Source organism: Chlorocebus sabaeus, chromosome 8 (genome assembly GCF_047675955.1).
Source record: "Chlorocebus sabaeus isolate Y175 chromosome 8, mChlSab1.0.hap1, whole genome shotgun sequence".
NCBI classification, from domain to species: domain Eukaryota; kingdom Metazoa; phylum Chordata; class Mammalia; order Primates; family Cercopithecidae; genus Chlorocebus; species Chlorocebus sabaeus.
In genome coordinates this window covers 139,923,940-139,996,028 of record NC_132911.1, presented here as the reverse complement: position 1 = coordinate 139,996,028, position 72,089 = coordinate 139,923,940, and the positions used below count along the sequence as shown (strand labels likewise).

Genomic DNA, 72,089 nt, shown 5'->3' with positions numbered 1-72,089 from the left:
TGAGGCAGGAGAATGGCGTGAACCCGGGAGGCGGAGCTTGCAGTGAGCCGAGATCCCGCCACCGCACTCCAGGCTGGGCGACAGAGCGAGACTCCGTTTCAAAAAAAAAAAAAAAAAAAAAGGAATCCCAGGCAGTCTTTCTACTTAGGTTGTCTTTGGCAAGTCACTTACCTCCTTGAGTCTTAATTCTTTTATTAATAAGATTAAGAAAATAATACCTCTTTCAGAGGGCTGCTGTGAATATAAAGGAAATAAGTTACATTAGGAACCCAGCGGAATGTGTGACATATGGTGGATACTTGATATTAGCATGCCTTCCTTAATGATGGAGTTGAGCAGAATCAGACAGGGTCAATTTGAATTTTGAGGGTAAAGGAGAAGGTAGTTAGGAGAAATATGTTAATGGGGCACAGGACACTGACAGCAGTGCATGGAGAGGATAAATGCAACGACAGTGATTGGGATTATCCCAGAGTTCTCTTTGGATGAGCAAAATGGCACCCAAAGCAAATACCTATTGGGAAGTACAGAAGGGGCAGTACCAGGCATAGGGCTGAGATATTGGGCCATGCCAGCACACTATATGGAGCAGAGGTTACTTGAGTGACTTAAATACTAAGCAGTGCTTACCTCCCACACTGCAAAGCTCCGTAGTGAAAATGGCAGTAAGTGAGTAGAAAGTGGATAGAAGGAGAAGCAAAGGAGGATGCAAAAGAGGAAGAAAAAGAAGAGGAGTCAGAGATAGAGTATAAAGTAAAGGAGAATGTGTTTAAAACGAAAATATGTTTTAAAAGTGTTTTGGGCAGTGCATGCTGCATACATAGTAGCAAGCCACTATGTATGTGAGTTATTGATATTGGCTGACATCACTGTTGTTGTTAAGTGAACACACAGTTCACACCCAGGCCTGCCTGCCTTCTAAGCCCGCGTTCATTCTCTTTTCTCATTCAACCTTCTAAGTGCTGAGGGAGGAGTTGAGGTGGAGAAATCAGAAGCAGGAGGTAAACCAGTATGTGTTTATGGCTCAACGCAGAGTCAATTCAAGTTTTAAATGAATTTTTAAACCCTAGGGTAAAAGAAAACATGAGATGAAGTCAAACCAATTGAGACTCAAGACAACGCAGTAAAGGAGGACAGAATATAGCAAGAGCATTCAAGATATTTACTAAACCCAAGGTCACAGAAGCCTGTTTTTTTGGAGACGGGGGAATGTCACTGAATGGATGAGTTATCTTTATTGGAAAGCACCATATCACATAGATATGTGTTTGGAATGGAGGTGATTACACCAGCCCACTGTCATGTGGGTGTGGGAATTCTTTAAGGTCTACATGACCTCTGACACATGAAGGGCATAGTTATTTATGTGTGCAAAAACTAATGGCTGGATTCATGCCTTATCTTGATGAGAGCTGGGTCATTGCCCATTTTTGAGGCCTTTAAATCCCTTTATCTTCTTCAGTATAAACCTTTTCTTCTCTTCTGGGAAATGTTCCTACTCAGAACTGTAATTTAATGAAACTGTCACAAAAGGACTCTCTTCAACATCCTTACTTGTTACACAATAGCCAATTACAGTGCTAATTTCTCCAACAGGGTGATTGGTTCAAGATAGTCGTGAAATCAGCAAAACTAATCAAAATCTTACCTGAGATGTCCTCTGGAAGAGGAGAGGGTTCTACTTCTCTTGAATATCAAGCTGCATGACCCCAACTGTCTGCCAAAAACCACATTTCCTGATCACCTGATTAATGACTCACCAATATGAAGTCATTTCACAGAGGAGAGTGAATCTGAAATAGAGAGAGACACAGGTGACTCATGACATCCTGCTAACCCGTGATTCCCTGATCCTCCTCCTGACAAAAGCCAGATCAATTCCTGTACTTTCCACCCAATGCAAACCAATAACTCCCTCTTTCCCTTCCCCCATCCCTCCCTTCTTTATCATTCAGTTTGAACTAGGTGTCTATTACTTGAAATGAAAAGGTTTCTAATTAAATTAGGAGAAAATATTCAAAAATTAATAACATTAATGTTTGGAGGCCTTTGACTCCAACCAGTGGTACAAGGATATATTAAGAGGTATTTTTAGTATCTAAGATGTGGGCAGAGGCAAAGAAAGCTGAAGGCTGCAGTAAGAGAGAGAAAAAAAGTAACCTCCAGTTCATTATTTATAATAGTAGAATTCAGGCACTGCATGTATGAGAATTGACGGAACAGCAGAAAGGAATATTAACTAATTGCCAAGAATTAGGGGTTGAAGGAAACCACCCCATCCTGGTCAAAGCTCTACAGCAGAGAAACCCCTGCCCAGCAGAACAAAACTAAAACCACAATGAAAGGCAGCTCAACGTGAAGGAGTTAGAATTCATCACGACTAGATTAGAACATTTAAAAAAAGTAAATCTCATCCCAATATTAGGCAATTTAGAGGCATGGTGTGCATGGACCCTATGCTCTTTAACCTATCAGTTTGCAATTAATGACAATGAGAAATTCATCACTTCAAAGATAACATAAAGAATATTCTATTGCATTTGTCTTCTTCACTGTCCACCCACAAACACTGGAAAGTACAGATTGGTTGTGGAAGGTGGGGAGCCACCTGAGTCAGTGACAGAGCCCAAGGGCTATAGGTGACAGGTGTTCTGGCTCCTGGGGAATGTGAGCCAGTTCCTAAAGTGCTCCTGAGGCTGAGAGGCCTGCAGCCAGGGCAGTTCAAGCGAGTGTTATGACTGGAGTAACACAGGAAGTGGAAGTGTTTACCCAATGCCTATACTCCCATTGTATCTTGAAAGTAGCTAACTTGTTTTTTGATTTTAGAGGCTCATCAGTGGAAAGGATTTGCCTTGTCTCAGATGAGACTTTGGACTTTTTAGTTAATGCTGGAATGAGTTAAGACTTTGGGAGACTGTTGGGAAGGCATAATTGTATTCTGCAGCATGAGAAGCATATGAGATTTGGGAGGGGCCGGAGATGGAATGGTATAGTTTGGATATTTGTCCCTACCCAAATCTTGTGTTGGATTGTAACTCCCAATGCTGGAAGTGGGGCCTCGTGGGAGGCGTTTGGGTCATGTGAGTACATCCTTCATGGCTTAGTGTTTTCTTAGAAATAGGGAGTGAGTTCTGGTGAGATATGGTCATTTAAAAGTGTACGGCGCCGCCTCTCCTCCTTGCTCCTGCTCTGGCTATGTGGTATGCTTGCTCCTGCTCTGGCTATGTGGTATGCTTGCTCCTCCATCACCTTCTGCCATGATTATAAGCTTCCTGAAGCCTCCGCAGAAGCCAAGCAGATGCCAGTGCCATGATTCCCAACAGGCCTGCAGAACTGTGAGCCAATTAAACCTCTTTTGCTTATAAATTAGCCAGTCTTACGCATTTCTTTATAGCAATGCAATGACAGCCTAATACACAACTCATCTTTTATTACCTTTTTGTTCTCCTCCCTCAGTAACCTCACCTCTACTTAGTAAAACTCACCTGCATATAAGAGGAAAAAAAGCTGTATTTGTAATGAATAAGGATGGCAATCACTAACAAAATTAAAACCCTTTATCTTAAGATAATTTCCTAAGAATTTTATATGAATAAACTCACTTTATTTGATTCTGTCGTCATACAATCTGTGAAGCAACTGGTATTATTAGTCCCATGGCAATTCATGAATGTATTGGATCATGAACCCAAACCTGTATGACATATTTAGAAAATATAAATTAGAGAAGCATTTATCTTGCTATTGGCTGGCTCTATTTTTTACAAAACAAAACTAAGCAAGAAATTGTTCCAGGCGAGAAGACACTATTTGAGGTGTGCATAATTGACATCGTTATCTATCAAGTGGCCTGAATAAGTCCGGCAGCTATTATAAGGTCATTAAGAAAAGGGTAGTAATAGGTTCAGAGGCCCAATTGACTGTGTTCTAATCACAGGAGAAGCAGCATCCTTGACAGGGGCCTTGGCGGAAAATGTATTGAAGCAGCAAGAAGTGTTTAATGACCAAATCAGGCAGGGAAATCAGCACCTGTGCCCCAGTGAGAAGGATAATTTCAGCTGGGGGTGTGGATGAGCTTAGAGACAGGGTCCCTGTCACCGCTTTATTTTCCTCCTTCTTCCTATTTATTGATATTACAGCAGCAACAGAAATCTGAGAACTCTCAAAGAGATATCTGAGCAAAGACAGAAGCAAAAGAAAGGAACACACTCTCCTTCCATGAATTAAATAAGTTGACTTGGCTCAAAAGATCGGTGCATCCTAACCTAGCCCCAAGTCCCTTCCCGCTACTGACACAAGCTGGTTTTAGTACACAAATTTTGTACTTTTGTTTACAGAACTCAAACTTTGCTTTGAAGAGGGGTAAGGCCTCAGGAAGAGAAAGGGAAACAGCCTCCTAACTGAAGCAGAATCTAATTGTAAAATCTCCTTTTCAGTAGGCATCTACATGTTCTGTTTTAATGCACCAATTACCTGTGGTCAATTGCCTGCCCAGCAGCCTAGGGAGAGAAGAGCTGAAGAAGAAAAGGATATAATGAGAACCAGGCCTAGGACAAGCCTAAGTGCCTCACACAGGAGCATCCTGCTCAGTAGCAAAGAGCTCCTAATTACAACATAGCTGAAATCACCACGGGACGAGGGAGAAACAAATAGATGCCGGCGTCCCTGAAAAGTTTCTTCTCCATGCTTTTTTACCCACCTCTTCAGGGTGATTATATTGGTGGTAAAAGTACAATATTTTGGTTATAGTACATTTTGTAAAGAGACCCTGAAACTTCCCAGGCTGAGTAAGCCTGATTCATTCCTGTTCTAAACTCCCACCAAATAATCTTTTTGCAATATATTACAATCTTTTAAATATATAAATAGATTTATATTTATATTTATATAAATAATATATAAATATATAAAATGTTAAAAATGTTAAAATGTTTTTAAATGAAAATCCTCTTTTATATTTTCATTATTATTGTCTTAATTGACAAATAAAAATTTTATATATTTATCATGTATGCCATGGTATTTTGATATATGTATACATTGTGAAATAATTAAATCAAGCTAATTAACATATTCATGACCACATATATTTATTTTTTTTGTGATGAGAACATTTAAAATCTACTCTGTTAGCAATTTTCAAGTATAGAGTACAGCGTAGTTACCAAGGGCTGGGGGCACAGGGAATGGGGAGATGCTGGTTGAAGGGTAAAAAGTCCCAGTTAGGCAGGAGGAATGAGTTGTGGAGCTCTAGTTTACATCGTGGTGACTAGAGTAAATAAGAATGCATTGTATTCTTGAGGTATTATTATGCCCAGTTTACTAAGGAAGACTGAAGCACAGAGGTTAGAAAATTCACCAAAAGGCACACGGTTTGTAATGAAAGTTTACCTTTATTAAGGTATACCATGTACCAGACATGGGGATAAGCACTCTACAAGAGACCACACCACTAAAACCACAGCCGTCTTTCAAAGTGAAAATTATTACCATTTATTTATTTATTTATTTATTTATTTATTTATTTATTTGAGACAGAGTTGCCCAGGCTGGAGTGCAGTGGCGCCACCTCAGCTCACTGCAAGCTCTGCCTCCTGGGTTCATACCATTCTCCTGCCTCAGCCTCCTGAGTAGCTGGGACTCCAGGCGCCCGCCACCACGCACGGCTAATTTTTTTTTTTGTATTTTTAGTAGAGACGGGGTTTCACCATGTTGGCCACGATGGTCTCAATCTCCTGACCTCGTGATCCACCTGCCTTGACCCCCCAAAGTGCTGGGATTACAGGCGTGAGCCATTGTGCCCGGCCAAATTATTTTTTAATCTTTTCCAGCACCTGAACAGTCAGAGACTCAGAGTGATTCAGTAAGTTGTCCAAATTCATACAAAGAGAAAATGATGTGTGGGTAGAATACCGGCAGGCTAACTCCGGGGCCCTTTCTCTCGAATTTCAGGCTGACTTGCTAGTTCACAGGAGTGGTTTTGAAGAAAGATCTTCTTACTACAAGTGAGGATTTAGTAAAATCGAATACAATCCTGTGCAATACACAACTGGATAATGTTAGATATAAAAGTATTTAATGTACGAATCCTCTAACCTGAAGGTTTTCGGTTGTTATGGTTTGGTTTGTTTTTGGCTGGTGGGTTTGCAAGTGTGGAGCTGTTTCAATGCCCTTATACTCATTGACGTAATAGAAGCTTGGGTGGTTTAGAGAACACAGTGGAAAGTCACAGCTCTCAGAGGAAGAGAGCTAGACAGGAATGGGTAAAAGGAGAAGCAGTCATATTTTTTGGCACTACTAAGGATTCTGGAAAGAACATAAATGTCTAATAGGATCTAGTGAATTTGCTTGCTGGGGGATCTGCAGTGAGGGCCTACTCCCACATTTTCCATGGAAATGTCAATAAAATTCAGAGTAATTATTGTGTTTGCTACAACTATGTTTCCGTTTTCAGAAAATATGAGGAAGTAATAAGCCCTGTGTCAAGACTGTTGGGAGCACATGGGGACAACTGATTCTCCCTTTTAAATCAACAGCACAACTGACTCTCAACCTAATTGAAAGTTGAAAAAAAGAACTAGCAATTGCATTAGCTGATCAGTTACACTCACAACCCCCACACCCGTACATAACACATCTACTTCCTCCAAGATTATGATGATGCTGTCTTTAGTTAGCTAACACACATTTCTTTCATTCTAACTGCCTGCCAAGCATTATTATTATTTCCAAGTTTCGAGAATATAACAAACAAAACAGTCAGGATCTCGATCTACATGGAACTTCCACTATAATGAGGAAAGAAAAATGCATAGCATAAATAATTTTGGATCTTAATAGATGCAATGAAGGCTTATGTTTTTGATATGGTAAAGAATGACTGAAAGTGAAGAGAAAGCTTTAGAGTGGTCAAGAAAAGCTTCTTAAGAGAAAGAGACATTTGACAACAAGAGGGAAAAGCATTTCAAGTAGAGGGAAGACCAGGTTCAAAGGCCTGGAGATGGGAATTGAGCTTGGTGTAGTCAAGTAGACCAGTGTGGTCACAGCACAGCCAACAGTATGGGAAGCAGAAAGATATGGAATTGGAACTTAGGGAGAGGCCAAATCATGTAGTACTGGGTACACAATGATAGGTAGTTTGTATTTTAGTCTTATTGTAATGGATAAGTCATTGTATAGATAAAACTTAATAAATCCTTTGTGAAAAATGAATCAGAGGTTGGTATGAGTGGAAACAGGGAATTCAGTATTACAGGTGAGTGGTGAGGTGCAAGACAGGTTACAGAAGTTTCATTTAGGATATAAGTTGGTTACAGATTCTAAAAAAATTTAGTAAAATTGGATGTTGGGTATGAAAAAAACACAATACTAAGTATGATACTAGGGTTTCAGTTTATCAAACATTAAGTTAAACTGAAATTGATGATTCTGTAAGTTGAAACTGAGCTAAAAGTAACATGACCTCATGGAATTGAATAAGAATTGAGATCTGCAAGGCCCCATAAAGTCTTCCAGCCTGGGGCTGCTGATGTGTATTGTACATGTCCTGGAGTTCCAACTAGCCAAGGCAAGAAAATCAATCATAATCCATTAGAATGGAATCTATGATGGGAGAGAAAAGAGCAAAATTCAAGAAATTATCTAACTAGAGAAAAGAGAACCACTTCTTCTAAGTGGCATTTTAGCCACATTAATGTAATGCTTGACTCAATAGGAATTAACATCTCTTTTTCTTTCAATTAAGTTCAGGAATAAATTGAGAAAACAACTCCTAAGTGAATGTTATCAGTAAATATAAAATTCATTATCACAACAGTCCTATGAGGTATCATGTCTTAGTCTGTTTGGGCAGCAATAACAAACTATTACAGACTGGGCACCTTATACACAACAGAAATGTATTTCCCACGTTTCTAAAGGCTGGGGAGTCCAAGATCAAGGCTGATTCGGCAACTGGTTAGTGCCTGCCTTCTGGTTCATGAACTGCCATCCTCACACTGTGTCCTCACATGTGTGAACGGACAAGGCAGCTCTCCAAAGTCTCTTTTATAAAAACACTTATCCCATTCATGAAGGTTCTTCCCTCATGTCCTGACCACCTGCCAATGGCCTCACTTACTAATACCATCATGTTGAGGGTTAAGATTTCAACATACGCATTTTGTGGCGACGTGTACATTCAGTCTATAGCATTCCACTCCTTGTCTCCCAAAATTTATGTCCATCTCATATGCAAAATATGTTTATTTCATCCTAACACACCGCAGACTTCCGACTTCTTTTAGTGTTAACTCAAAACTCTAAAGTACAAAGTCTCAATAAAATATCAACTAAATCAGATACGGGTGAGACTTGAACTATGATTTATGCTGGGATCAGTTGCTCTTCAGCTGTGAACCCATACAATCAAAAAAGTTATGTACTTCCAAAATACATGAGCGGGATGGGCATAGGATAGACATTTTCATCTGAAAAGGGAAAAATAAGAAAAAGAAAGAGGTATCAGATTCCAAATAAATCCAAACTATAAAGTAAATTTCATGAGATCATAAGGCTCAAGAATAATCCTCTTTGGTTCAATTCTATATCCCAGGCCTACTGGGGTAGAGCTCTTGCCTTCCAGACCCACTGGGTCAGGGGTTTAGCCTTCTAGACCCAGTGAGGTGAAGGTTCTGCCCCAACAGCTCTACTCAGCAGGGATTATTTCCCCATGGCTCTGGGTGGCCCCAACCCCACAGCTCTGGGCAGAGGCCTTTTTTTTGTTGAAAGCAAGGTAGTGAGCTACCCTTTTGAAACTGAGGAGGCATTCCCTGATGATCTGTGAATCACTTTCGGAGGCATTCTTCCCTTGTCTTGAAGAATAACCCATATTCTCAGCTGAACAGCTTCCTGGTCCTGTCCTGTAAAATCCAAGAAGTCTGACAGTCTTCCTTTATTTCTTCTCATCTCCTTCTCCTTCAGTTCGATTTCCTCCTGGATTTACTTGTTAAGTCTATGGTTCACACCCATACTGATCCTTCTATCAAACGGATGCTCATTCATACCCTAAGTGTTGTAATTGTTTACAATATGGCTAGATTAAGAATTTTCAAAATCTTTAAGTTCTACTTATGGTTTGCTTAAAATTTTATTTTTTTTCCTAAAATTTCATCGCTTTAACATCACTCTTGGTATTTTGTTTTTTTTTTTTTTTTTTGAGACGGAGTCTTGCTCTCTCCCCCAGGCTGGAGTGCAGTGGCCGAATCTCAGCTCACTGCAAGCTCTGCCTCCCGGGTTCACGCCATTCTCCTGCCTCAGCCTCCCGAGTAGCTGGACTACAGGCGCCTGCCACCGCACCTGGCTCATTTTTTGTATTTTCAGTAGAGACGGGGTTTCACCATGGTCTCGATCTCCTGACCTTGTGATCCGCCCGCCTCGGCCTCCCAAAGTGCTGGGATTACAGGCGTGAGCCACCGCGCCCGGCCACTCTTGGTATTAAAATCTATTTTAGGCAGTGTTTTCCAAAGAAACAAGAGGCCTGGGATGGGTAAAGAGGTAGGGAGTGTGATGGTTAATATTAAGTGTCAACTTGACTGTTTTGAGGGATGCCTAGATGGCTGGTAAAGTGTTGTTTCTGGGTGTGTCTGTGAAGGTGTTGCCAGAGAAGAGGACATTTGAATCGGTGGACTGGGAAGGGAAGATCCACCTTCAACGTAGTTGGGCCCCATCCAACTGGCTGCCAGCATGGCTAGAACAAAGCAGGTGTAAGAAAGGGGGATAGATTTGCTTGCTGAGTCTTCTCACACTCTCTCTTCCTGTGCTGAATGCTTGCTTCCTCTCCTCCTGCCTTTGTGATTTCCATAAGATACATCTATAATCCTGACCTCCTAAAAACTATACACCCTAACTTCAAAATGCTATGAAATGATTGAGTCTAATGAAGAAATATGTACTATAAGCATATATACTAAGAAATGGGTTATGTTGTGGATACAAGTGGTAGGATTCAGAAATACTGGCCCATAAGCAAGGGCAAAGCCCCAAGGTTTATAAAATCATATGTGACTTCAGAGATTTCAGGCTACACCAAAGATTTCCTTTGTCTGCATGGAGGCGAGAGGTAGGTGGAGCTGGTTTGACATGTTTTTGCAAGGCTCTTCACTCATCTACTCACCTAGAGGCTAAAATTATCATACAAGGAAAATAGGAAAGCTGGGAGAGGAATAATTCCATGAAAACAAGGTGCTGTCATTCAAATACCCTGTGATCCATTCCTTAGGAAGTGGTTTCAAATCACCTGAAGAAGGAGGTTTTAAAGAAGAAGACTGGATCAACATTTTTTTTTTCAATCTAGATAATCATCTTTCCTATCTCACAGTAGCTCTGGTAACTAAAGGGTCAACTATGTTCATACTGATATAGGGAAGCCATCATCATTGAGGACCTGATTATCCCCTTCCCATACAAATAATCTATATTCTTGAGGTACTTGTTAACCTACACTTCCTGAGAACCCATTTTTTTCACACTTGCTGTTTCCCCTGTATTTAATGTTTTCCTAATCCCTTCTTCACATGCTCTCTCATGCTGATCTTTCTAAATTTTGTTGACATACCATCTCTCTGTGTACCCTATCTCGAAACCTTTCTTTCTTATGTCAAAAGCTTTTCCAGACTTTTAGAGTCCAGGTCTTTCCAAACCACTATAACATCATTCTCTGAGATGTAGAAGAATGAAGTCTTCTTAATGAATAAAATTAATTATCAGTAGAAATAAAAGCAGCAGTTGTCTGTAATGTGGGACTGAGTGGTTCATGAATATCCAAGTTATAAACAAGGTGGAATGAACATAGCTTCATGGAGGCAGAAATAAATGTGATGGTAAGGAAGTCAAGATAAATTTAATAAATTAGGTTTTTCACTGTGTAGCTGAGATGGAACTATCAGCTTGCAAAACAGAACCAAAAGTACAAAGAGTCTGTGGGAATTATTCACAGACCACCATCCAGCAGAGAGCCTGGGCCTGGTTTGTGAACTCAAGCCCCATATCCTCTGGGATGTGTTCTTCCCCTCCTTACTGAAAGATAAAATCATGCAACACATTATTCAGTCACTCAATGGGTCACTTACTCATTGATGTACCTAATAATAATAATAAGCATATATTAAGAACTTAATATGTGCTGAGTATTATACTAAATATTTTATATATGCTTTACTAATTTGATTCTCACTCTAAACTTGTGAGTAGATACTATTTTATTCCTATGTTATAAACAATGAGATTAAGATGCAGAGGATTTGACAACCTTATCCATAGGGACATGGGTATTCAGTGCCAGAGGTGTGATTTGAACCTAGAGCCTTCATTGGACACCTTCTCTGTGTGAGGGTCTGTGCTTGGTGCTAGGTACTAATCAGACATTGACCAGAAGTGGCCAAAAGAGTGTCTTTCATTGTCCCAGTGTAAGTCATTTTTCATGTTCTTTTTTCTTTTCTTCGAATAATCTGATCCTTCATCCCACTCTGTGTCACCTGAAGCCTGAGATAGCTCTTACCCATCATTCTCAGTTCCCTGTTAGGCATTGCTCAGAGTTCAGTCCTTAGGATTCTGAGGCTTCACTAATTTTTTTTTTAAGTTTAGCAAAGGCATTGTAAACCTTCTCTACTTCATTTTTATCACTTCATTCTCTACTTCCAACTGGGAAAATCCAAACAGTGCATAAAGCCTTGAAAGTACCAGGGAAAATCACTCTTTAGAGATAATGTTAAACTAGGCTAATCACTGATGGGAAACCTTTTGTCTTGTAAGCAAACATTTAAGCTTTTATAGTTGTTTCTGTGTTCCTTGCAGTATTTGTTGGCTGGGCACGTGGTGAGGCTATTCCGTTATCTGGCTACTAGGAAGTCACACATCATTTATGCCAGGGGTTGGCAAACTGTAACCCACGGGTCATTCCAGCTACCTGCCGTCTTTTGTACATAAAGTTTTATTGAGATATAGTCATGCTTATTCATTTACATATTGTATGTGGTCACTTTTGTTATAACAAAAAAAGTAGACTTATTGTGACAGAGGCCACATGGCTTGCAAAACTGAAAATATTAATTACATTGCCTTTTCCAGAAAAAGCCTGCCAATCCCAGCTCAACGCCACAATGATAATATTTGTGAAAGTTTTGCTGATTGTAAAATCCAGTGTTGTAAGGACCGTGGCACAATATGGGAAACTGCTTATAAGAAATTCAATCCCTAAGAAGAGATCAGCTTTCTTTAACAACTCACTGCATGCCTTTGCCTTTGATATACCCATATTACTTTAGCAGAAGTGACAGTCCCTGAGGAATTTCTATGATTGTCCATGCTAAATGTTGCATATCTCTATTGAATAATGTAAAATACCATAATTGAAGAAAAAGAACAACTTTACTGAATGCCAACTATGTTCCAAGTCTTTTATTTACACATATCATTTTATTCTACCCTTAGCTTGGCCAGGTAAAGTGAGTATCTTCATCTCTCCTTTATAAATGATGCTAAGACTAAAATAAAGAAATGTATTTATACTACACAGTTATTAAGTGGAAAGGAAAAGCTGTACAACCAAGCACCCAGACCTCTGAAGAACTTACTATTTTGGCTCCAAAGGCTTTTCAGTAATAATGTCTTTCGTTTGTGATTTGTATAATTTCAGCACATATAACATTGTCTCTAATACCGTGATCCATAGACAGAACTGGCACCACTCTCTTTGTTTTACAAGGGACTTGCCATGCAAAGAAAGTCATTAAGTTCCTAAGAAAAAGTGTAATGTTAATGTAATTGTAGAGTCTACAAAAAAAATTTCTAAACAAGGCAGAACAGCATAGATTCATTGTTTCCACTTGTATAGATGTGGAAATAGGCTGAGAGACCCAGTAAGATGCTGAAGTTCACACACCTGGCAGTGGTGAGTCTAGGACTTGCAAGATTGTTGACTCCAAATTCTTTATTCTTTGTCTTACCTTAGCACATCACTTGGAGCCAACTAGGCCTCAGTACTTACTGTTAAATACATGTATAATTAGTAGCTTATTTTCTCTTGAAGTATTTAGAAGAAAGCAAAGACATTTGGCTTAACTTAATGTATCTGAAACATATACTTACTAAAAATCACGGAAGCATAGAATTTTCTCTCTTTAATCTGGCAACGTACGCTTTTGTCTGATGATGACATAAATCTGTTTTCTTTCTGGAAAAGCTATGCAACCCATTTACAAATGTGGTTCTGTTGGCAAGACCCAATGTTTGTTCCTGAACCCTTTACTGAGTTTCAATTTGAAGCAGACAGGCAGAATCATCATCACTCAGCAGAATCTATTTCCTATGAAAGTAGACACATCAGTGAGCATTTTGCTCCTTAAGAATAAGGCATGTAAGGAGTGTCTGGGAGAAATCTACATTTTTCTTCTAATTAAATTTCTTCAGGCTGTTTAGGGTAGTTATGGAGGTTTCAAGCTGCAGGACATTTTCTTTGTCACATTTTGTTTTTGAATTCAGTTCTACACAGAACAAGAGTTGACTGAGTACACACATTGTGTAACATATTGCACTAGGTCCAGGTTGGGAGACAAAAGCAAATCAGACATAGTCACTGCTGACTAGCATCCTACCACCTCCATAGAAGCAAAGATTTAGAGAGATGCTCAGAGCCACATGACAAGGGAGGTAAATAATAACCGTTTGTATGGTATAAAATATGGTGGGAAAATAAAGAAAAACAGTCGTTTTGTGGATTGAAGCCTGTTAGCATAGGTTACAGTCTTAGAAGTGAGTAAACTGCTTGCAGATGGAGGTGAGAATGACATTACAGGAGCAGAATCAGTGAGGTCATAGCATTAACAAGCGCAGGTATGACGGAGGATGCTAAGTAGTCCCTTGTGACTGTAAAATCCATGTACACAGGAAACGTTTCAGGTGATAAGATTACAAAGTCAAGCTGGGGCTATGAAAGAGCCAAAGATGCCAGGCTGGGGAGTGAAACTGTCTTTTGTAAAGAGCTCATGATTTTCCACAGGCAACTACTGTACCCAGTGGCCCATCACACCATCACCCCGTGCAAATGGCCTATCTCCTATTGCACTGCATTCCCATGAGGATATTCCATGTGACTTCCCAGATCTGTCATCTGCCTTTCTCTTTCCTGCTTATGATCATCTACAGACTGACCTTTATAGGTTGGATCACATAAACTCCCTTGCATTCAAGCAGCCCATTGGGTGGGACCAGTATAAGGCACTGTCTGTAGACAAAGAGCTTAGTTCCACCTTATCCCTCTCCCATTCCCATCCCTCCTTAGCTATGGCTTGACGTTGGTTACAGTATTCTATGTAAGTCGGAACAGCTGAGTTCACTCAGCATCCTGGATTGCTTGGGACTCAGAAATATCTCAGGATGCAGGACTTTCAATAATGAAGCTGGGATAGCTCTGGGCAAGTCAGGAAAGTCCCCAGCCAACTCCTATCCGGTGGCCTCCCTCACACAGCCAAAGTTCAACTACATTTTCAAGGGTTTTATTGAATTCTGGTAATTCCCTCTTGCCTCTCCAGGCCTGTGGGGGATGATGGCTTCCCTCAATTGATAGTGCCTGGGATCTTCATTATTCCTCATTAATTCCCTCTGCTGTGCCTACACTTCAGGAAACAGTCTCTTCATTGTATTCTTTTCAGACACTCCTTTGAATGTGATGTCTGTTTCCCGCAAGAGTTTGATAATACTAATAAAGTAAAAAAAAAAAAAAAAATCCATAATCTGTCTCATGCTTAACTGAGTCCACTACCTTTCCTCGTCTCTAACATCAGGAGAAAAGCATTTTGTTCGTCTGACTCCTGAATGACTAGACAATACAGAGAATAAACAAAGCATGGGCTTTTAAACAAAATCTGAACTCTCAGTTTTTGTAGCCTGACGACTGAGTGCGCCTGAACAAGTTAGTTCATCACAATATGTTATTTGTTCATTATGTGGGGGATAACCACAACCATGGCATGGGAATTTAAAAAGGGAACCAACATTTAATACATAAAGCCATGCCTCAATATGTAGCAGCCAATTTTAGCTCCCTTCCTGTTACAGAGTGCATTAAATGAAATCACTGATTTGGGAAGACAGCTAGCATTTATGGATATTTAGGGTATAGGCAGATTGGAGGAAAGTACAAATGTATCCATACAAAACAACAACAACAACAACAACAACAACACATTAATTGCAGGTCAGCTACATGGTGAGCACTGTTTTAGGTGCTAGTTCTTTTGACTTCTGCTCAGTGTCCACCATATGACAGACACCATACAGGGGTGTTGCTCTCCAGCCACACATGTCTCTTCCCTTATGCCAAGCATATCAGGTGGGTTCTTGTCTTTTAAATATTTGTACTTGCTGCTCTCTCTCTTTGGAATGTTCTCCCTCCAGATATTTAAGTGCTACCATCTTCCCTTCATTCAGATCTTTGTTTCAATGAGACCACTGCAGAAACAGTCCCAAGAGCACTAACCAAGAATAAAAACCTGGGTGGGCACAGTGGCTCAACCCTGTAATCCCAGCACTTTGGGAGGCCAAGGCAGGCCAATCACCTGAGGTCAGGAGTTCGAGGCCAGCCTGGTCAACAAGGCAAAACTCCATCTCTGCTAAAAATATAAAAATTAGCCGGGCATGGTGGTGGGTGCCTCTAATCCCAAGCTACTCAGGGAGCTGAAGCATGAAAACTGCTTGAACCCAGGAGGCAGAAGTTGCAGTGAGTCTAGATCGAGCCACTGCGCTCCAGCCTGGGTGACAGAGAGAGACTCCATCTAAAAACAAAAGAAAAAGAAAAAAGATTAAAAACTGTTCTTTATCATTCCCTACCCCTGACTTCATGGCACTTTCATTTACCTGGCATTATATTTTCCATTTATTTGTTTGTTTATTGCCTCTCTCTCCCCCTAGAAGTAAGCACAATGGAGGCAAAGACTTTGCTTTGTTCCTTACTATCCCCATCCCTACATGAACCGGGCTTTGCCCGAAGTCCATACACAATAAGGTTTTGTTAAATAAAGAACACAATGCTAGAAATTAGGAGCACAAAGATGAATATGATGTAATTGGACCGTTGTGACTCTGATAGCCTGGTAGAGGTAATAAATTAGAGGTTGGGAGATATAAGACAGGAGAGGAACTAATGGTCTTAACAATTCTGTAAGCCCAGCTAAGAGATTTTGATATTTAAGAGAAAAGAGCCTGTTTAAATATCTCTTTTCTTATCAAATGGAGAGGGCAGTCTTGAATATGGAAGATTCAATTAAGCCTGGCAAATCCATCTTTCACTGATTGTCTCTTGAATGAGAGGGACCTAGCTGTAGTCAAATGAACACGAGTGTAATGGGATTGTGAAACTGACTTACAGTTAACTGATGTTTCAGCATGGGGAAGCCATGTTGAAATTTACACGCTGGAAAGTTCATCCTTCCATTTTGGGAAAAGACAGCTTAAAGAGATACCCTTTTATCTGTTTGACCCTTGCTTTATTTATAATTAGATATAAAATGTGCTCTGCATAATATCCCACTTATTCTTACCAGCCATAATCTATCCAAGGAATAGCACACATGATGCATACAAAAATGCAATGTGATGCATCATGACTAAAAGTTCTAGAACCAGGTTTGTCTCCTCCAAGTGCCAGCTGTGTGAATGAAGGAAGCCCATTTTTACCTTTTCATATCTCAATTTCTTTATCTCTATCACTGAGGTGTAAATTTTACATGAATGTTTGTGAACTTGTTTTGTGAAGTATAAAATAGGATTTCTTTACAAGAGTTTATAAATCCCAATTGTATTTATGGTTGCACAAGCTTTGGAGGTACCAAAAATATGGAATAAAATTATATATATTGTGTGTGAATGCACAAAAGTGTATTTTTTTTTCTGAGATTCTCAAAGCATTCCTAACCCACCAAAACCTAAACCTTCCTGCTGCAAAATAGTATAAAAACCAGGGGATTTGGAGCAGCAAGAGTAGTATCATTACCTTTGGTTAGTAAAAAGAACAAAAGCCAATTTATATAAATCAGTCTTCAGAATTCCTTGGGTTATTGCTCAGTTTTCTCTTCTTGTTTTATAGCTAGTCAGAAGTTGTGGAAAGCAAATTACATACCAGTGAGCTTATTTAGAAAGGCGGGGTCTAATTCTGACCAACCAATAAATTAAAGGAGTCATGCTGCTAACTAAGGCAATCACAGAAATACCTACATGCCCTCTTTCCCTTCACTTCTTTATGTCTATACTTGTTTTCACTACCAGTCATGTTTTCTTGGATTATTTGAAATCTTTTGAGCATGTCCAGCTTAATTGTTACTCTAAGAACTTATTGGAATAATCATTTTATAAGGATGAACTAGTCAATTCAGCAAAGGTAGTTGTTGGTCTTGATATACTTACATCCCTAAAACCAACCAGTTGTGAGTTTGGGGGATGAGCTGCTGACTTCCAGTGGTTTTAGGTTTTCCCACAGATAAGATGAAGGGTTCAAATGAGATTCCTGTTTTCAACCACTCTTGAACAACAAATCGTCTTCTATGACTTTTCCACAACCTTCTGCCACCTGATCTTATTCTGTGTTCTCTCTGTCTTTATTCAAAATGCTTCCTCCAGCTGGATTGCATGTCTGCCTTCTCCACCTATGGAAATTCCAATCCTATAACCTTAAGTCAAATGTTTCCCATTCACAATGCTTTGTTCTTTTTGCTGAATTATCCTTAATGTGCAAACTCTACCTCTCTTTTTCTTTTCTTTTCTTTTTTTTTTTTTTAAGACAGAGTCTTGCTCTGTCACCCAGACTGGAGTGCAATGGCACAATCTTGGCTCACTGCAAGCTCTGCCTCCCAGATTCATGCCATTCTCCTGCCTCAGCCTCCTGAGTAGCTGGGACTACAGGTGTCTGCCACCACACCTGGCTAATTTTTTGTATTTTTAGTAGAGACGGGGTTTCACCATGTTAGCCTGGATGGTCTCGATTTCCTGACCTTATGATCCACCCATCGCGACCTCCCAAAGTGCTAGAATTGCAGGCATGAGCAACCACGCCCGGCTGCTTTACCTCTCTTTTTCAAAGTTCCTGTGCATACTAAGTGCTCAATATACAGTTATGCTACCTTTACGTACAAGAGTAAATCAACCTAGATATCCGTCTGTCACAATAAATGGAGCCTCGACATGCTTAATGATTCAGAGTTATTAGTGAGACAACAAAGCCTGGAACCTATGTCTCCTAATTTTAGTATGTCTGGTCAGGAAGGAGGTACTATGACCTATTAACTAAACAGAGAAGAACATGCAGAACTGAACCAAGAGGAATGAGATGTTTGGGAAACTAATCCAGTTGTGTGTATCAATGCTTCAAACAAATGGGCTGGCCTTGGGGTGAAGTATCAGTGCTAATGGGAAAGTGAGATACTTAAAGGAGAAAAGCCAGCAAGGCAATGAAGAACCACTCAGAGATGGAAGAAACTCACGTCCATAGACTGGGTCAGTAAGGTGAGGGACAGAGAAGGCAGAAACATAACGCATTCCTGGAAGAAAAAAAAGCATGGGTCATGGTTTGAATCCATGCTCTTTCCATTAGGTGCTGGGTGGTGGTGAGCACATTGCTTCACGTCTCTAAGCCTCAGTTATCTTGCCTGCAAAACAGAGATAAACATACAGCTCCCAGCTTTGAAAATTAAATACTATAAATGTATGTGGCATAGCTCAATATCTTGCATAGAGGATATAATAAATGAATGATTGCTTTTATTCTTATTGTTGCTATTTGCCTTATTCTTAGAATAAAAAAATTGCCAATAACATTTACTTCCATTTGGAACGTGATGATAGGGTTGAGTTATTGGCAGGTTCCCACTATACATAAACTTTCTCCACGAACTGGAACGAACCTGGGTGGCATAGGGGCACATAGGTTGACCCATCTGTAGATCGAGTTGACAGCATGTGGGGCAATGATGGTGAAAGAGCTGCATAAGGGCCTATTCCAGCCGAAGACTCGTGCCATTGTATCATGCCAAGTGTGTTGCAAAGTCTTGATCTCCATGGTAACCTCCTCTCCCTACACAGCACACCAACATCTGAGAGTCTTATTTTAAGCAATAGCTATTTTTCTCCTTTTTATTCATCTCCCTAGAGTTATAAACTTCTGTAATGCATGATAAGTTGCATCTACCTAATATCATCGACAAACTATTCTTCCAGGAAAAAAAAATACCCAATGAAAGCAAATCAATTGGCCATGGAAGTAGCTCTTCCCAGCAGTGACCTAATCTGCCTGTTGCAAAAGAAAGGTGAGGAAACTGTAATTCAGTAGCAAGCCAGGATTACTGGAAGCGATCATTTGATTTGCAGCACTGCCTTTGTGATCTTGTCATAGAGGCTATAATGTCATAGACTTTGACAAGGCAGAAGAAGGATACATTGTAATGGACCCTAGTGTTTGCCTGCAGAATTAATCTGCTCAATCATGTCTCTAAACCTCAATTTCCTCATCTGTGAAATGGTAAGAATGATAGTTTCCCAACCTATCTGAAGAGGTTGTCTATTTGTTTTTAGGACATTCTAGGTGAAAGCTTTTATACACTTTACATTGCTATGTAAAATCTAAGCTCTCATTATGCATCATTCTTTGATACCTGTTTAACTTTTGGCAGGAGTCTAAAAACTAAAATTGCCTCTTCTTTCGCTTTCTTGCTTTCTTCAGCTGAGAGAACTGCTAAGCAGGGAAGAGCATACACTTTTATTTAGCACACTAAAGGCAAAAATTTTATTCTGCTTTGTTTGCTGCTATAACCTTAGCCCTAGAACAGAAATTAACTCAGGTATACATTCATTCAATTTCTTGTATGGATACATTTTTGTCTTGGTTTGGTTACTGTAGGGGCAGACTCTAAGACAAGGCTAGGATGTAACTAGTTATTTGGGAAGTGGTCTCAGGAAACACCAGTAGGGAAACGGAGAGTGAGTCAGGGAAGGGAAGGCACCAGTGAAAGGTATATTGAGGAGAAAGCAAATCCTGCTGTTGTCGTGTAGAACTTGGTCCTGCTAGGGAACCGTCAGAGTCAACGGAGGACACACACCTCCAAAGCACAGTGGAGTTGCTGGAGTACTAATTGCCTACTCATACTCATCATTTGAGTGAGGGCTTCTCCCAGGCACATTATTCCCCCAAGAGGTCTCTCCACCCCTCATATACACAGAAGTTCTGCAGCCAGAGAATGACCACTAGCAAAGAATTATAGGTGCTGGCAGCTGGAAGTTGGGCTGGCATCACAAAAATAGTAAGAGGTTATGGGCAGGGCACCACTGACATCTGCTTCAATTGTTTATCAGGAAGTCTGTGTAAATCATCTTAATTTCTGTGACTCAGATTGAGTTTTTTGTTATTCAGTGATTCTAACAGTGATCTATAATTTGATGTTATCATTTTAATTAATGTTGGATGTAGGAGAAAGGAAAGATGAAGAGGCAATATCTCGATTGCTGTGACGTTGGACCATCTGATGCTCTGATTTTTATTTTAAAATTGGGACATGTAATACAAGCAGTCTGTGGTATGTTGTGACTAAAGATCATGGTGTTTTGGTGAGATAAACAAAAATAGAAAAAAATTGCAAAAAGGGCGTTAGATTTGGGTTCAAATGCTTTCTTTGTCATGAACTGATACATGATTGCAGACAATCTCTCCTCCACTGCAAAATTAGAATCTTGAGTCAGGACAGAGACAATAATTTCAAGATATGTGCCACCTCTGCAGCATTGGTGTGGCCGCATCAAGTACCCTGTTGGGAATATTGACACTGTGTTCAGGTTTGTAGTAAACAAGCCCCATTTTTTCCTGCTGATGTTGACAAGGAGCTTTGAAGAACTGCCTATGCCATTCTAGTTCTAGGTGCTTGCTATATATAGTCGCTGTGAACTTCTTTCACCCTGTCCTGTCTTCTCTTTTTCTGTAATAATCAACTTAATCATATACTGAGATATTTTAAAACTCTCAAATGTAAAAAAATAGAATGCAATTAGCACTCACCAAAACTATATTTGTATCATACCTTCTTCCCTTGAAAGTTTGAAAATCCCACGCAAGCTGACAGTGCTCAGGATCAAGAATCTATTCAGAAAGCATCATTTCTGTGTGGTTGTGTAGAAGAGGAAGTTAATACTGATTCCCATTTCATGACAAATAAACAAGCTATTATTACACATGGAGGCAAAGGCCAGAATTTGAAAAGAATATAGAGCATAATATAATGAAACAGAGGTCATAAAACCCTAGGAAACATGATCCAATATCTTGTATACTCGCTGAATAATTACATTTATTTATAATTTTAAGTAGACTTTTGCATGTATTTTCTTATGTAGTCCTTAAATAAACACTAAGATAAATAACGACGTAAGCCCAGAGAAGGTGTTGTCATGTCTCTTTTATCTAATATTATATCCCCACCACTTATCAGAATTTCAAATGTAATTTTTACCCTCAGTAAATACTTGTTGAATCAAAGTCTTATTTTCCTTTTTCTAGACAAGATAAAATATTTTTCTCAGATCACACATCTTGTAAACAGAAGAATCATTGCTTTACCACAGACTTTCAATGTATGTACCAGATATTCTACCTGCGTGTATTCAGAGTTAATTCTCAGGACCATCCTGTCAAAATTGCATCGTGTATTGTTTATCTTCTCAGTTAGATTGTAAGCCCTTGTCCATCTTTTACACAACTGAGACCTCACTACCTAGCTTAATGCCTTAGATATGGTAGGTGATCAAAACTGAATTGTTGAAACAATTCCTATTTGAAAATGTAAACAAAAGGAAATTTTTAAAGAAAAACAAAAATTTAAAGGACTAGATCAAAATCACATACAGAATAAATGATAGAAAGCTTGTCTAGAGTTCAATGCTCCCTAAGTACAGATAGAATAATAAAGAGGATAATTTAAGGACAATTTACTGATAAGCATTATCATATCAACATGCAACAAAATTTTAGCTACCCGAGTTCAGATTCTGTCTGATTTTGGATATTAAAGAAACAATGCTTTCAAAACTATCAGCTGCTAAGTATTTTGGAAAAAAACACAACTTTTTAAAAAATTGCTCAAACATTCACTGTGAGTTGACAACACTATTAATTTGGGGTGACATGTGTTGCCTTTTATGGTGCTCTCTGGCCTTATAGAACCTAATGGATGGTGATTCCAAATGTCAGATTTTCCTCTTTCTCACTTGACCCTTGGGTTTCGGAGTGAATTACATTTATCACGAAAAGGTCAGCAAATACTTTGAAGTAACATGTGTACAGAGAAGAAGGGAAATGTAATGGTTAATAGAAATTGACTTTTCTTTATACTGAAGTATAACCATGTTATCTGTAAGCATGTTAGGCCAAACTTTTAGCTTTACAGAAGAAAAACAGCGCTAAATCCCTACTAAATAAATATATGCATCAATTGAGTGTTTGTATCTAAACCTAAGCTGATCCCAATAAGATCAGTTCCTTCTGAACTTATGCTACATAATTTTTCCCCAAGAAAATTAGTAGCACATGCCCCCATCCTCTTGGCCTACAGCCCTTTCACCCACCTTTTGGTTTCAGTCATGGTTGTTAGGGACAATTCAGATTCGCTTCCAACTGGTAGGTTCCACCTTAAGCAGGATTTGCCTATCTCTCTATCATGCCCTGAAGACTTCTACACTCCAAAAGAAATAAGCCTAAAAATAAGAGAAAGTGGAAGAGTGTGTGTCCTGGTATTAATGGATAAATGTTTTAGACTCTCGTCTTTCAAAGAGATCAATCTATGGTGTGTGTGTGTGTGTGTGCGCGCGCGTGTGTCTTCCACTACCAGAACTGAGGTACAGAATAAAATCCCAGGAACAAGTGTGAAGACATTGATTACATGTCTTCAGGATATACTAAGTTCTGGGTTTATAAAGATGACCTCGGATGGTTCTTAAATTGTCAGAACTCAACATCCAGTAGGTGAGAGATGTCTGAAAATATATATCCCTTTGTTGTGTTAGCAAACTATTCCTCTGAAAACATGGGTCAGAAGTCAAGTCTTTTAGAAAGGTTTGTCTGACACCCTTCCTCCAGAATCTTCATGTTCAAATGTCCTTACCAGATGTTTTTGCATTTATGAGTATATGTTTGCCTTCTTAATAAAAGGTGAGCTCCTTTAAAGAAAAGACCCTGCTTTATTCAGCTCTGTATTCCCAGAACTTGTATCCATCAGGTCCTCAATAGAGGTCTGATTTAGGGAATAGTATGTAATTCTATATTCTTGAAATATCTAACAAAGTTTCTTATACATCTGTACCAAATTCTCAGATCTTAGCCAAATATTTTATTTCTTTTTTATTTCAAGGCAAGTGGATGTTGATTCTTTCTATTACTACTCCTCTGGACAACTTCTGTATCTTTGCAGTTTCCACAAATAAGCCTATCTCCATTCATCTAAAACCACATGTATTTTTAGTGTTCTTGGAGAACAGTAGATTGAATTTCTGACACCGTACCTTGGACACCCTTAGAATTCAAAGCTCCCATGGAACTGACTTTGATGCCTGCAATTTCCAATAAACAAACTCTTGAAGAAGATAGTAAGTAATGCCAACCACAAAAGAAGAGGATAACAGGTTGATTGCCAAATGCTGCTATGAAGTAAGATAAAATAGAACAGTTGGCCCCCAGGCTTGTGGCAAGGTGGAATGGCATAGCCAAATAGGATCATTTTGCAATTTCTCCCTCATCTAGCAGCATTAATGCCATCTTGTCCCTATGTCTTCGTCTCCTGGCACCATTGCTCTTCTCTCTCCTCCCATACCTACTCACCATAATAAATACATGTAGTCAAATACAAATGCAAGTCACCTAGCCCAGTGAACCTTTAAGAACCTTTGCTGTGTACTTTCAGCCATGTGTTTTTCTCCTAATGTCACTCATCAATCACAGCTGGATAATGTAGGGAGCAAAATCATATTGCCTTTCGGGAGCTGGATGTGTGTCCCATGTTTCCATGGGCTGACTGTGGATCATTTAATTTTTGAATGAAGGAAGTCATCCTGAACACACATTCATTTCTGGTAATTGCTTTTAAAAAAATATATCACAATATGCTGGAGGATGTATTTGCTTTGTTTTGGTTTGTTTTCCTTCTGTAGGTTCCACTGCTTTTTAATAGATTTTGAGTTCTGCATCCTTAAGTTTATTTCCTGATTTTGGTCAGGGACTTTTACAGAGAGCACTGCTGTATTTGTTTAGGTGGGAGGATCTTGAGGGCAGGTAAAGACAAGACCCTTGGTCAGAGAGCCAGCTATAAAAAAATGCACTTATAGACAAGATCTATCTTGCCTTTCTCAAAAACCCTGTTAGATCAGAAAATTAAGTTTTATTATAATGCTTTATAGATGAAGATCTAACACTGGGAGGTTGAAATGACTGGTCAGAGTCATGCCCAAGGAAAGCTGTGTATCTTGCTTGTATTAGAATCGAGTCCTACCTCCTGTCAGTCATTTTTCAATAAACTAACAAAAATGTTATACTAGTAAAACAGTTACATTAAAAAATAAAATAAAAAATAAGAAAGAAGAGCCATTAAACAAGTAGTATCAGTTACTATCTAAATAATTTCCTATGTTATTTTTTAATTTCAATTTTTATTTTTAATTACTAGTAATACTTATATATATTTATGGGTTATAATACGATCTTTTGATATATGTATACAATGTAGAATTATATCAAGTTAATTAACATATCCAAGTTAATAATAATGTATATTTCAAAATTACTAAACTAATAGATCTTAAGTGTTCTCACTGTGAAAAAGAAGTATATTAGGTGATAAATATTTTAGTTAGCTTGATGTAATCCTGTGTGTTATTTCTAATGCTCATTTTAATATGAGGAACATTATAAATGAAGATAGCGAGGCACTAATAAGGAACTTGTTCAAAGTTCCATTGTTTTCAATGTGTCTGTACTTAAATTAATTTAACTGTGACCAAATTTAATGCTGATATCCTTTCATTTCATTGCCACTGACTTATAGTTTGACAGCTAATGATCAAGTTTAGTGAAGATTAAGTATTAAGTAGAAACCAATGAGCCTAGAACCTAAAGTATAGAGACGATAACAAGGGTGTTGTTTGATTTTGATTTACTCTGCAAAATAAAAGGATTAAAACACAAACCAGAGGAATAGAAGACCAAAAATAATTAGGCGCAGTGTTAGCAATTAGCCAGTGATTTTAAACTGGGGAACTATTCTCCACATGTTGAGAATAGGTAGACAGATGATGTAAGCATCAGCTTGGGTTTTTTATTAGTCCATTCTCAAGCCACTATGAAGAAATACTCAAGACTGGATAATTTATAAAAGAAAGAGGCTCAATTGTCTCACAGTTCAGGATGGCTGGGGAGGCCTCAGGAAACTTACAGTTATGATGGAAGGGGAAGCAAACATGTCCTTTTTCACATGGCGGCAGCAAGGAGATGTGCACAGCAAAAGGGGGAAAAGCCCCGTATAAAAGCATTGGATCTCATGAGAACTCACTCACTATTATGAGAACAGCAGCATGGAGTAACCACCCCCATGATTTGATTACCTCCCACTGACTCTCTCCCATGACCTGTGGGGATTATGGGAATGACAATTCAAGATGAAATTTGGGTGGGGACCCAGCCAAATCATATCAGGTTTCTATACCAAAATATCATAGTCTGGGTGGTTGAAACAACAGACATTTATTTATCATAGTTCTGGAGTATGGAAGTCTGAGATCAGGGTGCCAGCATGGTTGGGTTCTAGTGAGGGCTCTCTTCCTGGCTTGCAGACAGCAGCCTTCTTGCTGTGTGCTCACATGACCCCTTTGTGCCACCTCAGGGAGAGATCACTCCCTTTCTCTTCTTACAAGGGAATTAATCCCTTCATGAGGGACCTATTTACCTCCCAAAGGCTCCATTTCCAGATACCATCACATGAGGAATGAAGGCTTTAACATTAATTTTGTGGGGACACAGACATTCAATTCATAATGAAGGAAACATTATAGGAAAACATAGTGGGAAATCAGATAGAGACTTAATAGAGAAACATTATGCAATCAGGAGACAACTTGCTTCAAAAAGTACTGAATGCAGGTACTAAAAGTCTCTATAGAAAGCATCCACTGTTTCTCCTCCTTCCAAATCAGCCTCTCTGGGCTCTGCCTATCTTATCTGTGGCCTCATTTTCCCCACCTGCAACTGGGTTTTTAACTTTATTCCAAAAAACATGCACTGTGATACCCCCTAATTGCACTCATTGAGCTTTTAACCTAAGGAACAAGTACTTCATTATCTCCAAATCGAAGAACCCAGAAAAAGAGCTCTATTTGCCCAGTTTGATAACAGGCATGACCCAGGACTTACATGTTGAGATAAGAGAAATGAGTGGCCAATGAGAACTGGGTCACATACCCAACCTGGGGCAGGAGAGTGAGATTCTATGATTGGTCACCATTTAATAATCACATTATTGTACATAGTTGTCCAAAGTAATGAGTTTCTAGATGGACAAAATTAACTAATATGCACTACAGAAATGTCCTAATATGGTTATAAATGGGTGAGAAATGGAAATAACACAGAGTATGAAAAAAGAGAGGATTGGGAATCAAGTAATCTGAGGTCTCTATTCTTTCACTTTCTATATGTGAACAATTTTTTTTTTTTACCTCTCTGGAGTTCAACTTAACTAACAATAACATGAGGAATCCCAAAGTTGCTGTGCATAAGAACTGCTTTGAAGATTTTTCAAAGTGTATGTTGCCAGAATGTCTTAATGGGAAAACTCTATGTATTTAGTGATAGGAAATAATAAAAAACAATTATCTCTTGGCCATCACTCAGGGACCACTAAACTGGATGACCTCCTTGGGCCTTTTTTGTTTTAATACTTGATGATTATAAGTGACAGAGAGGGGGAGAGAGAGAGAGAGAGAGAGAGAGAGAGAGAGAGAGAGAGAGAGAGATGGAAACAGAAAGAGAGAGAGACAGAAAGACCGAGACAGAGAGGATGTGGAATAAGATGAGGATGAGGATTAAGAACATATGCAGTTTTGCAGCTGACTAAAGAGATATCTGTAACATGTGCCACTCAATAATCCCAATACAGTCTCTGCTTGCTGATACAGTGAAAACCTGCCACACGCTTTCAAGCAAAAACGATTCTCAAGACTTTCCAAATAAAGAGCTATGGGCTCATTCTGCATGCAGACAATATCATCAACGGAAACACACACCACAGAAATAGACTACTCCCCATGGTTTCCTGCCCTCCAGCTTTCGTAAAGTCATAACAGATGCTCGACAGCCGAACAGAGCCCAGACTGGTAGCAGCTGTGCATTGACTCCTGCTAATTAAGCCACCTATCACCTGACCAACAGTGCATCCCACGTTGGGATTGCTCTAGGAGAGGCAACAGTCACACTAATCCTTCACCTTGAATGGGGAAGATTTCAGGAACAAAACAAGTTTTCTTCCAGCACTGTCTGCTCCTACAGGAAAGACAACAAGCCCCATATGGAAAGTAAGAACACAAGTTACTGGGGATTAGTGTCATAGCTAGGTTTCAGTGTGAAAATAAATAGCGTAGGGACCATTTAGTTAAGGCATTCACAACTAAAATATGCATTTGAATTATTTGTGGGTCCTTTGAATTACAGATTCCTGGACACCAACCTAGATCTTCTGAATTAGAATCTCATAGGTGTGGACAGTATGTAAACTTACATAAATCCTTAGCATACTCCAATGTGTGTGTGTGTGTGTATGTGTATGTGTGTGAGCGTATGAAGCTCGCCTGATGATGGTGAGGTGCTTTCAGTCTTAAGAGGAGCTGAGTTTCTCATAGAGCTTCCCGGTTCATGTACAAAAGGGACAGGGTGCCCAGACCTTCATCCTCTTCCCAGAAGAATCCCCACCTCTGTAACAAATAAAAAGCTGATGTTCACTTTAATATGGGGTCGAGACTAGAACTCACATCTTTCGAAAATTAAAAAGAGAAAACAGGGGAAAAAAGTAAGATGAAAAATGGTGGGCTGAATCTATTAAGTTGCAGTTTTTCTTAAAAGTTAATTTAAAAATCTGTATATAATCTCAGATAGAATAAAAATACAGTAGAGGCAATAACATCAGTTTAAAATTACATAACTGGTTTATATCATAGCCTCATTTTGTACAATAATATAAAGACAAACAAACACATCCAAAAGTTAATAGTAGTTCTTGGAGAGAATTACATGGGTTTGAATTTCAACCCCATCACCTTCTGTGATATCTTGTGCTAGTTAACTTCAGGGTCTTCAACTACAAAACTGGGATAATAGAAGTGCCTACTTTGTAGAATTCTGAGGTATAATTTTTAGCAAACCATAAATGAAAAGAACATTGTTCAGTGCTTGGCATGTGTTTGGCAAGTGCCATCTGTGATCATCATTCCTGGAAAACATGTTTCTACATACAGTAGATACCAATGTCTAGACCATCCAGGGCTAAATCCTCACCACGCCGCTTATTAATGCCATGATTCATTTGCAAGCTCTAGTCAAAGAAGGGGGATAGAGCAATTATAAATCTGAAGGAGGCTAGTAGAGTGGAAACTGCAAGCCAGGAGCCAGGAGCTGTGATGCTTTGCTCCACAAAGTGTGGATCGTGATGCTTCGGGAGCTTCAGCATTACTTGGGAGCTCATTAAAAAGCAAGAATCTTCAGCCCCACCCCAGAACTACTGATTCAAAATCTGCATTTGAACAAGATCTTTAGGTGACTCATAATACAGTAAATTTTGAGAAATACTACTTTAATGGTTCAGGCCCCAGTACCGCAAATGCTGGAGAAACAGTGTAACTCAGAGCAAAAACTACAAAACAAAAATAGAATTCTCCAATGGTGGGTAAAGACAGTTACAGGGTAAACCCATTGACAGGTAACTGACAGGTAATTTTACAGAGACAGCACCAGTAAATGGAATTCTGGAAGAGAAGTTTTTGCTATCCAAGACTGTTCTTCAGGGTCAGTTCACTTAAAAAGATCTGTATTCCTAACCAGAGAAGTCAAAATACTGAGCAAACTTAGAAAAACGTAGCCGACTTCATGCATCAGAGGCAAGATGAGAAGTTAAAGAAAAATCTTTGAGCTGCAGGTTGTTTTGGGTAAGAGAAAAGCTGAGAGATCAGGGGAAGAAGAGACGAAGTAGTAGAAGAGGATGAAGGTCTGGACACCCTGTCCCTTTTGTACATGAACTGGGAAACTATGAGAAACCATGAGAAACTCAGCTCCTCTTAAGACTGGAGGCACCTCACCATCATCAGGTGAGCTTCATACACACACACACACACACACACACACGGTGTTTCATACTCCCAGGAATTCTGTGTAATTATCAGGAAGAAGATGCTGGCTTCTATTTCCCTAAAACTTCCTTAAGGTGATGCTGACATTCAGTTCAAGTGAGAAGTGTTTTCAGGAGTGAGAGAAGCCAATTTAAAATAAGATATCAACAAAAGCAAGTCATCAGCAAAGACAAATCAGAGCAAAGCTGATAGAATAAGCAACAGAAGTAAAAGTGTAAATAGGCCAGAGACCAGAGAAAGTCCATTGACTCAGTTGTGGGGTTCCAGGTGCACTTCTTTTTCTTGGGCTTAAGAATAATAATAATCTGTGTTCATGTGTGTTTCACATAAGATGAAACATGTATTTCTAAATACCATATGGAATGAACATAAATTTGTTAAAAGTTCTATAATATCACTACTCAAAGAAGTTCTATAAAAATTCTTATACATAGTGGAAACATTTAAACTGCCTTGAATTATGCAAAAAAAAAAAAAAAAAAGAAGAAGAAGAAGAAGCCAGGAACAGTGGCTCACGCCTGTAATCCCAGCACTTTGCGGGGCCGAGGTAGGCAGATTACAAGGTCAAGAGATCGAGACCATCCTGGCCAACACAGTGAAACACTGTCTCCACTAAAAATACAAAAATTAACTGGGCATAGTGGTGGGTGCCTGTAGTCCCAGCTACTCAGGCTGAGGCAGGAGAATCGCTTGAACCTGGGAGGTAGAAGTTTCAGTGAGTCAATATCGGGCCACTGCACTCCAGCCTGGTAACAGACTGAGACTCCGTCAAAAAAACAAAAAAGAAAAAAGAAAGAAAAGAAAAATATGTCACCTGCTAAGGCAGTTCCTCAACAATAATCACCGCTAACAGGTTCTTGTAACGGCTTCTAGAAATATTTCAGTACTAATGCTACTCCAGGTTTATATGCACATGTGTATATATTTTGTATGTTTACAGATACCAACAAAAAATGTATATTGCTGTAGGCCTTGCTTTTTTTTTTGGTTTACTAATATACTCTGCTTATTTTTCCATATTAGCATGTACTTATTTATTTCAATTCTTCTAAATGCCACATCATATTTCATTATTTGGATATAAAGTAGGCCCCCCTATCTTGGCTTCCCTTTCCGTGGTTTCAGTTACCAGCAGTCAATGCAGTACAAAAATATTAAATGGAAAATTCTAGCAATAAGCTGATCTAGCTTAAGTTTTCAGCTTCATGCCATTCTGAGTAGCATGATGAAATGTCTTACCATCCTGTCTCCTACCCTTCACCCAGGATGTGAATTATCCATTTGTCCCGTGTATCCACACTGCATCTGCTACCTGCGCATTCGTCACTTAGTAGCTGCTGGGGTTATTAGATTGACAGATCACGAGAATGGTGAATATAGGACAATAAGATATTTTCAGGGAGAGAAAAAGAGACCACATTCACATAATTTTTATTACAGTAGATTGTTCTTACTGTTCTATTTTCAGTTTTTGTTGATCTTTTACTGTTTCATAAATTAAACTTTATCATAGGTATATATGTATATAGAAAAATCGTGGTATATACAAATGGCCTCTGACTTAAAATGATTCAACTTACTATTTTTTCACTTTATGATGGTGGAAAAGTGGTATGCAATCAGTAGAAACAGTATTTTGAGTACCTATGCAACCATTTTTTTTTCACTTTCAGTACAGTACTGAAGGAATTTATTAGTTATTCAACACCTATAATAGGCTTTATTTTAGATTATTTTGCCCAACTATAGGCTAACATAAGTGCTCTGAGGACACTTGAGGCAGCCTAGGCTATGATGCTTGTTAGTTTAGCTGTTTTACATGCATTTTGAATTTATGATATTTTTAACTTGTGATGTGTTTATTGGGACACAATCCCATCATAAATCAAGGAGTATCTGTATGATGTTCATTACCCTTTGTGATTTCAGGCATCCACTAGGGGTCTTGGAATGCTTCCCTTATGGACCAGGAAGCACTATTGGGCCATAAATTATATATTCATTTCCTTTTTGAAGGACATTTTGTTTCCAGGGTTATTTGCCCTCTTATTACAAACAAAAATGAAATAAACATCCTGTGTATCTTGATTATCCTTTTCTAGGATATCTGTATGTGCAAGATACAATAATCAGTAGATACACATTGTTAGGTTCCAGGGGAGTCAGCGGCAAGGGGGGAGTCAGCGGCAAGGGATGAGCAGCTGAAAGAACACTCAAGAGACCACAGGTAGGTGGGACATGGCTTTATTCAGCAGCTCACTCACACTGTCGGTGCTGCATTTATGCATGTCACACACAACAGTGGCTCAGAGCCAGGTGATGAGCCCTCCCATGTTATGGCTTCATAACTGTGATTATATAATGCATGGGTTGTGCAACTGCACTCCAATCCTGTTGTGTCATGCCATCCCGGATGTGTACCTCTGCCTAACCTTGACTACAGTCCATCATCCTTACACACATATCTCATCCTTTGTAGATGTTCTCTAATACCTTCCACAAAAAAGTTGATAAGTGTCTACCTTTATTGATTATGGATGGAGAATGCATGTTTTCCTCACATCATTTCCAGCAATGGGTATTCTCAAACTTTAGCATTTTTGCCAACTTGAGGGGTGAACACTGCCTCATTTTGTTTGGATTTGCACTATTTCACAATATGAGTACCTTGGACCTTAAATATCTCAAGAGACTCTCCTGATAGTTGTTTCTCCTACTACACTAGTGAGTCTTGCTTAATTGCTTTTCTCCACCCACACCCACACTCCCCAGTATTCCGGTGCTTGGCATAATATTCTGACACAGAGAAGCTTGTAAACAGTTGCTTAACTGATTGACTAAAATTAATCACCAACTGTCCAGAAATGGTTTTACTTCGTGTGTGTGTGTGTGTGTGCGCTTTACCCAAACCCTAAGCCAATAATATCTAACATTTATTGAGCATTTTTTAAATTACACGGTTCTAAGTATCACATATATATTATCTTAGTTAATCTTTATAACCACCTGTAAGGTAGGTACAATTCTTATTATTACCAGTTGATTGATGAAAAAAAATGAAACACAGAAAGATTCAATACATTTTCTTGATCTATAGGTATGGGCTTACAGAGATAAAATTCAACAAAGGTAGGGATGAGTAATCGATACATTTAACCTCTGTGCTACACACTGCCTCTCAGCTACTGAACTGCTATTTTCTTATTTCTCAGGCAAATAATATCATAAACTTGTGCTGGTGTAGATTTCTAGGTAACACCCCTCAAAATTTGATAATAAACTTACAGTTCTGTTAGTGGGTGGAGGTAAAATCTGCATAAGTGAAACACGAATAGAGCCAACATGTATATGAATTCTAATACATGCACTTATCCGGCTTCTACTGGAAATTTGTTTGTTTATAATAGGGTATAAAAAGTGACTGTTCTTGTGATCTTGAAGATTCTGCAGAAGTTACAAATGCTAAGAACAAAAAAAAAATTGATTGTAAAACACCACAGAAGTGCTGGTCTTGCAAATGGAACGGCCCACCGGTTATGGCCATAGCAGAGTTAGCCCACCATATAAATAGGGGAGATCAGAGCCTGGGGACTGGAAGGGCTGCTTCAGAGAGAGCTGCAGGTGTGCAGAAAACTCTTGATTGCCACAGGGAGAGGACAGCCTTCTGCTTTTCCACCTAAAACCAAGTGCGGAACTTCAAGGGAACTAATTACCAAGATGGATGTGTGTTCCTTGAAATTTGGGGCATTTGCAAATGGCTATCTGATTCAACCCTGAGAGTGTCTGAGGGTAAAAGGTGGCGGTTGGAATGAATGTGAGAGCACCTGAAAAACAGAGCAGACAGGGGAGGCAGCCAATGAATTAGAGTTACCTATACAGGGAGGTGCCCACCTGGGGAGTCTTCAAGGAGCTCCAGGAAGGAGGGATCAGCTTATAAACATCTGCAACACACACACACGCACACACACACACACACACACACACACACACTGCATAAAACAGCATTCCCAGGTCTCTGTCCATTACCTCTCCTCTCTTTCTGCTCTATCCCTGGAGGATCAGAGACCACACAGTGAATGAGTGAGGAGGAGATGAGGAAAAGTCTAATGAAAGGGTAAAGAAGCCCACCCTGGCCTCTTTCCTGCTGCAGATGTTCTAATTGGAGGCACTAAAAAGGCTGAAGGGTGGAGGGAAGCTCTATGATGTATGAGACATTCCATGAGGGGAAACTGGACATTGTAATCCCTGAAAGTAACCAGAAAAACTATGGAAACCAGCCCAGATTCCATTCACAAACTAAGAAAGCTCCAGCAGAACCTTAAAGAAGCAACTTATAGCAGGAATACAGGTCAATTTCACTCTCTGGCAACTTCAGAATGGGGTAGGAGCCCAGCTCATTTCTTGACTCTGGAGTCTGGACACCCTCTATTAATTCCCAGCTCAGTGTCCATCCCACGTGCTTACCCAGTCCTTTCAGATGGCATACCATGGCCACACACCTATATTCTGGTCTCTCATTTTTCAGGTTATTACAGGAAAAGATTGGAAAAGAAGAGAAATATGACAGTATTGTCCTGTTGTTATATCCAAAGCTCCATTCAAAGGCATGTAAACATGCACTAGTGTCTGTATAACCACACATTTGTATGTATTATCATGTGCTATTAGTTTTATTTCTTCTATTTTAAATGTTATTATCTGAACAGGCTGGGTACAAGCTTTCTGTACTTGTTCCACCATAAATAAACAAAAATGCCTAAACACAATTTGTAAAATGTCATCTCCAAACCACAGCTAGGATGCTGCATAACTAGGAAACCAAAATTAAATCTAACTGGGCACCGTGCCCAGACCACAGGCTTCCGGCAAACAGACACAAAGGGAGGAAAAAAGGAAGACACTAAATTGCAAAACAAGGGTGGACTCACAGGGAAAGCATAGCAATTAACCCTAAGACCAGTTTGTCTGTTCTGGGATCCACCTTTTACTTACCTTTGGAAAATGAATGTTGAAAATTATTCATTTGTATTTGAAGTGAGTCTGTATTATTGGTATTGCCTTAATGTAAAACTAGAGAAACAACACTTTTTTAAAAACCTGCAGGTGTTGATCATTTTCTGCAGCCACTCACTAGTACCAATAATAATAATGACATCAACAGCAGAAGATTCAACAACCACAGTAACAAGAGCTGCTCCCCTCTACTGGCCAACATGGTAGATGCTGTTTGTGCCTTGCCTCATACCCTTCAGCACATCTGAATTTACTTAGAGCTCTAATCCTTGGCAAGCTGACAGCTTCCAACCTCAAGCATTGATACCAAGCGCAATCTCGGAAAGCAGTTGGTAAGACAGGGCTTTAGAACAAAGCCACTCACAGTCTGGCTGGCAATAAGTGCACAATAACAGTAAAACGTGAGTACAGGCCAGGCACGGTGGCTCACACCGGTAATCCCAGCACTTTGGGAAGCCGAGGCGGGCGGATCACAAGGTCAGGAGATCAAGACCATCCTGGCTAACACAGTGAAACCTGATCTCTACTAAAAATACAAAAAAATTAGCCAGGCGTGGTGGCAGGCACCTGTAGTCCCAGCTACTGGGGAGGCTGAGGCAGGAGAATGGCATAAACCTGGGAGGCGGAGCTTGCAGTGAGCCGAGATCACACCACTGCACTCCAGCCTGGGTGACAGAGCTAGAATCCATCTCAAAAAAAAAATGTGAGTACAGGTAGTTCCTGACAGAAATTTGTGGTCCAATGATTAAATATTTTACTGACGAATTAGGAAATTGTATGGGAAAGGGATTCAATGACTGAGGATCACATATCGTGCACAGGAGACGGGTAAATGGAGGAAACAATGCCTATTTTCTTTACTTAAAATCAGCTGATTGTAGATGTTAAACCTATCCAGAACTATCTGTGCGGCAACACCTAAACTAGTGTTGGATTAAGTAACTTGGTACTATATCCTAGCAAAGTTTACACATAAAACAAACCATCATGAAGGTTCTTTGTTAGAGTAGGGTCTTATGGATGCCAGATGATATCCTGGAGTCCTGCTCAACATCAGGCTTACAGGGATCCATGATATCAACCACAAAAATTATTCCAGTGGTCACTTTTCTGGTCCATAAAATTGAGATAGACGGATTGGGGAAATTGACACAAAATCTCCATATTGTGATCTGTGGGGTAAAAGCAGTGGAGAAGGCCAAGTAGAAAACTGAAGTCATCAACACTGTTTTCCTCATACCCAAGATAATATATTAGAAACAATACTGTATCCCAAAGGAAAGGGGTGATTAGTGCCATTCCTAAGCGAAAAGTTATCATTGTGAGTGATCACAATGATAGCTTTTCTAACCACATTAAACAACGTAGAAACTGTAAGAATCCTGGAGGATTACTGTAGACTACTTCAAGTTCAACCAAGTACTATCTCCAATGGGAGCCATCATGCAAATAGTGTCTTTGAATGAGCATATAAATATGTCCTCAAGTAAGTGGGGCGTGGACTTGGCTGTTGTGTTCTTTTCCAGCCTTATCAGAAAAGATGATGAAGGCAGTTTGAATTTTCATGAAATAAAATACACACACACACACACACACACACACGCATGCATACAGTCACACAGAGTTTTGCCCTGGGAATGTGCTAACTCTCTACTCTCTGTCATAGTAAAACCCAACCTGGCCTTGATTTTCTGGATATAATGGCAAGCATCACATTGATCAATTACATGATAATACTATATTTATTGAGCTGGATGAGCAAATAGTGGCTAAAAGCTGGAAGCCTGTGTAAGAAACCTATGCTCCAGAGGATGGAAAATACGCCAAAAAATGTTTGGAGACTACACGTGTCTGTACATTTTAGGGGTTGAATAGTTAGGATGATTGTAATGTTGTGAGATCATGAGATCATGAGAACATAAGATCATGATCATAAGATCATGCTTTGGAAACACGGCTTCCAAAGCAAAAGATAAGTTACCATGTCAGATCTCCCACCATGAAGAATAAATCTCCATGCCTCGTGGGACCCTTTGGGTTCTGGAAGGAACGTGGTCCATTGCTAGAAATGCTGCTTTGGTTCATCTTCTGGGTAACACAGAGGCTTCCAGGGCTGTTGGGGCCTAGAGAAGGAAAGGGCTCTGCAGCAGGTCCAGGCTGCTATGGAAGCAATAGTGGGGTTTGAGCCATACTGGGGCTCAGTATGGACCATATAATCTGGCATACACTACGGTGTTGGATACTTCAGTGGTGGAAAAAGAAAATGTCATTAGGAATTTTTGGCAAGATTCAATGAGGAAAAAAAATTCAACACAAGCCATCAGAGTTTAATAACACATCCAAGCCACTGAAACAAATAATTGTAAGTTTTTGAGGAACAACCCCAGATGAAGACAAAATATCTGACCACAGGACATTCTACGACAATGTAGCCAAAACTACCCATTGTAAACTTGGTTTTGTCAAGTATATGAGGATCAACCCAGAGAGCTCAACAATTGTTTTTAATAAGATGAAAGTGTTGCATCCAGGTATGGGAGTAGGACCATCACAATGGAATGTCCCACATTCTGCACCATCCAGACACCAGCCTGAAAGAGGATTGAATGTCCTGCTCAAGGCACTACTGAAGTGCCAGTTCAGGGGAAATACCCTGTGAAAAACAGTGCCAGGATTTTTATAAGCATTTAAGCAAGATTTTACGTGGTGATGTGTCCCAACAGGAAGAATACATGGGTTTAGGAACCGAAGAATAGAAGCAGGCATGACCCCAAGTGCTACCACGCCAAATGACTCACCTGAGAATTTTTACTTCCCATCTCCAAAACCTTGGAACATAGAATTAGAAATCTTGGTTCTTAAAAGGGAGGCACTTCTTGCAAGGGAATTATGCAACACTTCTGTTTAATTATAAGCTATAGCCGCTACCTGAGCAGTTTGGGCTTGCGGTGTCCATAGACTACCAGGCAAAAGGAATTACCATTTTTGCAGCAGAAGTAATTGACCCTGATAGGCAGTTGGAGGCTCAGCTCCTGTTTCAGAATGTGACCAAAGAGGAATATCTGTGGAACTCATATAATCCACTTAGGTAGGTCTTGGTGTCTCTTCATTGCTCATTGTGATTGTAAAATAGCAGGTTTGGCAATGCTGGCCTAATAAGGACATTGTAACCAAGGACTGAGGCCTCTTGGTGATGAGGTCTAGGTCATGCCACAGATAAACCCCTGATGATAGCAGAGGTGAAGGAGAATCTAGACCGTATGGTGGCTAAAGGAGGACAACACTACTGTGTAACTGAGACTTCTTGTAGTATCATGGGCTATAGTTCATCATTCTTACCTGCCTCTTAAGTTTCTTCTAAGGAAGAGAAGTCCACTGGAAACCTGAAGGAGTCATATCCTGACTGTATCTTAAGAAACGGACTTCAGGGTTCTAAGACATAGACTGTGGTAGACACAGGGAGGAGCAACACAGCTCTCTCTTCAAGAAAGGGCTTTCCTTCCCAGCTACAGAGAGTGTGGTTAGCAGACCAACTCCAGCTGTCCCTCAAAACGGAATTGCCTGAGATCACTGTCTCTGGACAGCCCACATTGGTGACTGAGGGAGGAAGGTATGTGTAGACCTGGCCATTTTGGCTCAATTGGAATGATTTTGACTGGCATTATCTGTTTGGGGCTGAGGCTCTTTCCGGCTGTGCCACAGTTGGACTTCTTCCTCTGCACAGTCCTGCTTTCCCCCCTGTTCCTTTTATGGTATCTATTGATCCCTAATTAACACCTTCCCCGTGACACTTCCATTTTCGCATCTGCTTTCAGAGAGCCCAACCAGCTGCATGCTCCTAGAAGTATAAGCGAATAACTGTACTCACAGGAATTGGAAGGTGGCTTTTCAGAAGTTCTACCGTGCCTGGCATGCAGTAGTTATTTCATAAACACTGCTGGCTTGAACTGAAATGACACCGAAGCTGGATGTTTGAAATATATAGTATTTGTAGTCATGACCTAAGTAATCATACTTCCTCAGCAGTCGTATTCGGAACTCTAAAGTCTAGGCATGTAGGGAGTTGGCGGCAGCGACTGTAGAAGAATAAGTTGTACACATTTGTAAGAGAAAACTTCTCCAAGTGGATATCTTGACCTAAACAATAGGCAAAGAGATGAGTACGGATGAAGATGAAATTTGTGTGCTGACAGAGGAATTAAATGTAAGCAAAATGGAGTAATAAAGTAAAATAAAATAAAATTAAAAAATGGAGAAAACGATGGAGCCCTCCAAGACAATGACCCACACCAAACACTTGTCATACATTCTCTCTTTATTTCTAGTAAAAAAGGTATAAAAGAGGTACTATCATTTAATATGTTACCTGTGAGAACCTGATGCTCAGCAACAATAATACATTCTTTGTGAAACTACTTGAGAGGTAGCACTATCAATCCAGAGTACAGAGGAGCAGACAGAAATAAAATTTGGAAGTTGTGACACCATTGGAAGATGTATACTAGAAACCACCTATCCTCAGACTTCTGTTTACATGGAAATTAAAAAGCCTTATTTGTTTAAGCCATTTTTAAGTCTAATTTGTGGTTAGCTGCAGCTTAAATCATTCCTTACTGATTAATTGGGGGTAATTACATATTTAATGTCAATTGAAACCTAATGTGCTGTTAAAACTTTCTCTTTTACTAGAAGGCTATTGCAAACAAGATCATATGCAATGCCTAAAAGAATCTTACGATTTTTCTGAGTTTAATGGAAAATAATGAAGTATAATTAGCAGACTTGCCCAATTCATCGTTTTTGTTTGGTAAAAAAAAAAAAAATTATTTATACAAAATACCTCTTTAGAGTTATAGGTTTCAGAAGTGATAAAATAGGATGGAGGCAACCTTAGCACCACCACATGCCTGATTCAGGCATCCCTACATCTACAGAATGCACACCTATCCTTTGCTTGAACATTTCATCAGTGCTAATGAACCACCGTGTTGGACAGCCTGTTTCCTGAAATCAGAAGTGTGATATTTTATAAAATTATTTCTTTGTGAAAGGTTAAATTCAATTATCTATTCAGAGCCTCATCTATTGAGCCCATTTCTGAAGCTAAATGTTAATTTATTAGTTCTTCTGTACTTCATAAAGATAGATACACTATCTTTCTTTCCCCCAAAGTCAATATTTTATTTCATTCACCTAGTAAATTTTTATTTACCATTTACTATACCCGAGAGACTATTTTAGATATTGAGAATGTGGTATTGAGTAAAATGACAGTGAACCTACTCTTTTAGGATTAAATTCTAGAAGAAAGAGGCAGGTGTTAAATGACTAAACAGGATAAAAATGAGTGTTATGAAGATTAAAATCAAAAAAATAGAGTGTTATACAATAAAAATATTCAAGGGGAACTTCTTTAGATGAAGTAGACAAGGAAGTCTAATCCAAGCAGGAAGTGTGCAAGCTGAGCCTTGAGAATGGTAAAGAGTAGCCAGCCATGTGAAAATCTTCAGAGAGAATTATACAGGAAGATAAAAAAGCAAATGTAAATTCTTCAAGGCATGAATAAAATTGGTCTTTGTAGAAACAGCAATAACAGAGATGTGCCCAGTGAGTAGTGAATAAGGGGCAGGTAAAAAGATGGCACTAGAAAGAAAGAAAGAGCAAGATTAGGTCAGTAGTTATGAGACAATGCGAATTTTGGATTTGATTAGTAAGGGTAATGAATGGGGTAAGTTATCTCATACCTACCCTGAGATAACCTTGAGCCTACCTTGAGCCTATGTTGAGGCTTTCTCAAGTTCCTAGGAGTGACACCTTATAGGCATCACCAAGCTCAAGCTTCCGTTTTCTCCTTTGTGAAAACGAGAGAGTCAATTAACCTCCACATTCTTTTCAAGGATAAATGAGGAAACACTTGATGTGTAAGTTATTTGTCAATTTAGAGGACTGGATATATGGGTACTATTTTTAGCATTACGTTTTTCCTTTTTCTAAACTGAATATTTTGATTTCTCTACTCCTCATTATATAGATATTACATAATCCTCTGTTTCTTCTTTATCCTGGTGTCCCACTCTAAGAACTAAAGTAATTAGGGTAACCAACAGTGTAATTCCAAGCATTACTTTGCATTGTGGTCGTTCAAGTCTGCCTCAGACTTATACAAAGAACATGATAGGGCCGCCTATGATGTCTGAGAGGGAGGACAGAAAAATTTAAAGCCACCTTTATCCTGCATCCGGAAACAGCATCCTCTTTTATGGAAACCTGACGCATTCATTCTCACTTATCTTACAGACCAGTTTGTCCGTTTGTATAATGGGGATAATAGCCTTCTAAATTAATTGGATGAAATAGCTGTGAGAAGGAGTCCTGAACTTCAGGTACACAAGGTAATACCAATACTGATCCCTTCCCCACAAAGTTAGCAAATTGTCGCTTAATGGATTTGAAGCTACGGATACCATTTAGTGTCCCCACAGCAGTAATTTATTAAATGGAACCTGGTGTCATGACCATGATATTCGAATGTAGCACCTGACCCACAGCAAAGTATGCTTTCTTCTCTTACTGGTGATCTCAGGAACGTGGAATAAGGAAAATGAAAGATAAAACAAACTCCAAACTTACAAACGCATTAAAAAAGAACTTATCCATTTTACTAACAATTTCTCTAAAAATAAAAACTTGCATACTTATAAGTTACAAACAGTGACAAATTTTATATGTACACATTTGGAGCATCTCTAATCCCCAAAATCTGAAATCCAAAATACTCTAAAATAATTTTTTGAGGGTCATTGGCCCTCAAGAGCTTGAAATACTCAAAAAGTTTGAAATGCATAATGTTTCAGAACATTTGAGATTTTGGGTTTTTTTAGATTAGGGACACTCAACCAATATATAATGCAAATACTCCACTATCTAAAAAATTCTGAAACCCAAAACACTTCTGAACCCAAGCATTTCAGATAAGGCATACTCAACTTGTATGAGATTTTATATGTATATACATTATGTATATATGATAGATCCTTTATCCAAATTCACTCCCATCTATTAGAAATCTTTTATCCACCCACTAAAGAAAAAATAAGAACATATGAAAATAGAAAATGGGGAATTGTTAGATGTGTGAGAGATTACATTTTAGTCCTATGGAAAAAAATACATATATGAAGCCATTCCCCTTCTGCCAATCAGATTGTTTCAAATGAACCACCAGCCAACTAAAAGCAGGCTTCACTGTCCCTCACAGGACTCAACATATTCCAGAAGGGAGAAATGTTGATAGCCATTTTTTTCTAACCCAAATTAAATTATGCAGAATTTCTACCTGTTTTATGATAGAGTGCTGGGTTTTCAAACTTGCAAGTCAGTTATTATATTTATCTATACCCCTGTTTCTCCATCACCTTGTTGTGTAGGTCACATAACACACGTTACGGTGCAGTAATAAGCAACTGTAAAATGTCGGTGGTTCAACACACAAACAGAAGTGCATTTTTTTTGCTCATGTACATGTTCCTGTTGTTCTGAATTCCAGTTTATATCTAGTGAATGAGGCTCTGAAAACTCTATGAAATCGTCTCTGCACCATTTGGAGCACACAGCATCTTCAGCTGATACATCAGGGCAAGAGAGTGCTGGAGGTCATCACATCAAAATTTAATGCTTGACTGGGAAATAATACACAACCTTTCTGCCCACAACTATTTGCCCAGAACTAGTCAGATGGTCCTGCTATGACCAACTAGCAGGGAAGTATGCTTCTGCATCTCAGAAGAGGAGAACCAAATAATCTTAAGTAGTAGAAGTGTCTACTAGAGGTAGTGATTGTGTAGTAGCTGTTTTACTAAAAGTAGTTATTGAAGAAGTAGCTATTGTTCCACCTTTGGAACAATAATCCTCGCAGATTCTTTGAATACCTTCCATGTCCCAGTCTCTCCTTTTTCTATCTTTATTTTTCCTAAACATCTTTTTAAAGACATAACACATACACCATACTCTGCACTCATTTAAGGTGTTTTTCAGTATACTAAGAGTTGTGTAACCATCATCGTAATACAATATTAGAACTTTTTCATCAATCTGAAAAGAAACTCTGCGTTCTTATATGACCATCACCACCCCACTTCTCACACCCTAGGAAACATCTCATCTGTTTTGTGTTTCTACAGATTTTTTTATTCTGGACACGTAAAATAAATGGAATCATACAACATATAGTTGTTTATGACCAACTTATTTGATATACTAACATGTTTTAAAGGTTCATTCATATTGTTGCCAAGTATCGGAATTTCATTTCTTTTAATTATGATTGAATAATATGTCACTATGTGGATATAACCCATTTATTTACTACTTAATCAGTTGATGGTCCTTTATATTGTTCCTATTATTGACTATTGTGAATTGTTTTGCTATAATCATTTGTGTATGAGTTAAAAGGTGGACATATACCTTCATTTCATTTAGGAATATACCTACAAGCAGAATTACTGGATCATATGGTGTTATGGTTTGGTTGTCTCCACCCAAATCTCATCTTGAATTGTAGTTCCCATAATCCCTACCTGTTGTGGGAGGGACCCAGTGGGAGGTAATTGAATCATGGGGCCAGTTATCCTTATGGTGTTCTCATGATAGTGAATGAGTTCTCATGATATCGGATGGTTTTATAAGGACTTTTCCCCATTTTGCTTGGCACTTCTCCTTGCTGCCACCATGTGAGGAAGTGTTTGCTTCCCCTTCTGCCATGATTTTAAGTTTCCTGAGGCCTCCCCAGCCATGCTGAACTGTGAGTCAATTAAACCTCTTTCCTTTATAAATTACCCAGTCTTGGGTGTGTCTTTATTAGCAGCATGAGAAGAAACTAATACACAGAGTAACATCATGTTTAATATTTTGAGGTACTGCTAAACTGTTTTCAAAGGGGCTACTCAATTTTACAGTCCCATTAGTAGCAGATGAGAGTTCCAATTTTTGTTTATTCTCTCCAATACTTGTTATTTCTATCTTTTTTACTATAGCTCTACTAGTGGGAAAAAGTAATATTTCATTGTGGTTTTGATTTGCATTTCTCTAGCAATTAAAGATGTTGAGTATTTCTTGTGGCCATTTATATATATATATTTTTAGATAAATACCAACTGAGTTATGTTACTCTTTTTTAAATTGGGTTATTTATCTTTAATGATGGAGTTGTGAGAGTTCTTTATACATTCTGGATAGAAATCCCAGTCTCTTATTCGATATAAGATTGTAAATATAGTATGTTCTTCCATTTGTTTGTGTCCTCTTTTATTTCACTGAGCAGTGGTTTGTAGTTCTCCTTGAAGAGGTCCTTTACATCCCTTGTAAGTTGGATTCCTAGGTATTTTATTCTCTTTGAAGCAATTGTGAATGGAAGTTCATTCCTGATTTGGCTCTCTGTTTGTCTGTTACTGGTGTATAAGAATGCTTGTGATTTTTGCACATTAATTTTGTATCCTGAAACTTTGCTGAAGTTGCTTAACAGCTTAAGGAGATTTTGGGCTGAGACAATGGGGTTTTCTAAATATACAATCATGTCATCTGCAAACAGGGACAATTTGACTTCTTCTTTTCCTAACTGAATCCCCTTGATTTCTTTCTCTTGCCTGATTGCCCTAGCCAGAACTTCCATGCTCATGGATAGGAAGAATCAATATCGTGAAAATGGCCATACTGCCCAAGGTAATTTATAGATTCAATGCCATCCCCATCAAGCTACCAATGAGCTTCTTCACAGAACTGGAAAAAACTGCTTTAAAGTTCATGTGGAACCAAAAAAGAGCCCGCATCTCCAAGACAATCCTAAGTCAAAAGAACAAAGCTGGAGGCATCACACTACCTGACTTCAAACTATACTACAAGGCTACAGTAACCAAAACAGCATGGTACTGGTACCAAAACAGAGATATAGACCAATGGAACAGAACAGAGTCCTCAGAAATAATACCACACATCTACAGCCATCTGATCTTTGACAAACCTGAGAGAAACAAGAAATGGGGAAAGGATTCCCTATTTAATAAATGGTGCTGGGAAAATTGGCTAGCCATAAGTAGAAAGCTGAAACTGGATCCTTTCCTTACTCCTTATACGAAAATTAATTCAAGATGGATTAGAGACTTAAATGTTAGACCTAATACCATAAAAATCCTAGAGGAAAACCTAGGTAGTACCATTCAGGACATAGGCATGGGCAAAGACTTCATGTCTAAAATGCCAAAAGCAATGGCAGCAAAAGCCAAAATTGACAAATGGGATCTCATTAAACTAAAGAGCTTCTGCACAGCAAAAGAAACTACCATCAGAGTGAACAGGCAACCTACAGAATGGGAGAAAATTTTTGCAATCTACTCATCTGACAAAGGGCTAATATCCAGAACCTACAAAGAACTCAAACAAATTTACAAGAAAAAATACAAACAACCCCATCAAAAAGTGGGCAAAGGATATGAACAGACATTTCTCAAAAGAAGACATTCATACAGCCAACAGACACATGAAAAAATGCTCATCATCACTGGCCATCAGAGAAATGCAAATCAAAACCACAATGAGATACCATCTCACACCAGTTAGAATGGCGATCATTCAAAAGTCAGGAAACAACAGGTGCTGGAGAGGATGTGGAGAAATAGGAACACTTTTACACTGTTGGTGGGATTGTAAACTAGTTCAACCATTATGGAAAACAGTATGGCGATTCCTCAAGGATCTAGAACTAGATGTACCATATGACCCAGCCATCCCATTACTGGGTATATACCCAAAGGATTATAAATTATGCTGCTATAAAGACACATGCACACGTATGTTTATTGCAGCACTATTCACAATAGCAAAGACTTGGAATCAACCCAAATGTCCATCAGTGACAGATTGGATTAAGAAAATGTGGCACATATACACCATGGAATACTATGCAGCCATAAAAAAGGATGAGTTTGTGTCCTTTGTAGGGACATGGATGCAGCTGGAAACCATCATTCTTAGCAAACTATCACAAGAACAGAAAACCAAACACCGCATGTTCTCACTCATAGGTGGGAACTGAACAATGAGATCACTTGGACTCGGGAAGGGGAACATCACACACCGGGGCCTATCATGGGGAGGGGGGAGGGGGGAGGGATTGCATTGGGAGTTATACCTGATGTAAATGACGAGTTGATGGGTGCAGCACACCAACATGGCACAAGTATACATATGTAACAAACCTGCACGTTGTGCACATGTACCCTACAACTTAAAGTATAATAATAATAAATAAATTAAAAAAAAAAAAAAGATTGTAAATATATTCACCCATCCTAAGGTTTATATTTTTACTGTCTTGATAGTATTAGTTGCAGCAAAAAAGTTTTAAATTTTGATGAAGTCCGCCATAGGTTTTGTTTTATGGGTGTTTTTAGTGTTATGTCTAAGAAACCATTGCCTAGCCCAAAGCCATGAAGATTTACTTATGTATTTCATGTGAAAAGATTTGTATTTTAACTCTTACCTTTCGGTGTATGGTCCCCTTTGGGTAATATTTGCATATGGCATGAAGAAGGGGTCTAAATTTATAATTTTGCACATGGATAGCCAATTGTCCCAGCAAAATTGTTGGAAAGTCTGTTCTTTCTCCATTTTATTGTGTTGGCACCTTTATCAAAATCAATTGGCCATGGATGTAATGGCTTCTTTATGGATTCTCATTTACATTGATATACATGTTTATTGTGTACCACTCTTTCTTAATTACTATAGCTTTGTAGTAAGTTTTAAATTTGAGAAGTGTGAGCCCTCCAACTTTGTTATTAAATACGAATAGCAAAGTCGTTATCCTTTCCATTAAATACGAATTTAAAACTTGGCTTGTCAATTCTGGCAGGAAAATAGCTAGCTGAGATTTTTACAGGAATTCTGTTGTATCTACAGATCAATTGAGGAATACTGGCATCTTAACAATTTCTGATTAATTTCATCTTAACAAGTTCTGATTAATTTAAGTTCTGATTAATTTCTTTCCTTTATGTTTTATGGTTGTATCAGGTTTTATTGCTGCTGTAACATTTTACAGCATACTTAGTGCACTTAATAGCTTAAATCACACAATGTTTTACAGTTATTTTACATTTTTGTTTGTTTGTTTGTTTTTTAATCATTGGTCCATTTCAGTGTCACAGGACTCAATGAAGATGTCAGCATGCTACGTTTCTCTCTGAAAGCTCTGGAAGAAAAGCAGTTTGTCTTTCCCAGTGTCCACAAGTTGCCAACATTCTTGGCTTATAGCCCTTTTCCATCTTCAAATCCAGCAATGGTGGGTTGAGTTTTTCTTTCTCACGTTACATCACTCCTACCTTGACTCTTATTCATTCTTCTGCTTTCACGTCTACAAACCTTTGTGATTACATTGGAACAATCAGATAACATAGGATAATCTCTCTTTCATAAGGTCAGCTTATTAGCAACCTTAATTCCTCTTTGCCATGAAGCAAAATATATTCACAATTTCCAGGGATGAGATTATCTTTGGGGAAGCATTATTCTGCCTGCTGCAGTAATTCAATGTACTTGTCTTTCACTCTTTGTTAAACTCATCCATAAGTATATTTTTCTTTTCTGTAATATTGTAAATATAAATATCTTTTTAATTTTTTTGAGTTTATTTATTTATATTACTATAAAAGCAATTGATTTCCACACGTTGACCTTGTATTCACTCATGTTGCTGAGGTTGTTTATTAATTCTATTAATGTTTTAGTGGATTCCTTAAGATTTTCTCTTTAACAAGATCACATCACCTGAAAATATAGAAATTTTCACTCCTTCATTACAAGTATAGATAACTTCTACTTATTTATCTTTTTCTAATTTCCCTGACTGAAACCTTTGCACAATGTGAACAGTAGTGGCAATAGTAGTCATTCTTGTCTTGCTCTTGATTTTAAAGAAAAAATATGATGCCTTTCACCTTTAAGTATGATGAGTATGTGAGATTTTTCATAGAAAGCATTTATCAAGCAGTTGACTGTTCATATTTTTTAACAATACCCTGGGGGTGTAAATTGCTCCACTATCTGATCCAATTAAATAGGGACTCTTTTAAAGGGAAAGGGTGCTGAAGCTTTGAGGTTGCTCAGACCTCAGAGAGGCTTTTTTTAGCTGTCTCTTTCCCTGGTTTTCTCTGGTCATCTTCAACTGCTCTACCAATTCCCCTGTTGCTGTAAGATCTTGTAGCTATCAGTCTCCTTTTAGTTGCTCACCACTAAGATATCTATTGTTTTTGGCGGTGCCCTTCGGCATGATCTTTCCCATACTGTTTTAAATAAAGCCAGTGTTGTTTGGGAGAGTTATATTCATGTCCTATTGCCACTGTAACAAATGACTGCAAACTTAGAGACTTAAATAACAAGTATCTATTCTATTACAGTCTTTAGGTAAGAGTTTAAAGTCAAGGTGCTGGCAAGGCTATGTTCCTTCTGCGAGTTCCACTGGAGAATCAGTTTCTTTGCTTTTCAGGTTCTAGAGTCTATTAGCATTCCTTGGTTTGAGGCCTTCTTTAAATTACTCCAACTCTTGTGTTTATCGTTACATATACTTGTGTCTCTCCCTCTGACCCTCAGGTTTCCATCTTATAAGGACCCTTTTCATAACAATGGAACCACTCAGGTAACCCAGGATAATCTTTTCATCTCAATAACCTTAATTTAATCGAATTTAAAAAGTGTCTTTTGCCATGTAAGGTAATGTCTTTGCATGTTCTGTGTATTAAGACATGGACATCATTGGAGAAACCTTATTCTGCTTCAGTTGTGAGGTTCTTTGTGCTTCAGTCTTGTCTCTTTCCATGGGCAGAAAATCCATATCATTGGATGAGATAGTGGCCCACTTCTCCTGGAGTAGCAACCCTGATCTCAGAGGAGATTTTAGACCCTAGTCTTCTATGCTTGTCCCTCCTCATGTGGAACTTCTGCCCTACAAGCAAGCCATGGCAGACAGGTGCATTCAGGGCCAAGGATTGTTTACCTGATTCACCTAGAGCAGAGCCTTCACCCTGAAAGTGGTGGCTGTATCAGGAAAGAGCTCTGGAACAGAGTTATCTATAATCTGGAACTGAGACTATTGCCAGGGGTTCCTTGCTCCCAGAGCTCCCAAGATGGTGGCAGGCTGCTTCCAAGATGGTGGCAAGCTTCTTGTTCTCTGACCTGGGGTTCTTGGCCTCACCGATTCCAAGGAATGGAATCTTGGGCCATGCAGTGAGTGTTATAGCTCTATTAGAAGCCATGGGTCACGGAAGAGAACCATGGAGCCCAGCAACTAGTGTTCAGCTTGCTTAGGATGAACCTGGGTACTTAGCCATGCATGAACAATGATGAGTCTTTAGCCCGATCGGGAGCAGCAATGGGCACCTTACTGGATCAGGAGCACAGCGGACACCCTGCCAGATCCAGAGGCGTGGAAGTCAGTGGAGGGCCTGCGATGGCAGCAAACAGCAATGGTGAATGGTGAGTGAAAGCTCAGCTTGAGCTGTAAGAAACACGGACCAGAAGAGTGTGAAGTTGTAAGAGTTAATAGAGTGAAAACAGAACTCCCATACAAAGGGAGGGGACCCAAAGTGGATAGCCGTTGCTGGATTGAATGCCTGGATTTATATCCTGATCATTGTACCTTCCCCCTTTTGCTCTCAGGCAATAGATTGGCTATTTCTTCACCTCCCATTTTTGCCGAATTAGCATTTTAGTGAGCTCTCTTTACTACCTTATTGGTCGGGTGTGAGCTAAGTTGCTAGTCACCTGTTTAAAGGTGGATGCAGTCACCTTCTCAGCTAGGCTTAGGGATTTTCAGGTTGTCTAGGAAATCCAGCTAGTCCTGTCTCTCAATACTATGAAATGTGCCTCTGGCCTACCCTCCCTGGTTTAACTGCAGTCTTCAACTGAAAATTTGGTGAAGACATAGCCCCATGTTCTTGGTAAGCATGTCTGGAGTATAGCTCCCCTCACACTCAGTTGGGGAAAAGAGGGAGTGGCATGAGTGGCTCATGGCTCAAATGCCAAAGCTCACTGTTCCTTCCAAGATTTAGTAGATTTTCTTAAGTATATTTTTCCTGTATCTACTGCATGCCCTTATGACTATTTTTGGAGACATTGAATGCTTTTATATGTTTTATTCACAATTTTCAGTGGTTAAGTGATTGCTTCACTGGCAATAGTGCCCACCATGCTTTTCCTGTTACCATTACAGAAGTTTTTCTCTAATGTACCCTTTTTTGTTGTGACAAGCTATGATTCCCTCGCCCTACAACTCCCACTCACTCCAATGGAATGGAACCACCCATTCAAGAGATGCTAGACACGTTATTACCAAAGTTGTTTCTTTAGAAAATTTGTTTTATTTCCATAGGTTATTGGGGAATAGGTGGTGTTTGACTATATGAGTCAGTTCTTTAGTAGTGATTTGCGAGATTTTGGTGTACCCATCACCCAAGCAGTATACACTGCACCCAATTTGTAGTCTTTTATCCCTCACCCCTTTCCCATCCTTTCTCCCTGAGTCTCCAAAGTCCATTGTGTCATTCTTATGCCTTTGCCTCCTCATATCTTAGCTCCTACTTATGAGTAAGAATATATCATGTTTGTTTTTCCATTCTGGGGTTACTTCACTTAGAATAATACTCTCCAATCTCATCCAGGTTGCTGCAAATACCATGAAGTCATTCCTTTTTATGGCTAAGTAGTATTCTATCTCATATATACATATATGTATATATATATACACACACACACACACACACGTATCACAGTTTCTTTATCCACTTGTTGATTAATGGGCTTTTGGGTTGGTTCCACATTTTTGTAATTGCGAATTGTACTGCTATAAACATGCATGTGCAAGTATCTTTTTCTGTATAATGACTTCTTTTCCTCAGGGTAGATACCCAGTAGTGGGATTGTTGAATCAAATGGTAGTTCTACTATTAGTTCTTTAAGGAATTTCCACATTATTTTCTCCATAGTGGTTGTACTAGGTTATATTACCACCAGCAGTGTAACAGTGTTTCTTGTTCACCATATCCACGCCAACATCTATTATTTTTTATTTTTTTATTATAGTTATTGTTGCAGGAGTAAGGTGGTATCACATTGTGGTTTTGATTTGCATTTCCCTGATCATTAATGATGTTGAGCATTTGTTAGGTTGGTTGACCATTTGTATATATTCTTTTGAGAACTGTCTATTCATATCCTTAGCCCACATTTTGATGGGACATGATCAAGAGGGTTTTATAGCAGGAATGCAGGGATGGTTTAACATATGCACATCAGCAAATGTGGTATACCACATAAACAGAATTAAAAACAAAAATCACATAATCATCTCAATAGACGTAGAAAAAGCATTCGACAAAATCCAGCATCCCTTTGTGATTAAAACTCTTAACAAAATCAGCATACAAGAGACATATCTCAATGTAATGAAAGTCATATATGACAAACCCACAGTCAACATAATACTGAATGGGGAAAGGTTGAAAGCATTCCCTCTGAGAAATGGAACAAAACAAGGATGTCCACTCTCACCATTTCTCTTCAACATAGTACTAGAAGTCCTAGCCAGAGCAATCAGACAAGAGAAAGAAATAAAGGGCATCCAAATCAGTAAAGGGGAAGTCAAACTGTCGCTATTTGCTGATTATATGATTGTATACCTAGAGAACCTTAAAGACTTCTTTTTTAAAAAATTTATATTGGGACATATGCCTTCCATTTGTTCACTGACAGATTGTAAACAATCCATGTCCAAGATCTCTAAGATGAAGCTACAGAGGAAAACACAATGATTTTTCCCACACTTCACATGCTGACTAACTCAAATCACTGTTTCCTGATGTCCGCCCTGAATTGTGTTATTTTTGTATGCATGCTTCTTTTCCCTGAGCCAAAGCTCATAGTTTATTTGCTCCTTTTAAATTTCACTTTGGGTCCTTAACTATATTGTCTCTATTCTGTCTTTATTTCTTCCTTTTAGCACTTCCTTTCTCTACTGTCTTATTGAAATTAAACGTCCTCTCTATCTGTAATTCACCTCTTATTTATTTCTCATGTTCAAGGTTTTTACATAGCAATTAATTATCAGGTAATCCTGAAATTAGGATTGTTGATGTCTTTGTAATTCCAAGAGGTTTTGAGATACCAGGTGGGCCCAGAGACTCTGAAATTTACTCCAGTTCTATCTCTTGTTGCTAACCTCCAATAGACACTTGACATACAGTTCCTTGCCTTATTTATCATTTTCTGCACTGATACTCTCATACGAGCATTTCACAGGGGTTTAAAAAGAAAGGTTGGGACAGTAAGGAATGAATGTTGACTTCAGGGAGAACTAAAGAGGTAGTTTAGAGAGCACAGAAGCTTAAAAAAACATAAAACTTTTTCAAAGGGGACTGATTTGATAAGAAAAATAATAGAAGGGCAGATACAGGGAAAAATAAATTTAGGAGATTCTTAAATGATTCAACTAATCTAGATGAAATAGAAGAAGATTGAGGAGAGGTTCTGGAGCCTAGAATATTAGGCTCTGGAATCTCGAATTCTCCCTCTCAGCAATGTCTTTTTATTCCACCTTTCCTTTCCTCTTGTCTCCCAAAAATATGTCACAGAGATAGAAATAAACAAAAAAAGGTTAAGAATTGTACTTTAAGCATAGTGTCAGAATTTATCTTATGGAGGAGACTGTCTTTTGATTAGAAAAACAAACTGGCATAACTTTTTAACTGAAAACTAAGCTTCAGATTATTTCCTAGTTGGGTGGGGAACAACCTAAAAAACAATAAATAAATACACAGAATACATTGCTTAATAAGCAACAAGAATAACAATAACTAGCATTTAGTGAGCTCTTACTATGAACCACATATATTTACAGGCCTTACATATGCAACAATTTATTTAATCTTCACCATCCTGTGAGGTAGGTATTTGTAGTAGTCTCATTTTACAGATGGAGAAGATAAACCATAAATTGATTAGTAACTTTCTCAAGGTCACCAGAGTAATGATAGGCAGGGATTTGAAAACTTAGTATTCCTCCATTCTGTCCATAGCAAGAAATATAGAAAGATCCTTGACCAAAAGATGCCTGGGAAGAGAAGTGTGGGAACCCTAATAAAAAAATAATGGAGGAGAGCTGACCTGAATCAGAGGAAGACAAATGTGGAAAGATGACCACGACTGGAACTTAGCACATGGAGAGAGAGTCAGCTGGTGAAATTCTGTATTCACCAGAAAGATAGATTTTTTTTTTTTTTTTTAGATGGAGTCTTTCTCTGTCGCCCATGCTGGAGTGCAATGGTGCAATCTTGGGTCACTGAAACCTCCACCTCCTGGGTTCAAGTGATTCCTCTGCCTCCGCCTCAGCCTCCCGAGTAGCTGGGATTATAGGCACGCACCACCACACCTGGATAAATGTTGTATTTTTAGTAGAGATGGGGTTTCAACTATGTTGGTCAGGTCTGGGCAAAATGGAAGACTGACTCTACAAAAAAAAAAAAAAAAAAAAAAAAAAAAAAAATTAGTTGTGGTGGTGTTTACCCATAGTTCCAACTACTCTGGAGACTGAGACAAGAGAATCGCTTGAGTACAGGAGTTTAAGGCTGCAGTAAGCTGTGATCATGCCACTGTACTCCAGCCAGAGTGACAGACAAAGACCCCATCTCTAAAGAAAAAATAAAATAAATAAATGTATAAAATTTTACTGTGGTACAGGATTTGAACAATGAGTTAGGGTGTGACTAAATCAGGGTATAAAATAACACTTTATTGGTGTTTTGGCTAGATATTAAGAAATTTGTTTTTCCTTTCTCCACCACTTCTTTCCCAGAAAGAAAATATATGCAGAGCATGAAAAACTAACCCTTACATATTATGCAAGATTTTAGGTGTAAAACTCCACTATAGAAACTGGTAACTTCACCTAAACCATTTGGTAGGCTCCTTTCATGTATACCAGGAAGGATGAAATTTTACTGAGAAAAAGTTTTTAATAAGATAAGATTAAAGTATTTCTCTGCCATCACGAAGCCTGAAGGTCAGGTATAATCACTCTGAAGCAAAGAAAGTCAAAGTCAGAGAACACTTGCTGGCACCTATGTTCCTTGTAGGTGGGAGGGCAACCAGATAATTTATCCTGTTGCATCAAATGAGATAGCTGGAACCGTCTGCTTCAGACCTGATCGTCTGAGACAGCCGACTTGGACCCAGCAGCGTGTCGAAGGACGGAGGGAGGAGGCGACAGAGAACATGCACAAATCACCAAGTTAGAGAAGCCTCAAGTATCCGCTCTTAAATGCATGCAAAAGGAATCCTGAAAAGAATGAGAGAAAGATAAATAGTCAAGCCTGCTTTTAGACCACACAGACATGTGCTAACCTGTTAATGTCCTTGAAATCTTTACCCCTAGAAAACAGAGTACAGTCAGTGCCATAGACTTGGACCAGCTTGGTTTGTGACTCACTCTCCCTACTGGTGGGAAGTAGAATCATGACCAGAAACCTTGATCTTGAGGAGATCACAAAAACCAAACCACAGAACAAAGATCAAGAACAAGGGGGGTAAGAGCAAGAAAGACTCAAGCATCCCCCCCATAGTAGAGGAGAAAGTTACAAAAGAGTAGAGGTAATCCTGATGCCCAGAAAATGAGCAGAAGCTGGCTGGAAACCATTCCTTTCATAGTCACTGCCCTTTTGGGCAGCCTGGCACTCCTGGGAACCTAAAGCCCAGTCCCATTTCTTCCACCAGGTTGCATGAAATAGCCCTAACATTTGTAATTAATGCCTAAATTTTCTTAAACTAGCAGAAGCAAGTTTCTACTGTAATCTCAATTTGTAAATGGATATAAACTCTTGCCTTTTGTGAGGCTATGTCAGTGGGTAGTGTGATAAAAATGAGTTGGCAAACCTGCCTTTAAAAATTAACAGTAGAGAGGATGGGCAGATAGTTAAAAACCACCATGTCCAACCACTGAAGGACTATCATTATCTCCAAGCTTCAGATGAAGGAATTGAGAAGCCAAGTCATTCAATACCTTGCTCAGTGTCCACAACAAGAAATTCAGGGTTGAGCACCTACCAGTCCCAAAGCACAAGCTAAATCCAGGGAAACCAGGAGGCAATTCCAAAGTGAGCAGCTCCCTTGGCACTGCTCCTATCCAGAGTCTTTCGACCATGGATTCAACATCCTTCCGTGTACTCAAATCTCTTTATTTTGCAGATACCTTTAGAGAGCAAAACGACAAGTTTCTCAGAGGTGTGGCTTATGAGAAATTTAGCTTACCTGGCTTATGAGTAATCAGATGATCCAGTGACTTTTGGGGTGAAATAAGCACTATGCTTAAAATGGAAAAGGTTTCGTGTGTGTAATTAAATGGCCCTATAAGAATAGCTACAGAAGTTCAATGTGTTTAAATCCACAAGTTCATTAATGTTCTGAAGATAATCTAGAGAAGTCATACATCAGTTAGGTGTGGGGCAAATAGTCCTGGGACACAAAAACCCTGAGATCTAATATTGCCCTGAACCGTTTTCATAGGATGACTAAGGACAAGCCATTCATTCTTTCTAGAACTCAGTTTTCTCATCAGAAAATGAAAAGACCAGACTGGATGAACAGTGGCTCCTTGCAGACATACTAATTTGTAAAACTTTATACTTACACGCTGTTAAAAATGAGGAATGAATTCAATGTTGGTGTAATCTATTTTCTTTCTCTGCTCTTTCTCGAAGAGCACCAATATGGATCAAAGAAGGCCTGAAAGGCAGTAAAGGGCACACTAGGACTCTGTACGAAGAGAGAGAGAAGATACAGCCTCTTGCTATGTGTGATTCTCTTTCTTCCTCCCTATGTGGATAGCCGCAGTGGTAAATGAGTCCATTACGTCCTGCTATTGATTAATGTGCCCTTGTCCTTGGAATGTCCTTTGCAAACAAAATAAGTTTGTGGGGCAAGAAAACAGAATGAACAGCTCAGGGAGTCTCTACATTATTAGAGAATTTGGGGAGTGTTGTATGTACCCCCTGAAGTTACAATTGAGATGGAAAAATTAGGAAGATGGAATTACTGGAGAGGACGAGGACGGAAAGGAATAAAGAGTGTGCGGTTGTTTTGCTTGTCTCCCGCCTTATACCGACAGGACCCAGCGCGAGGAGACAGGGAACAAAGAGTTATTTACAAGGTCCTGGAAATTTAGCTTATCTGGAAGCCTGGGTTTAACTGTAATTGTCTGCATTAAGCCTGCTGAGGATACACACTCTTGGTTTTAGAATAGGCCCAAGAATAACTATATTCAAGCATTTCAATTCTTTCCATTATGAATACAACACCCTAGGGCAGGTTTCTAAGGGCCCTGACAACTTGAATTACTGTCTTTTCCTACTTGCCTGCTTGCGACTGAGCTTACAAGGAAATGACTTTAAACAATGTCACACCTCTTTACCCACAGACACAGTTTACAGGACCACATTCGCATTCCAATGACAATGAAAGGAAGAAGCAAAGAACTCCACTCCGTTCCCGCAACCTTGGCAAAGTCATTTCCCAGTTCCTGCACTTTCCTTATCATGGCAAAATGAAGGGCTGGATTAGAAGAGAGAATCTTTACAAATCTTTCCAATTTTTAACTCCATTCAATTCAACAAACATTTGCCGAGTGGATACTATGTTGCAGCCACTGTGCTACACAGCTCCCAGCTGTATAATTTTTGTTTTATTCCATCGAAAACTAGAGTCAGGTAATTTTCATGCAATTTTTAGCACGAAATCACTGGACTGGGAGCCACAAGACCTAGGTTCTGCTTACAGCAACATCATTAAATATTTGTGTGCTCTTTACAGTTACATTAGACATCTGGGTTTTAGTTTCATCATCTGTAAAAGGAGAAGGAAACATGAGGGTTATGTTGATAGTTCACAGGCAGTCTGAAGTATTTTGTCATCCACCAGTTTTTTGTTTTTGTTTTTGTTTTTGTTTTGAGTGGGTGTTTTGCTCTCTTTGCCCAGGCTGGAGTGCAATGGCATGATCTCGGCTCACCACAACCTCCACCTCCTGGGTTCAAGCAATTCTCCTGCCTCAGCCTCCTGAGTAGCTGGGATTACCGGCATGTGCCACCACGCCCAGCTAATTTTGTGTTTTCAGTAAAGACGGGATTTCTCCACATTGGTCATGCTGGTCTCGAACTCCCAACCTCAGGTGATCCAACTGCCTTGGCCTCCCAAAGTGCTGGGATTACAGGCGTGAGCCACCACGCCCGCCCTCATCCACCAGTCTTATAACCACCATGCACTGAAGGCATATTCTGTGCTAGGCTGTCGGATAAGAACTGAGGATTCAGAGAAAAATAAATAACCTGGATAGTTCTTTCAACAAATTAGAAGGAGTACTTAGATTTTTTCTCTTTTGATTTTGCCTTATTAGGAAAATCTTCCCTGAGGCATAATCAGAATTTTTTCTCCTCCCTCTTTTTCTTGGAATCTTGAGCATTGCTTTAGTAGGGAGTTATTGTACAGTATAGACCTGGTTAACTTACATTCCTGTCTTCCCTTTCAGTCTGGGAGTCCTTGAGGACAGATCTTGGCCACTAGGTTCTCTGTATTTACAATTCTTATACAGTTTCTGCAACCTAGCAGGTGCTTAATGTAAGTGCTTCCTAGTGATTTCCTACCACTTATTACTCTATTCCAGGTGTCAGTTTGTTCCCAACATACCAGACAGAGACAGCAATTTTCACCAGAGAAGATCCCGATGTGTTTTATGCTAGATCTGACTTTAATTAAGTGTAAGTGTAAGTTGATTAGTTAACTTTACATTTGTTCATTCACTTGGAATATGACAAAGCAAAGCCTCATTCTCCTCTCCTTCCCATTGTAGGTAGACCATACTCCCATCAGTGCTGGAATTGGCCAGTGTAACTTGCTTTAGCTGATGAAATGTTACCAAACACAACATGATCAAAGGCTTGAGAGATGATTTCCCTCCTGGGCTTCCGCAATTGCCATGGAAAGAACATAGTCTGGTGGTCCCTGATCCCTAAAGAACGAAAGACACATGGAAAAGGCTTGGCATAAATGTGCAGTTTGGAGTCAAGCCCAACCTAGATCAGACAACATTTAGCCACCCTTCAGATTCATGAACAAGAATAAATAATTTTTGTTTTAATTCACTGCATTTTGAGATAATTTATTATTCAGCACTTTGATAACGAAAGATGACTGATGTGAGTAGAAAACCATAGCGGAATCACCCCTTTAGACATCTTGAGGCTTCTCTCTCCATTACCTCGCCAAATTCTAGAGAATCTATTTGCTCAATAGAGATTGAGAAAACAAAAAATGTAGGATGTTGGGTACAGAGATTAAGGGCACACTCATTGCCTTCAAGGAACTCACAGTCCTGTTGGAGAGGCGGATAAGTAAACTGATGAATACAGTAAGATGTTACATGTGCTTTGATAGGCTGAGGTCACACATAGATGGGCAGTTATGAGGGATACCTGAACAAATCTAGCAGGTAAGTGAACTCACTGAAAAACTTTTAAGAAATGGTAATGTTAAGCTGAGTTTTGACAGATCAGTAAGAAATAATAAAATGTAGAGACATTAAAGGTGATAAAGCAGAACAAGTAATATGTGCAATCTCTTGAGTAAAAGAAAGCATGGCATAATGAAATATAGAAAATATCTCAGAATTTGAAACCAGAAGGGTAGTGGGTTTACATCTTGACTCCACCACTTACCAACTATACTAATTTGCATAATACTTAGCTTCACTAAGACTCAGTTTTCTTAACTATAAAATGGGAATAATTTTACACTTCTTGCAAAAGTAGCTGTGAATGTTAGATATAACACAAGCAGAAGAAAACGTGCAGAGGTAGCTAGTGATGAAGAGGAGGGCAGCAAGAGAGTGAAGAAAAAGAGGAAGGGAATAGAGAGGAAGAAGAGGGAAATAATGCAGTTAAACTTTTCTAGTGCATCAAAGCAAGGAGGTAAATCTGTTGCACATCCTTTAAAATGGCTTTAGAAAGAAATGAAACAAAATTTTTCTAGCAGGGATGAATAACCAGCAAGCTTTATTTCTGGCAGTGTGGCTCCTACAGAAGCAAACATCTCTAGCTTTCCACAGTGCTTGGAGTTGCACCATGCCTGCTCAGTCAGCTCCTTAATCACCTCTACCATGCTTTGTGAGGGTACCCCAAGTCCACTTTGATTGGGATCTTCAAAATTTGGAGCACTGTCATGTGAGGAGGAGATTTGGGGTATCAGAATATAAATTGTCACTGCTCACCGGTGCTACAATGCCACAGCTTCCCTCCATCTCCGAACACAGCTCTTACCACTCTGCCCCTTACTCACTAGCTTGCACACGCATGGACCATCCTTCGATTTCTCATAGACACTAAGCTTTGCTCTTCCTCAAGGTCTTCGCCTTTGCGGTTTACTCTGCTTAGAATTTTTCTCCAGAGTTTGCATGTTTGTTTTCCACAGCTGACTCCTAGTCAAAACTCAGGTTCTAATTCCAACAACTCCCCCTCAAAGACATTTTTTTCCCTGACAACCCACTTGTAATGATGCATTTCAAAGATAATTTATATGAAATCATGCATTTCAAATGTACACCTTTACTATCTCTTTCCTATTCATACTCAATCTGACTGCATGAATGAGATTTTCTAAGTCCTGAAGCCTAGAAAAATGACTGGAAAACCATAGGTGTCCAATAATGATTCTGTACACACACATACAGAGAACTAATTGGTACAGTGTCTAAGGACACAGGGTCAGCTCAATAAGAGGCTAGTTTATCTAACCCAAATATTCCTCAAAATAGAATGGGGGATATTCATGAAACTCTGAAGCAGAGTATAAAAGGCAAGAGCACCATCTGGATTGGGGTGAGAGATGAGGCAGGAGATGTCCCAGAGGGTAATTCACATAAATCCTTAACTGTCACATTACTATGTTACATTTTATTGTTTAGATAACATAGAGTCTTTGAACAGTGTATTAATCAGGACCTTTGTTTAAGAAATAAAATCAATCTAGCTATCTCAAGCAGGAAAATAAATACTTATTATACTACAGCATTCACAGAGCCTCTGAGAGGATCAGAAGTCTTGGGATTGGTGTTACACAGCCATTAATAAAGCAGCTAGGACATGACCCTCTGCACACACCATGGGGGTTGTTTAGCAGAAACGCTACTGCCACCACGGCCGTCCTGGGCAACTGACTCTACAACTGGGTATAAGAAATGTCAGCAGAGCTGTCTCAGAGTGGGTGATCAGGTTGCTCACTTCAGCTTTCTGGTGTCACAGGTGTACATCTCCTTTGCAGGATCTTGGACCTGCATGAAACTTTAGCTGCAAGACTGTCTAGGTATTGTAGCTCTTCTCTTTCAAACCTCTCCAGTGCAGAAACATGTCAGGAAACCACGAGTGGGGTCGAAATGAACCAGCCCACTCTCTTCCACCAGTCTTACCCTCACAGAACATTAGTCCTGGAGGAGATTCCAGGGAGTTTTGCACTGTGTAGAAGGTGGGAATAGATACTTTCTAAGGTATCTTCCAACACTGGGATTCTTTGACTCTTTGGGGGTCAGTTTCTTGAAAAGAATATAAGTTAAGGGAATGGTATTATTTTTTATTAAATAACTGTCATGTTTCCCAACACTGAGCCAAGAGTCTTGCCTATGTTGATTTATAAAATCCTCTCAGAAATTCCATCATGTAAGGGATGAAAATTCCATCAGATATTAGTCTGTTCTCACTCTGTGAATAAAGACTTGTCCAAGACTCGGTAATGAATAAAGGAAAGAGGTTTAGTCGACTAACTGTTCCATGCGGTTGGGGAAGCCTCACAATCATGGTGGAAGCAAAGGAGGAGCAGAGTCACATCTTACATGGCATCAGGCAAGAGAGCATGTGCAAGAGAGAGCTCCCCTTTATAAAATCATCATATCTTGTGAGACTTATTCACTATCAAGAGAACAGCATGGGAAAGACCCATCCCCATGACACAGTTATCTCCAACTGGGTCCCTTTCACAACACATGGGAATTATGGGAGCTACAAGTCAAGATGAGATTTGGATAGGGACACAGCCAAACCATATAGAGGACCATCTCTTTTATTCACTCAGCTTCTGACTTCCTGTCCATATATCTTTCCTGAGTTGGGATTCTCTATCCTAAATGAAGAAAAGTTGATTTCCAGAATTTAGAATATGTATTAAGCTGCGTATTTTTTCCTATGTGGGTGCAGGGTTGTTGGCCTTTAAATGTCAGCACCAGGCCAAGATGGCTGAATAGAAACAGTTCTGATCTGCAGCAAGACCAACACATAAGGTGGGTGATTTCCGCATTTCCAACTGAGGTACCCTGTTCATCTCATTGGGACTGGTTAGACAGTGGGTGCAACCCACGGAGAATAAGCAGAAGCAGGATGGGGCATCGCTTTATCTGGGAAGTGCAAGGAAGTGCATAGAGCCCAGGGACCTCTCTCTCCCAGCCAAGGGAAGTGGTGAGAGACTGTGCTACTTGCCTAGGGTACTATGCTTTTCCCACGGAGTTTTACAATCCATGGATCAGTAGATTCCCTTGTGAGCCTACACCACTAGGGCCCTGGGTTTCATGCTCAAAAACGGGAGGCGATTTGGGTGGGCTCTGAGCTGCAGGAGTTTTTCCATACTCCAGTGGTGTCTGGAACTCCAGTGAGATAGGAGAACTGTCCACTCCCCTGGAAAGGGGGCTGAAGCCAGGGAGCCTTGCTCACTGGATCCCACTCCCACAGAGTCCAGCAAGCTAACAACCACTGGCTTGAAATTCTCAGTGCCAGCACAGTAGTGTGGAGTCAGCCTGGGACAATTGAGTTTGATGGTGGGAGGCGCAACCACAACTACCGTGGCGTTAGTAGGCAGTTTTCCCTGACAGTGCTAAGGAGACTGGGAGGTTTGTATGGACAGAATTCACCACATCGCAGCAAAGCAGAGCCATGAAAAGCCCTTCAAAAAAATTAATGAATCCAGGAGCTGGTTTTTTGAATAAATGAACTAAATAGATAGACTGCTAGCCAGAATAACAAAGAAGAAAAGAGAGAAAAATCAAGTAGAAAATAGACACAATAAAAAATGATAAATAGGATATCACCACTGACTCCACAGAAATACAAACTATGATCAAAGAATACTACTATAAACACCTCTACAAAAGTAAACTAGAAACTCTGAAAGAAAAGAATAAATTCCTGGACATATACACCCTCCAAAAGCTAAACCAGGAAGAAGTTGAGTCCCTGAATAAATCAATTACAAGTTCTGAAATTGAGGCAGTAATTAATAATCTACTAACCAAAAAAAGCCCAGGACTAGACAGATTCACAGCCGAATTCTACAAGAGGTACAAAAAGGAGCAGGTACCATTCTTTCTGAAACTATTCCAGACAATTGAAAAGGAAGGAATCCTCCCTATCTCATTTTATGAGGCCAGCATCATCATGATGTCAAAACCTGGAAGAGATACAACAAAAAAAGAAAACTTCAAGCCAATATCCCTGATGAGCATCAATGCAAAAATCCTCAATAAAATACTGGCACACCAAATCCAGGAGCACATCAAAAAGCTTATCCACTATGATCAAGTCAGCTTCATCCCTGGGATGCAAGGCTGGTTCAACATATGCAAATCAATAAATGTAATCCATTGCATAAACAGAACCAATGACAAAAACCACATGATTATCTCAATTGATGCAGAAAAGGCCTTTGATAAAATTAAACAGCCGTTCTGGCTAAAAACTCTCAATAAACTAGGTGTTGAAGGAACATATCTCAAAAGAATAAGAGCTATTTATGACAAACCCATAGTTAGTATCATACTGAATGGGCAAAAGCTTAAAGCATTCCCTTTGAAAACAGGCACAAGACAAGGATGCCCTCTCTCACCATGCAATTGGAAGTTCTGGCCAGGGCAATCAGGCAAAAGAAAGAAAGAAAGGGTATTCAAATATGAAGAAAGGAAGTCAAATTGTCTCTGTTTGCAGATGACATGATTCTATATTTAGAAAACCCTATTATCTCAGCCCCAAAACTCCTCAAGCAGATAAGCAACTTCAGCAAAATCACAGGATACAAAATCAATGTGCAAAAATCATGAGTGTTCCTATATACCAAGAATATAGACAAGCAGAGAGCCAAATCATGAATGAACTCCCATTCACAATTGCTACAAAGAGAATACAATACCTAGGAACACAGCTTATAAGGGATGTGAAGGACCTCTTTAAGGAGAACTACAAATCATTGCTCAAGGAAATAAGAAAGGACATAAACAAATGAAAAAATATTTCATCCTCATGGATAGGAAGAATCAATATGATGAAAATGGCCATACTGCCCAAAGTAATTTACAGATTCAATGCTAGTCTCATCAAACTACCGCTGACATTCTTCACAGACTTAGAAAAAGCTACTTTAAATTTCATATGAAACAAAAAAAAGCCCATGTAGCCAAGACAATTCTAAGCAAAAAGAACAAAGCTGGAGGCATCACACTACCTGACTTCAAACTATACTACAAGGCTACAGTAACCAAAATAGCATGGTACTGGTACCAAAACACACATATAGACTAATGGCATGGAACAGAGACCTCAGAAATAACATCACACATTTACAACCATCTGATTTTCAACAAACCTGACAAAAACAAGCAATGGGGGAAGGATTACCTCTTTAATAAATGATGCTGGGAAAACTGGCTAGCTATATGCAGAAAACTGAAACTGGACCTCTTCCTTACACCTTATATAAAAATTATCTCAAGATGGATTAAAGACTTAAATGTAAAACCCAAAACCATAAAAACCCTAGAAGAAAACCTAGGCAATACCATTCAGGACATAGGCATGGGCAAAGACTTCATGAACAAAATATCAAAAGTAATTCTAACAAAAGCCAAAATTGACAAATGGGATATAATTAAACTAAAGAGCTTCTACATAGCAAAAGAAACTAGCATCAGTGTGAACAGGCAACCTAGAGAATGGGAGAAAATTTTTGCCATCTACCCATCTGACAAAGGTCTAATATCCAGAATCTACAAGGAACTTAAGCAAATTTACAAGAAAAATAAACAACATCATCAAAGCATAGGCAAAGATATGAATAGACACTTCTCAAAAGAAGACATTTATGTGGTCAACAAACATGAAAAAAGGCTCATCATCACTGATCATTAGAGAAATGCAAATCAAAACCACAATGAGGTACCATCTCACTCCAGTCAGAATGGCAATTATTAAAAAGTCACGAAACAATAGATGCTGGTGAGGCTGTGGAGAAATAGGAATGTTTTTACACTGTTGATGGGAATGTAAATTAGTTCAACCATTGTGGAAGGCAGTGTGGTGATTCCTCAAGCATCTAGAACCAGGAATACCATTTGACCCAGCAATCCCATTACTGGGTACATACCCAAAAGAATATAAATCATTCTACTATAAAGACACATGCACACATATGTTTATTGCAGCACTATTTACAATAACAAAGACATAGAACCAACCCAAATGCCCATCAATGATGGACTGGATAAAAGAAATGTGGTACATATACACCATGGAATACTATGCAGCCATAAAAAAGAATGAAATCATCTCCTTTGCAGGGACATGGATGAAGATGGAAGCTATCATCCTCAGCAAACTAACACAGGAACAGAAAACCAAACACTAAGTGGGAGCTGAACAATGAAAACACATGGACACAGGGAGGTGAACAAAATATATCGGGACCTGTCAGGGTTGGGGAGCAAAGAGAGGGAGAACATTAGGACAAATACCTAATGCAAGAGGAGCTTAAAACCCAGATGACGAGTTGATAGGTGCAGTAAACTACTGTGGCACATGCATACCTATATAACGAACCTGTATATTCTGCACATGTATCCCGGAACTTAAAGTAAAATAAAATAAAATAAAATTTAAAACATCAGCACCACTCCCTCCTTTGCATTCTTTGTTCTGACAATGAATTCCCACCTAAAGGAGGTTTCTCTGTGCATGCTCTGGGCACATAAGTGGCCAGCAATTTAAGACAGTGCTTACTTCCTCAGAACACTCAGCCATTTTTCTAGTGCTTCTATTTGTATCATATCCTCTTTGGAAGTGAAACTACACGGGTAAATCAAAGAAAAGAAAGAGAAAATGCATTTCCACTTAGACCTTAAGCCTCAACAATGTTCTGTGAGTCAGCTTTACCCAAGAGTTCCTCATCTGTAGTGTTAATAATTTGGCCAGATGCTAATGGAGAGGTCCTGTCTCTCTGTGAATGTCTCCTTCAGATGAGAATTCTACAGCAAGGAAAAGTGAATGGTAGAATACAGGCTTCCAAATGTCACATGGAATCCTTAAAAGTTGACATTTTATTATATTGTATGAATGTCATTTTTCTGTGATACTGTGATGTTGTAATAGTTATATAAAATGCAATCATTGAGGGAAATGTGATCAAAGGTAAACAAGACCTCTCTGCTGTATGTCTGTAATTTCTTTTGATTCTATGATTAGTTTAAGATTTAAAAATATTTAATGAGGTTGTCAAAATCAGCCACAAAAATGTCACAATCATTTGCCTTTTCCAGTTCAAGGAGGGCTCAAACTTTAAAGAACAAAAGGGCCTGTTTTCCATTTCTTCCAGAAAGGGAGATATTTTCATTACTTCCTGATCACATGCACCGGACAGACAAAGAAGTTGTTTCCAAGTTAAAGTAGGTGATATTTTCAAAACAATAAAAGGAAGAAAAAGTAAATATGTTGTGTCTACAATTGCAGAAATAGAATGTGTGCATTGCTAAATAACTTATTCAAAATCATAGTTCAAAAGTGACTATGTTTGGATTCAAACTTGTATATTTATCTTTTTCATTCATTCTAACCTGAGAGTGAGGGTATGGAAGGTAAAGAGAGCTCTTCGCTATCTGTCCAGAAGGATGCCCAGATAATATTATCCATGACATTCAGGGAAGCATGAAGCCCAGGAAAGCCAACTGTACAGTTTCCAAGGGGATTGCTCATAGCCAGGAGTCTTTGATCCCTGAGAGCATCTGGACCAGAACATCATGAGCATTTTTCTCTGTCAGAGCTATTTCAGAAGCCTGTTTATGAGCCATGCGGCAGCCACATCTTGCCAAAAATAAACCAGTGTGAACACCCGTAGATTGCAAATGTGAGTCCAACAGCCACCTCTATGATTTGTGATAATGCCATAAACTTGCAGACACTATTGTTCCACAGAGGGCTTCAACAGATTGTAGAAGGAGAAGGCAGCCAAAAGTAAGATGTGATCTGAGGAATTGGAAGAAAAAACAAGTCCTTGCTCCATTAAAAACTAAAACACCCTGTAATCCAGTGTTTTTTTTAGAGAAACCTTGCCCTAAGGATGTCTGTTCAAATGGAAATATATTGCATGGGTGGAAGAGAGGGCTTACAAATCTATGAGATTTAAGTTAACATCTAGTTTATACGCCTATTGTCTTTTAATATGTTCAGTATTTAAACATAGGAGAAATAGGTCCCTGAAAAGATTTTGATTAGAAAATGTGAACAGAAGGGGGAAGTAGGGAAGTTCAGTTGCTAAAGAAAGAATAACAAGAGTGAGTTAGGAAATATGGTTTCATGACCTTCTTTGGTCACTGTGGGACCTGGAAGAAGTCCCTTCTCACTCCCTTTTATGCCACATCATCATGGAACAATTGTGAAGATCAATAAACTAATATACATGAAAATAATGTATAAAAGGTAAATAATGATACAAATTTAAGCAACTAAAATACTGAATTTTTTGGTCAGAATGTGGTAGCTCATGCCTGTGATCCCAGCACTTTGGGAGGCCAAGGCAAGAGGATGGCTTGAACTCAGGAGTTCAAAACCAGCCTGAACAACATGGAAAAACTCCATCTCTACAAAAAAAAACAAAAAAATACAAAAATTTGCCAGGTATAGTGGCACACGCCTGTAGTTCCAGCTACTCGGGAGGATGGCATGAGCAGCAAGACAGAGGTTGCAGTGAGCTGAGATGGTAGCACTGCACTCCAGCCTGGACAACCGAGTAAGAACCTGTCTCAATGAAAAAATAAAATGAAATACTGAGTTTTGTTTGGATACATACTGTGTGCTGATGGTGTGCTGTCACTTGTGTGATGTCTGTAAGGACACCATCTATTCCTGAGCTCAATGTATTCTCACATGTTGTTCCCTCTTCCCACAGATATGGATGACTGATAGATAGATAGATAGATAGATAGATAGATAGATAGATAGATAGATTTGCTTCCTTCTCTTATTCATTAAGTTCTTTGCTTAAGTCAGTTCCTCAGAGAGTTTTCCTAGGCCATCATGTTGAAAATTAAAATCACATAAATCTCTCCCCCACTTTCCTGCTTTGTTTAGTTCTATATTTATAATTCTATTTTTCAAAGGGAACTGAAATCAGTAGCACTTTCCTATATAATACTATGGCTGACATTTACTGAGCACTTATTATGTGTCAAACTCTAATACAGTCACTTAAAATATTTTAACCCATTAACACAAGTCTGATTCATTTGCAACCATAATTTCTTCTTTAAGCGATTGTATTAGTACATTTTTATACTGCTATAAAAAACCACCCGAGACTGGGTAATTTATAAGGAAAGACGATTAATTGGCTTGCAGTTCAGCATGGCTGGGGAAGCCTCAGGAAACTTACAATCATGATGGAAGGCAAAGGGGAAGCAAGGCACTTTCTTCACAAGGTAGCAGGAAAGAGAATGAAAGCAGGAGGAATTATCAAACACTTACAAAACCATCAGATTTCATGAGAACTCAGTAGCACGCCCAAAAACAACATGGGAGAAAGCGCCCCCATGAATCAATTACCTCTACCTGGCCTCTTCCTTGACAGGGGTATTATGGGGATTATAGCAGTTGCAATGCAAGATGAGATTTGTGGTGGGGACACAGTCAAACCACATCAGCTACTAAACTATTAAAGGTGGAATGCATCAAAGACGAACTTCACCTGTTTCATAAATTTGGCAGAGGCAAGGTATGATAGATAGTGATGAGTCATGGCTGTTTACTTACCTACCTCTCCCACCTAATTCTGTCTCACTGGCTGTAGACCAAAAGACCCAGCACTCTGTTTGGCATGCCATTAATGTTAGGGTCATTGAATGAAATTAATATATGGTCATCAAATGAGAAAAAGAAGATACATTGACTGTAAATCAGCCTGTACCATGCCTAGCACCTCGTAGCAAAATACAATAATTTGCATTATAATTAAGCTCCTCTGTGAACCTGGCACTGCATTCTCTACTTTTAGATGCATGATTTCATTTGAACCTAGCACTAACCATGTCCATAGATATAGTGATCCACCTTTTTTTAAATTAGAATTCTGACATTCATAGGGGTGAAGTCATAAGCTGGAAGAAAGCAGAGTTATTCAAACCAACTCTGTCTCTGTGCCTAACTTTTAAAATTCTACATTTGGTTTTCCTTTGTGAAAATTCAGATTCAAGCAGACTCTAACGCCATCTCCTTCACTGGTCTTGATGTCTTTGAATATAACATAATCTGCCAAAGAAAATCCATTTCACATTTCTTGCTTGTCAATTTCCTCAACGTTCACTCAACAGAAAACACTGAGTTTGTGCTCTGTGCCAGGCAATATGCTAGGTACTGGGGAAATAAAGATTATTTATAACCCATTACTACTGTCAAGAGGTCTTCAACCTAATGAAAGAGATTATTACACATAAAGAAATTTTGATGCAATGTGGTCCAGATGTTTAGTGAAGATGTTCCAGGCATGGGTGTAGCCCTAAAGAGGTTAGCCTGGTCTCGATGCTTCATCTGATGCACAATTCTATGACTTCTCTTCCAGTCATCTAGCCCTCCCTCCATCTACTTTAGAAAAAGTCATGACTTAATAATGCATGAGAGAACATTACCTTAAGGTATAATTATGCTTTTCCACAAATGACCTATGCAATTACACCAGAGTAGTGAACAGCAATTGCAGAGAGAAGTTGGAACAAGTGCACGGGGATATAATACTACAAAATGATCCCAGTTTCAATTTTCCTTCTCATAACTACATAAAAATTACATTTGCTTTTATCACAGAGATGTGCAGTAAAAAATAAAAAAGAACCATTAGGTTATCCACTCTCATCTCCTACTAGAAAGTTTTTTTTTTTGGTCTGTGATAGGCTTTCTAGGGACTTTATTCTATTCAATTATTCCAAGATAATAAGGGTAATGATGAAGGAGGGAAAGGTACCTCACTGTTCACTGTTTATACTTTGTAAATCTGCATATGAGACAAGATTTGTCACCACTATGGCCAGAATATGTATGGATGGAGGCCAGAGCCAATGGTAGGAATCAATCCAGGAGACCCAAGGCAAGTCTTGGATTATAAAAACAGAGACGAATTAGAGTTAGGATAAACAATCCACTGAATAAAAGAAAGGGCTATTTAATAATCATGTGCAGTTTCTGATCAAACCAAGGGTTTGAGATAGGCATGGTTGAGGTTAACATGGGTATAAATATAATATGGATGTACATACAAATATTTTATAAAGTTTTAATCCTACCCCCAAAGTCTTCTAATTTTGTTAATTTAATATTATTGTTGAACATTAGAGTAGGTTCCAATTTTTATCTTTTTCCCTCTTTTAAATATAATTATAATGAACATCTTTGAGTAAGGAGCTAAAAATTGTTTATCCATTTTAACTCAGTAAGCCATATTTGGAGATCATGTGATTTTCGTTTTTTTTTTCAGACGGAATCTCGCTCAGTTGCCCAGGCTGGAGTGCAGGGGCGCAATCTCGGCTCACTGCAACCTCTGCCTCCCGAGTGCAAGCAATTCTGCCTCAGCCTACTGAGTAGCTGGGATTACAGCCCCCCACCACCATGCCTGGCTTTTTTTTTTTTTTTTTTTTTTTTTTTTGCATTTTTAGTAGAGACAGGGTTTCACCATGTTGGCCAGGCCGGTTTCAAACACCTGACCTCAGGCAATCCACCTGCCTCAGCCTCCCAAAGTGCTGGGATTACAGGCATGAGCTACTGCACCTAGCCCGAGATATAATTTTAAAAGAAAACAAGATGTAAAGATGTATGTATTGTTTTATTTTGTGTGTGTGTGTGTGTGTGTGTGTGTGTGTCAGGATTCAAAATTGTTGTCTGATTTCAAAGCTCATACCATTAATTTTGCCATATCACTGTTCTGTGTGAAACATTTGTTTAAAAATAAATAAATAAGAGATTGAAAAAGATGCTGACTTGTGTACATTCTTGCCTAAAGCAAAAAGCTGCTTTTTGATCACAGTGATATTTAGGAAAGTGTATAGGCTCAGAAAGCAATGAACTTGTTTCACCCCCTGCCTCAAATGCTTACCACTATGGTAAACTTAAAGGAGACGTAATCTCCCTAATTATCAGGTTCTGTATCTGGGATTTTAAAAAATTGTTAGAACTTGACATCATCTGTGCAAAGTACCATATAAAAGTTCTAGGTACAAACTTGGAACCTAACAAAGCTAATCCTTGTTCACCCCTTCCAGGTCCCCAGATAATGCTATTCCTTGTATCCATGCATTTATTCATTCGTTTATTTCCTTTCAGTTAATCGTACTCTTCAGCTTCACTGGTCCTTGCAAATTTCCTATTTTGTTTTTTATGTTTATCCTTTTTTATAACCAAAGGTAATTTGTTCTTTCTAACTGCTACATAAATTTATACTTGTGTAATTTGATTTATTCTTCCTTTTCTAGCTTCTTACAGTGAAAGTTTAGATAATTGATTTTTTTTTTTTTTTTTTTTTTTTTTTTTTTTTTTTTTTTTTTGAGACGGAGTCTCGCTCTGTCGCCCAGGCTGGAGTGCTGTGGCCGGATCTCAGCTCACTGCAAGCTCCGCCTCCCTGGTTCCCGCCGTTCTCCTGCCTCAGCCTCCCGAGTAGCTGGGACTACAGGCGCCCGCCACCTCGCCCGGCTAGTTTTTTGTATTTTTTAGTGGAGACGGGGTTTCACCATGTTAGCCAGGATGGTCTCGATCTCCTGACCTCGTGATCCGCCCGTCTCGGCCTCCCAAAGTGCTGGGATTACAGGCTTGAGCCACCGCGCCCGGCCGATAATTGATTTTATATAGCTCTTCTTTCCTAGGAATTTAAAATTATTCATTTGCTCGATTTGATTAGAAATGTGTTTCTTTAAATTCCAAAGGTTTAGAGATTTTCCAGATATTTTTAATTTTTTTATTTAATTATATTACTATAGAACTTACTCTACATTATTTCAGTTATTTTAAATCAGATTTATTTAGTTACTCATATTTTGCTTATCTTGGTGAGTATTCCATGTTCCCTTAAAAATAATGAGCATTTAACTATTATTGTGTGGTAACAATGTCAATCAAGTCAGGCTGAATTATGGCATTATGTAAATTTTTTATATTACTGAATTTCTCTGTACTTACACATTACTGTGTCAAACTTTTCAACTATGGTTATAGACTTTATATTTTTCCTTTATATTCATTATTTTTATTTATATGTCTTAAACTCTGTTTTTGGGTGTAAACAATTTAATATTGTTGTATCTTTCTGATAATTTTGACTCTTTTGTCATTATGAAATATCCTTCCTTATCTTGGTTTGTATTCTGAAATTATTTTGTTTAATATTGATATAATCACTCCAGTTTTTTATAATTAATCTTTCTCCAGTGTTTAATTATTTTCCATCTTTTCACCTTAATCTTAGTCTTTATATTTAAAAAGGATTTCTGATCAACAGCAAATACTACATGTTGACTGCTTTTAATTTACTTTGACCATCTAAGCCTTTTAATTCAGGTGTTCAGATTATTTGTGTTTGATGTAGATATTGATATGATTTGGTGTAGAACTACCCACTTGATATTTGTTTTCTGTTTGTCCCATCTGCTCTACCTTAATGAATGTTCCATGTTCATTTGAGAAGAATGTGTATTCTGTTTTTGTGGGATGTAGCATTACATAATTTTCAATAGGTCAAGCAGATTGACAGTGTTAATCAAATTGTGCATTTTTTACATTATTTTCATCTTTATCTTCTTATGTTTCATACACAGGGAAATGTTTCCATTTTTATTTTCTGAATGATTTTAAGGTTTTCTCATTTTCTTTTGATTTCAGGTGTTTCATCATGACATGCCCAAGTTTGTGTTTTTTTGCTTTTGTGTTTTTTTATACTTATTAGAATTTTCTGAGCTTGGATCTGTGGGTTATTTTTTCATTAATTTCATGTAAGTATTGACTACTATATCCTCTCTTCCTCTATGTTTTCTATTTATCCACCTTCTCTTTTAACTCCTTCTGGGATAGCAATTACACATGTGTTGGAAAATTTAATATTTCCTCACAGATCTCAAATGTGCTGTCATTTTTCTTTATACTTTTTTCTTTTTATTTCTGTTTGGATAATTTCTATTAGCCAGTCTTAATGTTCACAAATTATTTATATTGCTTTAT

The 72,089-nt window shown here is 38.9% G+C and overlaps 1 long non-coding RNA gene across 1 annotated transcript; it reads left to right on the top strand.

The window, feature by feature from the left end:
- Positions 1–31,587: 31,587 nt before the first annotated feature.
- LOC140712338 (uncharacterized) lies at positions 31,588–57,635 on the top strand. Its single transcript, XR_012093869.1, has 4 exons — positions 31,588–31,672; positions 46,654–46,795; positions 57,212–57,305; positions 57,398–57,635. It is a non-coding gene; the product is annotated as an uncharacterized lncRNA (long non-coding RNA).
- Positions 57,636–72,089: the final 14,454 nt, after the last annotated feature.